Below are 68,005 nucleotides of genomic sequence, written 5' to 3' on the forward strand. Positions count from 1 at the left end.
AGTCGGTTAAGCGTCTGCCTTCAGCTCCGGTCATGATCTCAGGGTCCTGGGATCGAGTCCCGCATCAGGCTCCCTGGCTCCTGGCTCCCGGCTCAGCGCACAGTCTGCTTCTCCCTCTGCCTGCCCCTCCCCCTGCTTGTGCTCTCACGAGCTCTCTCGCGAGCACGCTCTCTCTAGAAAATAAAAATAGAATCTTTAAAAAAAACAAAAATATGGACTAGATATTATATGCTCTGACAAATAAAATCTTAAAAAAAAAAAAAAGAGGGGCGCCTGGGTGGCTCAGTCGTTAAGCGTCTGCCTTCGGCTCAGCTCATGATCTCAGGGTCCTGGGATCGAGCCCCACATCGGGCTCCCTGCTCCGCGGGAAGCCTGCTTCTCCCTCTCCCCCCTGCTTGTGTTCCCTCTCTCGCTGTCTCTCTCTCAAATAAATAAATAAAATCTTTTAAAAAAAAAAAAAAAAGAGAGAATGTTGGTCGCAGACAAGCCCGGAGCGGACTCTCACAGACAGAATGACAGACAGGCCTGCCTGTGCTAGCCACACCTTGAAAGGGCCTGTGGCAATATTTCTTACGACAAGGCACCTCCCTGATGTTGAGACAGGTCAAGCAGAACAAGCCCCCAGGCCTACATGCAGAAGCTGCTTTGATTTTTCGTATTGTTAGCATGGAAATTTTGAAATTGCATTCACTGGTTTATGCATAGAAGGTGGGACACAAAGAGAAGTCACATTAGAAGGAATCTACATAGAGTTGGAAGTTCACTTTTGCTGACATCATAGAGATCATCGACCCAGGCAAGAATCCTCGAAGTGTCTCGCCACAGGTTACTCACTAATTACAAAGGGATAAGGACAGTTTGACAGTGCAGAAGCCTGGTGGCACCCGTGTGGACAAGCCATCACCATCATGGTCAATAAATGGGACAAGCTGACATCACATGCCTCCTCTGTGAGGCAGCGAGGACACAAGGTCCCTGACGGGGGATTCCTACCCCAAACAATCTGATTCGAGCTGTGAAAAAAACATCAGGCAAACCCAAGTGGCGAGAAATTCTACAAACCAGCCTGCATCCTTCAAAAACGTGAAGGTCTAGAAAGACAAAGCACTGCAGGCAGGTTGTTGCAGATTACAGAGACATGAGGAATAACTGCGATGCGGGAGGCTGATTGGATCCCCCCTGAGGAGGAAGAAAACTGCTGTAAAAGACATGATATAGAACAACCGGCAAAATCTAAGTAGAACTTTGTAGCAGATAATACCAGTTTCGATGGTAAATTTCCTGAACCTGATCCTTGTCCTATGGTTATGGAAGAGAATGTGCTGATTATAAAAGCGACCACCTACTGAGCACCTAGCACCTGCGAGGTGCCCCTGTTGCTTTCAGCCCTCCCAGCAAGCCCGCGGGGTAGGACCAGCCCCTCCCCCCCTTTGCAGATGAGAAAAGGCAAAGCTCCGAAAAGTTAGGAAGCAGACAAGGTTGCACAGCTAAAAGGGAGCTGAGCGGAGACAGATGCCAAGTTGAGTGGTAACTATATGGAAAAGCGTATCATTTTATTTGTTAGCACTTGGGAGCCTGGATGAAGGAACGGTAAACATAGGGTAAACACAGGCTCGTGGAGTGGAGTCAGGACTGGGGTCCGCAGCAGGACGTGGGAAGAAGGCTCAAAATCGGCGGTGAAGTGACTGATGAGGAGTGGAAGGCAGATAGAGAAAGGAAAGGGAACGAGGCCATCAGAAGTCAGGAGGTCGGGGAATGGATGTTTTGAAAACGTGACTCTGACTCATGCTGAAAATAACATTTTATATCACACACACACACTCTCCCACACGGATAACTGAAACAGAAGTTCGCTCAAACAACACCTACCCTTACCCTGCAGGAGAGTCTGGTCATTCTGTTCCGTTTCTCCTCAGCAGGTTTCTTTTAGCTTGTTGGCTTTTGTTGTATTTTTGTCTTGAAAGCTGGCAAGCATCAGCTAAATTGATTGTCTGGAACCGTAAGGGGACACGGCGTGTGGTTTGAAAACTTCGCTCTAAGGTGTGGCCCAAGTGGGGCAGCACTGGGGTCGGGGGTCCGCCCGCTGTCCGGTTTGGAGCCGTCCCCCCCGGCCTGCCTTCCTTAGCTAAGCCCCGGCCCCTCCCGGGCTTTGTTCACCTGGTCCCGTGACCTAAGGCCCTAACGGCCCGCCCAGCCCCGTGAGGCCCTAATTGGGTGGCCGAGAACCTGGCAGCCGGGGGCCACAGTCAAGCCCAAAGTGTAAGAAATTCTGAACATACATGGATGCCAACATGCACAGGGGTCAGCTAGCAGGAGAGGAGGAGAAGGAAAATAAATCATCGCTGTTTCAAAAAGGAATATGGTCAAGAGTGTGGATTAGTTCGTAAGGCAGATAGATGGGTCTCGAGGTCTGAGTTAGTTTCGATTGACCTCACCTTTTTCTAATATGAAGAATTCATTCTTTTAAAACTTGGGTTGAGGACCTAAAGAAATTCACTTTCGGGGGGCACCTGGGTGGCTCAGTCGTTAAGCATCTGCCTTCGGCTCAGCTCATGATCCCAGGGTCCTGGGATCGAGCCCCGCAGCGGGCTCCATGCTCGGCAGGAAGCCTGCTTCTCCCTCTCCCACTCCCCCTGCTTGTGTTCCCTCTCTTGCTGTCTCTCTCTCTGTCAAATAAATAAATAAAATCTTTAAAAAAAAAAAAGAAAGAAATTTACTGTCGGGTATCCATCTCTCCTGTTAAGAAACTTCATTACCTATTCCAGAAAAGCAGCCCTGCTTGGATGAGGGTTCCCAACATTAGTTGCCAGAGCGTCTGTCCTTGCGTGTACACATTCGTGCCTCTCTGTTATAACACAGAGCTTTCAAAGAGGAAGTCAGTGGAATCTCAGAGGAATACCTTAGGCATCTATGTATGGTTTTGAGAATTTCTGTTGTCATATATGAACTCACAGTGCTGTCATCATCTTAGCTCAAAGTCAACAATTGTAAAGTGACAAGTTCAGAGTTATACATTATAATCCTTCCTGTAAATAATCCAGTTTATATTTTTTTAACTTGGTTATTTCCTTTTTAATTTTCAGGACTGGCCTCTCCAACTATTTATAAGGGTGTATGTACTTATTTTCCCCAATGGTATTTTTCACTCACCTTGAAGACATTTCAAATTACCGTACCAGCCCAATTGTTTTCCTCTATGACCACCCATGTTACTCACCTCTGTAATCACAGTCAACATATAAATGATTCCCCAACCCTTGATGTTCCTTCCATTCTATGCCCCTTTGTCTCCACTCATTCACAGCTCCCGTAAGTTTTCCGTATCAATCCTCAGAGCGTGGAGTAACCTTCTGATTAATACGAAAAACCTGCAGCTATCCTCTCTCCTCCTACAAACCCAGTTGTTCGGTAAAAGGTCCCTGCCCACAGTGTGGCACGCCACTTGACCACTCCCACCATCACAGGGCAATGCTCCTACCAGGGGTCCTATTGGTCACGATTCCTAGTGGGTCAAATGGCGGCCCCTCCAATAAGCTCCGTCCACATCAAATCCCTGCAACGTGGGAATGTGAACTTATGTGGAAAAGGGGTCTTTTTTTTTTTTTTAAGATTTTATTTTCAAGTCATCTCTACACCCAACGTGGGGCCTGAACTTACAACCCCAAGATCAAAAGCCTCATGCTCTAGGCGCCTGGGTGGCTCAGTTGGTTAAGGAACTGCCTTCGGCTCGGGTCATGATCCTGGAGTCCCAGGATCAAGTCCCCAATCGGGCCCCCTGCTCGGTGGGGAGTCTGCTTCTCCATCTGACCCTCCGCCCTCTCATGCTCTCTCTCTCAAATTAAAAAAAAAAAAAAAAGCCTCATGCTCCACCGACCGAGCCAGCCAGACACCCCATGGAAAAGGAGTCTTTGCAGATACAGTAACCAATCTTAAAATGAGATTATCTAGGATTACCCAGGGGGCCCTAAATCCGATGACAAGTGTCCTTAGAAAAGACAGAAGACAAGACACAGAGCCAGAGAAGGCCATGTGACGATGTAGGCCGACATTGGATTTGCGCAGCCACAAGCCAAGGACTACCCGGAGTCGCCAGAGGCTGGAATAGGCAAGGAAACACTTTCCCCTAGAGCCCTCGGAGGGGATATGGCCTGCCCACACCTTGATGTCGGAACTGTGGGAGAACGAATTTCTGTTGTTTGAAGCCACCGGGTTTGTGATAATTGGCTACAGCAGCCTCAAGAAACCAATACATGATTGAAAACCAGCTTTGAATGTGCAAACCCTAGTATGAGACCCTGCACGTCCCAGCCATTCCACCAAAAACATGTCATCTTAGCCATTTCAAATATACTAACCTTCTGTCCATACCAGTATGAAACTTGGTAGCAGATCAACAGGAAGAGCGCTTATAACGTGGAGGTGGTCCAGCCCATCTTACTGAAATGTAGACTAAGGAATACCAATACAAGTGTGACTCGTTACCTTCCCATACTCGGTTAATGTCACTCTGATAATCTGCTTTTTGGATAACCAGTATGGACAGCTTCTTCTTTGCCCTTCCCTGCAGATGGCTCTGTTTCTGCACAGAAAGTGTCCCCATGTGGTCTCCTGTAGGCCAAGTGGTTTCACTTCTCGTATCTTCCCATTGCCCGAGGGTAGTTTGCAAGCCTGTCAGCCAGGCCTAGCGGCCCTTTACCTAGTTCCAGGGTATCTCTCAGCTCACTGTATCACCTGGCAAAAAAAAAAAGCAGCTCAACGAATAGTTGTTGGGCAAATGAACAGATACATGGCTCTTGCTATATAGCCGTATCTGGCTCTTCACTCACCTGGGCCTGCCTCTCCCATCAGGCCTGGGTCTGATTGATCTCTGTTCCCAGCAACTAGAAAAGGCCTGGGCATGCAGGAGGTGCTCAATAAGTGTTTGTTGAATAAACAATGATTCTTTCCACCCTTCACGCAACCCATTACTTTATTATTATTATTATTATTATTATTTTGCAAGCCATTACTTTAGATTGAAATAACTCGATGGCCCTCGAGATTCTAAATAAATGTTTTTAATCTTCAGAACTATTTTGGTTTCTAGATGGGGGAAAACGCTATCACGAAGTCTCTGTGTAGCCCAAGGGTATCAGCCACTTACAGAGCTCTGTGTGGTAATGAGGAAAGGCCTAATTTCCTGTGGTTTGACAACAATGTGACAGGAATAGCTCCAACTGCTTTGAATAGATCATGAACAGAACTTGGCCCTCTCTGTTGAAAGCCATGGAATCCTTGGGGCGCCTGGGTGGCTCAGTCGTTGGGCGTCTGCCTTCGGCTCCGGTCCTGGTCCCGTGGTCCTGGGATCGAGCCCCGCATCGGGCTCCCTGCTCGGCGGGAAGCCTGCTTCTCCCTCTCCCACTCTCCCTGCTTGTGTTCCCTCTCTCACTGTGTCTCTCTCTGTCAAAAAAAAATAAATAAAATCTTTAAAAAAAAAAAAAAGAAAGCCACGGAATCCTACTAAACAAATGTGACCCAGCGGTGGGTCAGAGAAGCGCTATGCTTATGGATATCCTGATGTGGTCGTGATTTTGCGACGTTCTGGGGGGGGGGGGGCGGATTGCAACATTCAAGTGACTGTTTCTGCCCCAACTATCTTACAGCTGAACTGGAGAAAGAAGGTTAACAAAAGAAGGGTAAGGATTTGGCAAGACTAAGTGTTTCTCTGGAAATTCAGCATCTAAATCATACAATCCTAGAAAAAGAATTTAAAATAATATCCATTCAGTCCATTCATGAATCTTGGGCATCCCTCATAATGGATTACCAAAAGGTAACAGGCAAAGGGCGCCAGGCTGGCTCAGTCCGTGGAGCATGCAATGCTTGATCTCAGGGTCGTGAGTTCAAGCCCCATATTGGGTGTAAAGATTAAAAAAAATGAAATAAAAAGGTAACAAGCAAGAGTTATTATGCCCAATCTCTCTATGCTGATAAAATATTTGATTGTGGTGCAAAGAATCAATTGGTTTCCATCAAATTTCATTCACCATTGAGCTTTTGGAGGGGTTTGAATGGAATCGTTATAGATACATTTGGGGGAAAAAGTCCATGATAAAGCAAAGAATAGACTTTTTTTTTTAAGATTTATTTATTTATTTGGGGGAGAGCAGAGGGAGAGGGAGAGAGAGAATCTCCAGCAGACTCCCTGATGAGCGCAGGGCCCGATGTGGGGCTCACGACCCTGACCAGAGCCAAAGTCAAGTCGGAGGCTTAACCATCTGCGCCACCCAGGCGCCCCAAAGAATAGATTTTAATACATATTTGAAAACTCAAAGCCCTGGGGCGCTCTGCTGCTCAGTTGGTGGAGACTGCAGCCCTTGATCTCAAGGTCATGAGTTCAAGCCCCACGTTGGGCATAGAGTTCACTTAAAAAAACACATTGTTGTTGTTGTTTTTTCTTTTAAAGGACACAAACCTCAAAGCTCTTAGGTTCATCATTCACCCTAAAAATGAAAAGGAAAACTTTCTTTGCATTTTCTACTCAGATTTAGATGAAAAGGACATCTTTAGCCAAGGGAACATACATGAGGGCAGGGACTGCATCTTACTCATGACTGTATCTCTGTGGCAAATAAAATAATAATATTAATAAATACCCGGCATGGGCTGGACATTCAATAAATATTGGTGGGGTGAACTAATGAGCCAGCTCAATAGTATGTAGTTGGCTATAAATGTTGATTCAAAATCAGCACAGCCAACGACAATGGCAAATTAGCCATCCAAGCTCTTTAAATATATTTGTAAAATAATTCTTCGGTTTCACAAGTGGAGATTCCACATTATCTGTGAATTGAATTTCTTTGCATTACATTTAGGCGGGGATTAGCGATAAGTACTGAGGAAAATGTCCCTGTATAATGTCCTTGATTAAAAAATATTTAAAAAAAACGGGCGCCTGGGTGGCTCAGATGGTTAAGCGTCTGCCTTCGGCTCAGGTCATGATCCCAGGGTCCTGGGATCGAGTCCCGCATCGGGCTCTCTGCTCCTTGGGAGCCTGCTTCTCCCTCTGCCTCTCTCTCTCTCATGAATAAATAAATAAAATCTTTAAAAAAAAAAAAAAATATATTAAAAAAAAAAATATATATATATATATATGAGGCCAAGCAAAAGCGTAATGAGGCTTACTATATGGAATCAATGCCAATGTGCCTGGCTGGCCATTCTAGTCTGAGACTATCACAGAAAAAGGAAAAACATCCCGTGGAATTTGGTATGACTGCTTCTAAGTCATGGCTTTCTTTGGCCCATTGGCCACTGACAACCATTTGTTTAATTATCAGTAGCAATGATTACTGTTATCTGTGAAATGATTAAAACACCACTTCAAAGTAAGTTTACAAAAATACATACATATATTTAAAATTGGGCTATTTAATATGACGTTCGCATATTCAAAGGTACCCCAAAACAATCATGTTACCTGAACTCTCCATCCATTAAGAGGAGAAGAGCGTATACTGAAGCCCTAAGATGTGCCCATTCCCAGGCAAGGCCCGGTTGGACACAGAAGGGAAAGCACAGGAGTAGGAATGTAGGGTGCACACATATCATGCCCGCAAAAGTCTCAGAAGCCAAGAGTAGGGACGGTCCTAGCACAACCGTACGACTAGAGAGCTAAGAGGCTAGAGTACAAGTAAGTATCCAGGGAAAAAATAAGCCGGGTAAATATAAGCCTTAGAAACCTTTTCTTCTTAGCTTACTTCATTGCACATCTGTGTCTTAAATTTGTAATATGGCCTCTTCTCAAGACACTCAAATAAAATATAGTTGAACTTCAAATCGGTGTGTTTAATTCTCTTAGATTGCACTGTAAGGCTCTCTTAAAAGAGAGATACGGGGCGCTGGGGAGGGTTTTTTCCTTATTCTCTTGCTCGGACAGTGAAGGCTACTACGATAAGTCAAGTGCGAAGTGCTTGCAAAGTTATAAAATAATATTTTCAATTTACAATCTTAAACTGAGAAAGGCTCAAGTTTTGGGTGTGGGGTTTTTGTGGGTTTTGTTTTTTGCCAAAATGTTGTTTCCAAAATTTCCTGTTCTTTCTAGTAAGCACAAAATTGGCCCCATACGTTTAGAAAGGGTAGAAAATTATTTTAGTTTTGCGTCTTGAGCAGTTAGATGCTTCTTTAGGGAAATCAAGAGATCTTCCTAGTGCATTTGAAGGAGACAATATCTAACTCACAAAGGTGTGGGGAGGATGCGGTGATGGTCAGGGCCGGAAGAGGCCCTGTACAGAAGAGGGGCTCCGTGTCTCAGACTTCGCCTGCCTCCCCGCCACCCCCACCCCCTCAGTGCACATTCTGTCGTTGCAGACAGCCCAGAAGCTGTGTTGTGCTTCTCAAAGAGTAAAGTAGCTTTAAAATTCCATGCATTGGAAGACTGAGCAACGTGGATGCGATAGTTGAGAAATGTGCCAGGTTTGGAAATGAATGAGGCTCTGTCCCCAGAGTCCTCTGGTGAGCCTCTTTTCACTTCCTCTATTTTTGCTTCATTGGGCCTGATCAATTCAAAATTTGCGGAAGTCCCACACAGGATTGTGTGACCCGCGGCTCTTACATAAGCAACCTTGGCCTGTTTCCTCCTGGGGGAGGGGAGAGGGTCAGAGATGCAGTGGCTAGGGTCTCCTTCAGTTTGAGCGGTCCCTCGGTCAAATGGGGAACCTCCAGTCCAGTCCCCTTGGCGTCTGAGAAGAAGACTGTCCACCTCAAGCTCCTAATAGCAGTATAAATTCCCCTCTGGATTCATAAATACCCCCAGGCCCTTCTGGGAAGATCCCATCTTGGGAAGAAAAAAGAATGCACTCATAAAAATCTAAAAAAAAAAATTTTTTTTAAGTGCCCCCCACCTCCCCGTGCAGCACTTAAGTGCACAGGGTGGTATGTGCCGAAGCTTCTGCATTTCCCCGCGTCCCACACACCACGCAGCCCAAACTCAATCATTACCAGATTTTTCATTTTACTTTCTTCTTTTCTCCCCTCCTGCGCCCCCCCCCGCCAGCCCCCGCTGTGCTTTAGCTTTGTCCTCTCAGCACAGGAAGGTCTTCTCCCTTCTCCCTCATCATTTCATGAATCATCCCTTTCCCCTTTTAATGCTCATTTTTATTTTTGAACTGGAGAACGCTGGGACTAATTTCTTAAAACCTGATTTCATCTCTGCATTGTCTGAAAAATGTACACAGCAAGAACACGTGCGGGCTTGGCTTATCTCTGTGCCTCGGGCATTTTCATTTTGCCCACACCCTTCCTTGCAGTGGGGGGAAAGAAAAAGCAGGGTTGGAGGGCCGGCTCCATCTTGAGAAGGCCCCCAGACCTTCGTGCTCCCTGCTCGGTTCTCTAGCGAGCAGGCTGTAGCACTTGGGGACTTGCAGCCGCGGGCACGCAGCCCTTCCCTCGCCATCCGCCTCTAGCTGATGGTCTGGTTGACTGTCTAAACCACAGGTAAATGGTTTCCTGTGCATTTCTCGAAGTAAGTGTTGAGCAAAGGAAACGAAATCAACCGGTTTAATACTGATCAAGAACTTGCCCTCCACCCTCTCCTTCCAAAAGGGCCCTTTCTTCAGTCTTGGGGGGTGGGGGGCAGTGTTTGACCTCCTGGACATTTGCTGAGATACTGGGTGAACGGTCATCCTTAAATGATGCTTCCATTTAAGAAAAGGGATACTATTCTTGAAAAAAAATACTTGCACCCTGACAGAACAGAGGAATCCATTAAGGATGTTTGATGACATCCCTTTTACTTTGAAAAGCTGACGCCTCGTTCCCCCTTCTGTACATAAATGTCCCAGAAGAAGGGCTTGGCTTTTGCCCACCAGTTAAAACACGTACTTCATGAGGAGTTATCAGCCTCAAGAAAGGCAAACCCTTGAGGTGTACCAATTAAATTCTAGGGAATTTAAGCACAAATTTCCTCATCCTAGTGTCCTTTAAATCCAAACATTGTTCTCATTATCCAAATTGAGGACTCAATACTTTTAAAATTATATTCATTAATCATTAAGTGCAGAGATCATTTTATAAAAGCAATTTTGAATATTGGAACCAGCCGTTAGGCAAGGAAGCACGTCTTGAATTTTTACAAAGCAGCTGTTAAAATTTTTCCCTTATGACGAACTGCTTAAATCCTAATTGTGTCAACGCTGGTAATTGGCTTAATAACCAAGTTCGGTTTGATACCCGAAACAAATCCTGCGCTGTGAATTGCCCGCGCCTTCATTTTCTCCATCAGATGCAATTAATTCTGTGTTGGCTTAGGAAACCCTGTGAAAAGGCCAGAACTGCAAATATATTTTTAGCAGTTTTCCTAGGACTCCTACTAGGAATTCCAGCAGCCTAAAAAAATAACCTTCCAATCACCTAGTACACATCAAGTATTGTTTCACATACCCGGATGAAACTCATTTCTACGCACTCTCCGGTTTTCCCAACTACCAGATGTTTGTTATTTATCATTCCCCCAGTGAGGCCACTGTTGGCCCTTCTGCAAAGATTTCATCTGCCAGGAAGCCGCTCCCTCCAGATACCAAACAGTCACACCAGCCAGGTTTTAAAACTTTTTATTGCATATTAAAAAAATTGTGCATTCCAATAATTAAAATCATTTGAACAAAAAAAAAAAATGGCACTCTGATTAAACTGCATTTTACAGCCTGCAGGACACCCTGGACCAGCTTGGTTTTTACTCTCGATTTCACTCGTCCCACCACCCAGCTTCTTCCTTCACCAACATGCAAGTTCTTTTCCTTCCCTGCCAGCCAGACAGGCAGATGGGAGAGGCAGGCGCCTTCGTTGTCAGTAGTTCTCGATTCTTTGATGTGAAAAGGGGCAGCACAGTCATTTAAACTTGATCCAACCACTTTGCATCTTACAAAGTTAAACAGCTAAAAGAAGTAAAATAAGAAGGCAATGCTTGTGGAATGTACAGTGCATATTGGCGGCGCGCGCCTCATTACGATTCGCCTGCTTGCTTCTCCTGTTCAATCGCTGTGACAGGAAAGAAAAAAAATGGAGGGAGCTCATTAGGCAGACTCAGTACACCCTAGTGTAAGATCATCGTACTTTTCGTTTACAGTGTCTTCCCATATCATAAAAATCCGCCAAGTAGCAAGTCGTCCCATCGCGAAAATATGGCCATTAAAAAACATTTTAACATAAAATGATAGAATACTGCGTATTAATATAGTATACCAAACATCCCATTATTGTTAAATTCTTAAAGCCCTGTTTGTTGGAGGCAAAACAATTTTTAATTAACCTTTCCAGACCACATTCATCATAAAAACTGTCAGCTCCTCCCCCGCACTCCCTCGCCCCCCCCGCCCCCTCCCTTCCCAGTCCAGGTCCTTCTCCCAGCCCCTCCCATCCTCCCTCCCGCCCAGCCTTTTCTTAATGGCGGGGGAAGGGGGGGCGCTTACTTTCTTTTGAAGGCAGTGGATTTTTCTCTTGCGTTTCTGTCTTCTTCAATTTCGACTTATCGAATTTCTCAATCTCAGCCATATCGGGTTTGTCAGACATGGTTGCAGAGGAAGCTGCATGTACAAAGCCAAGAGGGAGGGTGAGATCGAGCAAGCGACCCACCCTTCTCTCCCGGCTCAGAAATGCGCTTCTGCCCTCACATCCCTTGCCTGAAACCCCACCTCTGCCTCCTTCCGCTTTCATTCAAGGGTACAGCTCTTCCTCTTTCTACACAGAAAAAGAACCCCTCTTCATTATTTCCAAATGCGGGGGGCCAAACTGGAAAGATCGCCCTCCCATCAGGAGGCGAATCTTTCGAATGATGACGTGGGTTTGTCAGTTGCAATGTTTGAAAATTAAAATCTGGCTAGAAGTAAACAGCGAAGCCATTTCAGGTCGGGGGCGCGGATGGGGGGATCGAGTAAAAATTCTTAAAATGAAGCCGAGGCTGCACAGTGCTTCCATTTTCCATGAGTCTCCTCCAAAGATGGGGGCCCGCGCTGCTTTTCTTCTCTGCTCACAAAGGCGGCAGCTGCAGCCGGCGCCCCCGACCACCGCCCTACTGCTTCCTCGCTCGCGCTCAACAATGCAGCCGGCGGCGCACCGAGCTGCCCCACACCCCATAAACCAGGCTGGATCTGCATTTAGGGGCAATTCGGCAACCCCCGCACACATTCCCCTGCAAGAAGGGTTGGTCTGCCCCCCCCCCATTTCACAGTATAGCCCAGCCACCTTAAATCTGGACAGATACGGCCCAAGAAGCCATCAGAGGCTACAGAAAAAACGCAATTGTTGAAGCTCCGGGCTTGGGTGGGTGTGAGTCGGAACAAAGGATTTTTCTGTTCCTGATTAATCACCGCCTAAGAGGCAGTACAGAATACCCGGGGCGGGAGGAAAAAAAAAAAAAAAATGTTCCCTCGGAACTGCACCGCCAAACACCCGGCTTGGGGGGGGTTTTGTCTTTAAATCACCGAGCTCCCGACCCCGTTTCCCCAGCATCTGGAAGGCTTTGGCATCCCCAAGACCCCAAGGCAGGCCTCCCCGGGAGGACCCTTTGGGCTCGCTGTAGGGATGCCTCCGTAGGGAGACGGGCGCCGAGAGGCGAGCGCGGGCGCCGGGCGGGAAAGGACCGAGGGTAGGAGTCAGGGGCCCCGGGGCTCACCGGAGCGAGGTGCGCGTGCAAGTGAAGTCCGCTCTGCTCAGTGGCCGCCGCCGAATGCCGGGCGGGGCGCGCGCGCGCCGCTATATGCGCGCTCGTATGTAAATGAGGTGACGTCACCCGCGGGCCCGCTTAACTCCTTCGCGCCCCGCCTCGGCCCCGGCGTCGGGAGGCGGGCCTGGCGTTTGGAGGACCCCCCCCGCGTGCACCAGTGCACCCTAACCGCAACGACGGCGGAAAATTAAAAGGAGCCAAAGCCCCCTCCCCCCAGCACTTCCTGCATCGTGCATTGTCCCTCCTTAGGTCTATTTGATCCTAATGGATTTTTGCAACAGCCGCGCCAACCTGCTCTTGGGGACCGAGGCATGATAACTAAGGCTCTGGGTGGTACCTAGGGGGACAGGCATTCCTTTACCGCGAAGCTGGCTTTGTCTGGCGCGGACATCCCCGGGCGAGGGTGCGGTGGCCGCGCTGGAGGGCCTCGCCCGCTGCAGGGGTGCGATTCCTGTGACTCAGCTTTCGGGCCAGCCGAGGGCCTGCGCCCCACCCCGGCCCTCTTTGTCTCCTCACCAGGCTTCTCCTGAAATTGGGTGGGAGGTAAAGCACCCTTCAGGGAGTCTTCTCAAAAGTTTCCTCACTGGAACATGCGTATTTTTTCATCGCTGTAATTTTTTGTGAGCACCCGAATCAAATAACCGGAATATTTGCCGGTTGGAGGTGAATCTATCTGGATTTTATAGCGTACAACGCCTCCCCGTTTTGAAAAATAAGTCAAGTTCAAGCTCTGCCATTGACTTGCTGCCTGACAATAAGGAAGTTCTTTTACTTTCCTGTTCCTTATTTTCCTAAATATAAAAGCGATTGCTAAGGAGGCCCGTGTCCAGTGCCAAAGACTGCAATCCCATCATCTCTAAAATCGAAAGATGAAAATGTAACAATCTCACTCTGTTTTGAAGAGAGCCTTTTCAGCACAAGATGTTTTTGAAGGGCACTTCTAAGTTACGTCCGGAAATATGGGAGATTTCGGTAGAGAAGAGCAGTTTTCAAAATGGCACCTTGCCTGTGAGTACCAGTGACCCCCTTGCCGCTGGAATGAGTCGCGAATACCGTGCCCTGTGCCCGCAAATGGCACGTGAGAGCAAAAAGACCCGCGGGTCGGAAAAGACCTAGTTGAGATTATTTTGAGACGCAAAGCAGTACGCACAATACTTTTTATCCCTTTCCTCATCCTGAGGAAATGTTTCCAGAAACCCCTTGCTAATCGTGTTTATGGCAGAGGCCTTTGTCCCGTGGGGATTAAAGTCAAGTGTTAGATAGACCCTCAAAAGCCATTGCAGGAGCAGCTCGGACTTCCCCATTTCTTTATCCACTTGACTTCCTTCTTGGGGGGGGGAGGCGGGAAGGGGGCAGGGGCAGGTGACTGTCTGGCTCCTCAGTTCATGCTCTGGTGGGTGACGGCCATTCTGCTCTTCAAACAGGATGTCACCTCTCTGGTTACACCTCCCCCCTGACCCTACCCTAGCTGACTGGCCTGAGAGCTCCCTTCACTGGGGAAGCTCGTTAAGGATCACGCAGGATGAATTTTTGGCCCATGGCAGCGGGCAGTTGCATGATACACCGTCTCTAAGTTCCATGATTCCATGTTGCCTCATCCAGCTGCCGTCAGAAATCACTTCTTTCCTCCCGGGTGTCTCTGGATACAAAGGAAGGCCACTACCAACCCAGTGCTGCTTCTCCCCAAGGCCTTTTCCTTAGAAAGGCTTAGGCCTTACAGAGCCATGTCTCCAGAAGAGACAGAGGAGTGGAAATTTGGAAATGCCTGGAGAATGTTTCTCGTCTGGTAGCAAGCTGCCTTCCGTTGTGTTTAGATATTGACAGAAAAAAAGAAGGGGACTCGTTAAAAGGAAGAGAGTCTTCCATACTGGGCTTGCCTTGCCCCTGGTCAGCGACCTAGAGAGAGCCCGAAGGGGGGGGAGGCAGATGAAGGAGAACGCAAACTAAAGGAATATTTTTAAGGGTTGTGTGACCCTGGCCCTGTGAATTAATTTTTCAGGGCCTGAGTTTTCTCATCTGTAAAATGGGGTCATTGCAGTAACCTACCTCATGGGGCTCATGGGGAGCCCTATTAAGGCTTAGGACAGTGCATGACACTTAGTAAGTGCTCTGTATTATTGTTATTTAGGATGGAAAGTTGAGGGGAAAAATTTAATGTTTAGTGTTTGGAATTGCAAATTTTAGAGGTTTTTAGATTCGTCATTTCTCTTAAAAAGTACCAGTAAAAATGAGAGCTTTTGTTAGTTTTATAGCAAATAAAAACTAACAACCCCCGTTGGTTGATGTCTTGTAAGAGCCGGACACGGTCATGGGTGCTTTACGTTTGCTTCTGCCTTTCCCCCCTGCTGCCCCCCCCTCCATGAGGAGAGGTTTACAGATGGGGAAACTGAGCTTAGAGATCCATCCTTGTGATAACTCAGCCGGTAGCCACTGTCTGTTATTTGTGCTAAGGGTTTCATAAAAGTCTTCACACACACACACACACACACACACACACACACACACCCGCTCCGGTCCCCCAAGTCTGCGCCTGAGAATCATCAGGAAGCATGTGAGGGGACAGGCTGCTTTGTTTCCCGCAGCGCCTGGGAGAGGGCACTTGCTCAAACAGTTAGGGCCTTGCATTGAGCTGACTTGCTTGAGCGAGGAAGGTCCCTGAACCCGGCTCGGCCAAACTCTGAGCCTGTGGCTCGAGCCACCTTGCTTTCTTCCCCAGATCATTCAAACCTGTCGGTATTAATGTTTCACATGTCAGGGTTACTTCCCGCCTCACTGAAGCTACCGTTCTAAGTGGGTTAGCGTGTGCTGGGCACGACCAGCATGGAGGTGGGGGTTTTCAATCCCGAGTGGAAAGACAGAGGCTGAGAGCAGCAACAGAACCGCAGGGTGCGCTCCCAAGCTCGGGGCTCTCGGGGAGAAGAACCCACCCGGCACCCATGTGCCAAGAGAGCCTGCCTTGGACGGTGGCCCACCTCCAAAGCCCATGCCCGGTGCAACCAGGAAGAGGTGTCAGGGCACACTCTGTTTTATTTTCCTTTCCAGGGTAGGCCTGGGGCAGATGTGTAGCTATTTCCAAGGCTGGAGAAACAGCCACAGAGGTCTGGGTACATGAAAATTCGTCCTATTATTTTTAACCTATTAAATTCTGTGCAGAGCGCTGAAAGGAACAGAAGAAAGTGACCACAGCAAGGCTCCCAACCCTTTGCTTTCTCGAGCCCAGGACCCTTTGTCTCGGTTTCAGGGCCTCCTACCATCTGCCCTCCCTGCCTGCACCCCACTCTCCCCGGTGACCCTGCAATCTCTATCGGTTCAGGTAAATCCCCTTAGAGGCACAGCCCGAGTCCCCTCCCTAACGACAGGGAAGGGATATTCAGTGGCCTCTCTGTATACCATACCTAATTCCATTCTCACCCTCTGCAGTGGGCATTAATACCCGCATTTTACTACTGAAAACCCTGAAGCTCAGAGAATCTAAGCACGCTTGCTCGCGATCAAACACACAGGCTCTGTCTCCCGAGCCTCTGCCCACCCAACGGGGCCATCTGTCCCCGACCTGCGTGTGTCTCCAGGACTCCCACCTGCGGCAGCTCCACCTTGCGCTCAGTGTGATGGAACAGAAGGTTCCCTCGGCTAGTGTGCTAAAAATGAATGCAGGAGACCGGCGAAGCAGAGAGGAATCAAAGAACGCTCTCGAGAATGTCAAACGTGCCCGCTAACTCTCCTGTTCACTTTGTCGATCTGATGGAATCTTAGAGCCAAGAGGAACTTTCAGGGGGCTCTCATTCAACCCAGTTCCCTGCCGTGGCTTGAATTCGCCTCTACAACATCCCCTCCAAGTGGTTGCTCAGTCTATGCACAGCAAGGGCAAGAAAAAGCAGGCGGAGAAGCTTCAAGCATATACAGGGGCCGTGAGTAGCTTTGTTTGGCTGGGGCTTGTGCAGAATGAAAGTGACAGGAAATAAGGTGGGGAGGCAGGTGGGGGCCAGATTCAATAATAACAGTAATAATAATAATAATAATTAATAAGAACAACAGCAGCAGCAGTCCTGTCTGTAATGCTAACATTTTCTGAGTGCTTACCATATACAGGGGAGCTCTCCATGCATAATCTCCCTAAACCCTTACACAACCCCATGACAGAGGCACTGTTATCTTCCTCATTTTGCCGATGAGGGTGTCCTGGGGAGATTAAATAATTTACCCGAAACCGCACAGCGAAAACCAAAGGCAGGGTTCGAACTCAGACTGGCTGGTTCAGAAGCCACCTCAGTTAAATATTCCGCTTTTCTAGAATCCTAAGATAAGGCCCTTAGATTTTGTTGTATAGGCCAGCTAAGGGTAAAGTTCTATCCCATCACAATAAACCATCCAACGTTTCCATCACTAAAACTTTGAAACACAGATATCATAGTCATGTATCGTATAAATTAAAAAGTTGCCTGCTTCAATTGTCAAATGATTTCATTACACAAATTCAGTCTGCTCTCTGCCTCATCCTACAGAGCCCAGTGCACTCGCAATAAAGGGAATTCGGATCTTGAACATTGGCAGTTTCACACAGCTTTTCACTATTTTAATATTTTTCCCAGCAGTCATTCATATTCCACTGGTTACAAAAAATTAGCAGGTCAAATCACATATTGAAAGGGGAGGCATTCCATACTCCAGATGGCCTTCTGTGTTAAAAGTGATACACTTTTTATTCTGTCGTGAAGCAGAATTATCATTAGCAAGTAGTAAGTGTTCATGTATTTTAATGTGCTTCTTCTGGGGACGTCAGTGCTGGCTCCAAGGGCGTGTGACCTATGCGGTGGCACAAGGCCCCCACACTCACAGAGACCCTGTGCTCAGCTTCGCGCTCTGCTGCCGCCATCTTGAAATTGTTAATAATTTTGAACAAAGGGCCCCACGCTTTCATTTTGTACCAGTTATGAAGCCAGTCCAGCCCCTCTTATTCTCATTCTCTGTGTGCCCCCAATGCCCTCCCAAGCTTTTCCTAGGACCCAGGGACGGGCCCATCTACTCATGTGCCCCTTCCTCTGCCTGCAATGCCCTCTCTGATCCTTCCCGCCTGTGCTACCCGGGTGTGAGGAGGTCTGAGTGTGTGCACGGGGTGGTTCAGGCTCTGCCCCCTCTGCTAAGCTGCCATCTGAGCCCAGTTGCCCTTGGAGCTGGTGATCGCCACGCATTTCTCGGGCCTGTGCCAGGGACGCACACCAGTTCTCCTCCCTTCCTTTCTGCCTGGCGGTTTTGTCCTGTCCAAGGGATGCTTGCGGCTCTCGGCTTCCTCGCACGTCAGAATTCCCCGGCATGTGCCAGGGCCAGGGAAGGAGCAAGGCTTTACCGCCATCTCTGCCCACTTCTCCAATGCTCTCTGATGCCTTCACTCACAGGAGGCTTCCCTGCGGCGGAATTCCACAGAAAGAATTTGCACCCAAGCCAGAAGAGGAGGATGTCATTTTCTCACACGAAGGCCAGACGCGGGGCAAATGAAAGCACCAGGAGAGGATGCTTGAGTTCTAGGCTTCTACTGTGCCGTTTATAGCCAGGACTCAGTTGTCTGAATTGGTCAAGATGACACGGACAATTGAGATTCACAGACCCTACCGTTACTAAATCGCACTTTAGCGAATAGATTCAGTCAAAAGCATGTATTCAAACAAATACTTGTCTTCTTGTCCATAGCAACACCAATCCAATTAGCCAAAAGGTGGAAGGAGCCAAATGCCCATTGACGGATGAATGGATAAATGAAATATGGTGTAGTCATCCGATGGGACAGTATTCCACCATAAAAAGGAATGAAGTCCGTGCACGCTACAACATGGATGAACCTGGAAAGCATGCTGTGTGAAAGAAGCCAGGTCCCAAAGACCATACATGGCAGTATTCCATTTCTGTGAAACATCCAGAATGGACAAATCCATAGAGAGAGAAGGAGATTAGAGGTGGCCAAGGGCTGAGAGGGGGGAGCCAAGGGGAGCAACTGCTGTCTGGGTACAGGGTTTCATTTTAGGGTGATGAAAATGTCTGGGAACTAGACAGAGGAGGGGGCTGCACAACACGGCGATGTATGAAATGTCACTGAATTGTTTGCTCTCAAAGTGTTAATTTCATGTTATGTGAATTTTACCTCGATAAAAAAAAAAGCGGGGGGGGGGGGATGTAAAAAGAGAGCTAGAGAGGAAGAAAGAAAAGTAAATCATAGTCCCATTTCCTCACACCCCTGTGTCTGGTTCAGAGGAAATGGGAGGGGAGTCAGGGGTGGAGTGAGAGTCTGGTTCTTAACTCTTTCTGTGCCGTGCCAATTTGATGAAGCCCAGAGACCCTATCTCAGAATTATGTAAATACCTAAAATTAAAAAAAAAAAAAAATGAATGAAAGCAATTAGATTGCCATACAGTTACCAAAAGAGTTTTATTAAACACTGTGATGGAGTCATCTACGTGCTGCTTTGTGCATTAAATCACACAATCCCATAGTTGGTCTCAGATCCAGCATAAATTCAAAACAGTGGGGAGTGTGTAGATATCTGCAAAATGTTAGCAGATAGAAAAATACCTATGGTGTCTGTTGTTGACAGAGTCACAGGAACTGCTAATGCTAGAGAGTTTCCTTGCCGTTGTGGACTGAACGTTTGTCTGAAGGCAGGCACTGTCCGTAAGCCAAGCAAGAAGCAGGTTCTTGTTAGGAACTAAATGTGCCCGCACCTTGATCTTGGACTTCCCAGCCTCCGGAACGGTGAGAAATGCATGTGTGTTGTTTGAGCTGCTCGTTCCGTGGTATTTTGATACGGCAGCCCATGCTTAGAGACTTGCTTGCCGGCGTCCCTGAAGGAAATGCTAACGCTCAGTTAGAGGTGAATGAAAAGGTGTAATTTTTTCCTTTCTAAATTTATGGACTCCCTGGATTCTCTGGGATGTCTGTGCACCCTGGTCTAGCGAAGGGAGAGGGTCTCTGGAATGAGAAAAAGTCACCAACAGAATTTCTGAGAGGGAATGGAAGAGATAATGGGGTGGCTACCAATGAACCAGATAAACCACCGAATATCTGCTTTGGAAATGTAATTTACCATTGCCGCCTGCATCTTCTCGTCCCGGCCGCAATTCCACGGTCCATACCAGCAGCTTCCTCAAAAGGGCTTAGGCACCAGCTCAGAGCAACCTGTCAGTTGGACAACAGTTGGGGAAAAAAAAAGATCAGCTTATAGGTGTCACCTTACATCTTGGGCTCCAATAATTCCTTATGTAACACGAGTCGCATTTATCTGGTGTTTGTGAACTTTGTCAATGCACTTTTTCATCTTTTGTGTCATTTTATCCTTAAAGCAGTCTCACGCTGATAAAGGGGCTAGGTATTGGCATTAATTTTTTGCAGAGGATGAAACCCAGCACAGAGAGGTTAAGTGACCTGCCCAAGGGCATTCAGCCGGTTACCAGAGCCACGGCCAGAAACCAAAACTCCTTACTTTGAGCCGTGGGCCTATAGTCCTTTCGGCATGATTTTAGGAGCAGGAGGTCAAATACTTCGGGAAGCAGCTTATACGCGTCGGATGAGCAGGAGCCCAGGCCCGTCCTTTCTGAAAGTCCATCATCTAGGAGCAATATCGTAGCTCACTAGAGGACGAGTTATTGGTACTGGAAGTGTGCCCGATGCTAAGTAAGCAGCAGCACTCCTGGTTTTGTTGTGGTCGTGGCAGGGATGGTGATGGTAGTGCGCTTGGTTATAGTTTTGTCATCCAAGAATCCATTGCCCAGATTTGAACCTGCATGCTAGGCTTCCAAAGACCTCAGTTTCCTCATTCCTGGAAATGGCTTTCCTGACATACCACCCCCACCCCCCTTTTTTGACTACCAGTAGTCCTCGGCACAAAGAAAAAGCATACATTTGGACTTAAAGCTTTCCATTTTTCTGTCTACTTACAGACTGGGGCACAACTTTGGTTTGGGCCAGAAGGAGGTATTTTAATGTTTGAATATTGTATTTTGTACTCTACAGAGATGTTTGCACAAATGTCTTACTTTTATAGCTAGGAGGCTGGATCTGGTTTTGCGTCATAAACAAATGTGATTGACCTTGGTCTAAACCTTTCCCATTTCCCAAGTGGTAGGAGTGTCTTTGTTATTCCTGGTGAGCCCCTTGGACTGTGCCTGATTGTTTATGATAATGAGGTGGCTTACGGAAAAGTTGCAAAAATACAATGAAGAATTCCTGTGTACCTTGCCCCCAGATTCATCAGTTGTTAATATTTTGCTCCATGTGCTTTATCATTCTCTCTACGTATCTTCTAAACCCCGAGAGCAAGTTACGAATCTAACAAAAAACAAGACATTCTCCGACACAGCCACACTCCCATTGCTACAATACTGCTATCTACAAATCTTACTCAAATTTTGCCTATTAGCCCAATAACTAGTCCTTATAGCAATTTTTTCTTCTGGTCCAGATTCCAGTCCGGGAGCATGCATCGCATTTAGACGGCACGTCCCTTTAGTGTCTTTTAATTTAGAACTTCCCCAGGCTCTCTGGCTCTTCCACAACACTAACATTTTTGAAGACAACAGGCCACTTGTTCTGTGGATTTCCCCTTTATTTCGGTTTGTCCGATGTTTCCTGATGATTAGATTTGGGCTTTGCCCGTTTGGCAGGAATCCTACACGAGGGAGGCCGTGACCTTCTCGGGGTCTTGAGTCCGGAGGCGCATGATGTTGGCCTGACCCGTTATTGGGGGTGCTCACTTTGATCACTTGATGAAGGTGTTACCTGCCACGTTTCTCCACTGTGAAGCTATTCGTTTTTGAGACCTGCTCTTTCCCGCATCTCTACTGCCTACGTGGTGTGGCCGTGTCACCTGTCTTGAGTGCCGAGCTCAGGGTCTCCGTGCATTCAGGCCGCCACAGGGAAATCCCACAGACTGGGGGCTTACAAAAAACAGACGTTTATTTCTCGCAGTTCTGGAAGCTGGCCGTCCAAGATCAGGGGGCCAGCGTGGTCTGGTGAGAGGCCTCTTCCCAGTCACGGACTTCTTGTCCTGTCCTCGCGTGGCGGGAGGGGGAGGGCGCTGGTCCCATTCAGGAAGGCTCTACCCTCCTGACCTAGTCACCTCCCCAAGGGCCGCCTCCTGCTATCGTCGTCATGGGGGTTGCGATGTCAACATGTGAATTGGGGGGAGACACGAATATTTGGACCATAGCTCTCCGCACTGGTGGGATTAGATGTAGCCTCAGGGGAGGTGAATTTCTCTCCCCGCCCCGCACAAGCCCACCTGAGAGTCTGTGGCACTGAAGGAAACCATGTCAGTGCCGACCCCACTTACAAGTGACTTCGATGTCACTGGAACCACCCCACAGGATTCAGAGTGCACCCCGCTTCCAAAGGAGAAAATTAAAAGAATAAAACATGGCCAGTTATCTTTTCACAAAGTAGGCCCATGAAGGTCTTACCCCAGCCACGGGAAATGGGGACTTGTTCACTCCACGGGCTTGCTGAGCGCTGCAGGATAGACTTCTGTCTCCAAGGACAGGCCAGAAAGTTGCAGGCTGCCCTTTCCAGCCAGTGCTCCTACTGCAGTGTTTATGGTCCCCAAGGGCCTTCAACGAGGCCGGCATTGAGTAGGTGCTGTGCATCATCCAGAGTCCAGGGGACTTCACCTGTCCTGCTGGGGGACGTGGGCTGAGCAGCTGGGGGGGGCGGATCTGTGGCTTGGAATAACCGCACGGGTCATCCAGAGTGCTTGCCAGAGCCAGGCACTGTCCTGTGTCCCTTTTGATTCCCCGAGCGACCGGGCTGGGTAAAGTGAACACCCCATCTTACAGAAAAGAAACTGGGGCTCCAAGACATAACATGCGCCAGGTCACTCGCTGGTCAGACGCACCGTTTGATGTGATCATTTCAGTTTTCTCTTTCAGCATTTTATTTGCATTTTCCTCCCTCAAGCAGGGGCAGCAAGTAAGAAGGGGAGATCTCAGACATCGCAGAAACTGTTCCCGGGCCTCGGACTGGGCCAGTCGAAATCGGGTTTTCTGGTTTTCGTTTTGCTTTGGTGGGAATCACACTAACATTTGTCCTGCTGGCTTTTGGACTGCTTGCTTGGAGCCTTTCCGTCACCCCATGGTCTTGGTCTTAGGGTGCTTATTTTATTTTATTTTTATTTATTTATTTTTTTTAGATTTTATTTACTTACTTGTCAGAGAGAGAGAGCAAGCACGTGCACACAAACGGGGGAGTGGGAGAGGGAGAAGCAGACTCCCTGCTGAGCAGAGAGCCCGATGTGGGGCTCCATCCCAGGTCCCCGGGATCACGACCTAGGCGGAAGGCAGACCCTTAACTATTGAGCCACCCAGGCGCCCCAGGATGCTTATTTTACAGAAGGAAAGGCTGAGGCCCTGCACATCACTATCGGCAAGTGCCTGAACTAGGATGGCATCCAGCTCTCTCAGGTTCCAAAGTCTGGCCCCTAAGCCCCTCCTCACTGAGTCAGGATTAATACGGGAAGATGCCCCCGGGTTGCAGGCTTTCAAATGCAAATCAAACAACCAGGCCCTCTCTGCCCCCTTCCAACTGACAAAAATGAAAATGTTGAGTACTGTCTGAGGTTGGGCAGAAGGCAGGGAAAGAAGAGTGAGAGCCGCGCTCACGTGCTCTGGCTGGAATTGTAAACTGGTAAAGACTTTGCAGGGGTACCAGCCGCTCTCACAGTCAAAACAGCATTTCCAGTTGGATGCGGCGGTTCCACTGTTAGAAGTGTTTTCTAGAGGGGCGCCTGGGTGGCTCAGTCGTTAAGCGTCTGCCTTCGGCTCAGGTCATGATCTCAGGGTCCTGGGATCGAGCCCCGCATCGGGCTCCCTGCTCCGCGGGAAGCCTGCTTCTCCCTCCCCCACTCCCCCTGCTTGTGTTCCCTCTCTCGCTGTGTCTTTCTCTGTCAAATAAATAAATAAAATCTTAAAAAAAAAAAAAGAAATGTTTTCTAGGGCCATATTCGGACAGATAGGCCAAGGTATGTGTCTATATATCTGTACACATGCACATACCTATATATATTTTCCCCATAGCATTGTAGGTAAGAGGAAACGCTAGAATTAACCTAAGTGTATATTAATTAGGAAATTAGTTAAATACATGATAGAATACCCAAATGATGGAAAGTTACACAGCCGCTAGAAAATGACCGAGGGTACCCTGGGTGGTTCAGTCGGTTGAGCGTCTGACTCTTGGTTTCAGCTCAGGTCATGATCTTGGGGTCCTGGGATCGAGCCCCGCGTCGGGTTTCCTGCTCAGTGTGGAGTCTGCTTGGGATTCTCTCTCTCCCTCTCCCTTTGCTCCTGCCCCTGCTCAGTCTCTCTGTCTCTCTAAATAAAGCAAGAAAAAGATTGAGGCAGCTTTATTCATGATGCCATGGAAAGACAGCCAAAGTAAACTTTTTTTAAGTTTTGTTGTTGTTGTTGTTGTTTTTGTTTTTTAAGAAATCTCTACACCCAACATGGGGCTCGAACCTAGGACCTTGAGATCAAAAGTCGCATGCTCCACCAACAGAGCCAGCCAGGCGCCCCTCATGTATACTCCTAAGTAGAAAAAAGAGAACCTTATAAATACCGTATGATCCTTGTCTGTGTAATAAAAAAAGTGAGGTTATAGAGACAAGTTCCAGAAGGGAATTTTAAGAACTATTAACAGAAGCGACCTCTGGGGAAGGGGAATGGAGAATCTTCTACCACTTGCATTTTTACTGGAAGCATGTATTACTTTTATACTTTAAAATATTTAAAACACCATTTATGTTTTACCTTCATCTTTTATATATTTAAAAATATTATTTGTGTCAATAATGGGGAGCCTGTGCACGTGTGTGGAAAGGGGGCCTTTGGGAAATCTCTGTACCTTCCACTCAGTTTTGCTGCAAATGTAAAACTGCTCTAAAAAATAAAGGCTATTTAAAAATAAAAAGTAAAATATATATTTGTGTATTTTCCTGCCCCAGAAATTTCATGAAACCAACACAAAGGCAGTTGAGTATGCCTCTGAAAGAAACAGACCTGACCTTGGACTTGGGGTTTCTTTACTAAGAAAACACCTCTGGAAGGAAGTGAAACACACAGCCAAGATAGAGTAGGGGCACTTCCTGCTTATCTGCAATTGACGGACTTCTGTTCTTAAAGGGGCAGGAGGACAGTTACTAAGACTATCACCCTCATAATCCTAAATCAAAGGGACTGTAGACAGGTCCGCAATAGGCCTCCTTTCTAGAATGCAGCTGAAGCACACACCGAGTTCAATTACAGAAGCTGTGTCTTCCATGTTTCCCTGTAAAATGCCAGCACAGTGTTACATTTTGGTGAACCGAATCATATTTTCAGTGAGGTAGAGAAGCTACTCTTTGAATCATGCAACGATGTGTGTATGTGTCAGAATATTCATGTATTGGATTTCTCTAAGTAGAAGCACCTCTAGCCGGGTTGAACCACCATAAATTTGTACAGATGCTTCATTTTAAATGTTACCAGTATTTTGCATCTGCCAGCTCATTCCTGCCTCCTGGCAGCCCCGAAAGGGTACGACTGGGCAGCTGCATCCCATCTACAAATGCAAATCCGGGGCACATGGTAAGTGACTTGTCCAAGGTCTCTGGGCATGTGGTGAGGCCAGAAGTGGGTCCCAAGCCTAGCAGGTTGGCCTCTGGCCTGGTGCCCCGGCAGGGGAAGAACGGCGGTTTCCTGGAGTTTCATCATCCGTCCATCTGTTTACTTGCAAGTAACTTTCCACTGACTTCTCCTATGCCGACCTAGAGAGTTCGGTGCTAGGGCAGCCCTGAGGTGAAGGTTCTGAGGAGGGAGGGGCCCCGTGGGTAGCGGATGGGGTGAGCCTGAGAAAGCAGGTGAGGCGGGTGGCGCGGGAGGGGCGTCTGCCTCCCTCTCAGCCAGCCCCCCCGCACCCGCCCGTCTACCCCAGCTGGCTGCGAGAACGGAGGGAGGAGCCACCCAGCGGAGGTGGCTGTCGGGAGGAAATGGAGCACATTCACAGCCTGTTCTGCCAACTGCTGTTGTCCCATGTGCATTATGGGATGATCGGATAAGTCGAGCAGAGCAGCCTCGCACCCACCCTGTGATCCCCATTATGGACATTGATTCCGATGCCCTGGGGAACAACCATGAAGGCTTGCCCCCCCCACCTTGCTCCCCTGAGAGTGCTGTGTGCGGGTTTAGCAAAATAGGCTCTTCTCCCCTTTCCCGGGGCTGCCCACCACGCCCCAGTAGGGTTGTTAGATGTAGCCAATCAAAATGCAAAACAGCCAGTTAAATTGGAATTTCAGATGAATAACAAAGACTTTTGAGGATAAGTTATCCCGTGCAATATTTGAGACATAGTTAAAAATTATTTCTCTGAAATTCCCATTTAACTGGGAGTCCTATATTTTATCTGGCAACCCTACCTTGGCGGGGGGGAAACTGAGGCCCTTTCACAGACTGATCAGTACTTTAGCTGTCTGTCCATCCAGATCCACCGAAACACAAGAGACAGACACGGACAGACAGACAGACAGACACACACACACACACACACACACACACACACACACAGGCCTTGGTAAGTCTCGGGCCTCACAGTTCTGGCTTAGGAGCTCCCGCCAGCCCTGCCCCAGCTGGGTCTGCCGCCTGGGGGAGGGGGGAAGGGAGGGAGGAAGAGAAAGAGAGAGAGGCTCGGGGGAGGGGGCTGAGAGCTCAGCCCCGCAGAGTCCGTAGGCCATGAACTCCAAGGGCAGATGGGAGCCACTGACTGATAAATGTGCCCTCAGGGCTTGGAGCCGGTCGGCCAATAGGGCCCAGCATGCAGAGCAGAAGACGAGTAAGCAGAAAGACTTCCCTGAAGCGCCCAAGGCCTGGCGAGGTCAGCGCATTTAGCGGAGGCCCCTCCCCTGCACAGGCCGGCTTCAGCCCTGGGCTCCTGGTGGCCGCACAAAGGCGGGATTCAGACCCAGGAGCAATAGGGAGCCGGCTCCCGGGGACACAGAAAGCTTCAGCGTGCTCAGCCCTTCAGGGTGTCATTCAGCAGAGAATCCACTAAGTGCCAGGCAGTGTGCTGACGCGACAACACGGTGCCTGTACGTGCGGACTCTGTTCACACTCAACTTGATTGAGGTTTCGTTTACAGAAAACAAAATGCATTCATTTTATGGCCGCTTAAGATGGGTACTGACGACCACGCGTGCCTGTGGAACCACCATCCCCAACGAGATACAGAATTTTTCCATCAGCCCAGAGAGTTCCCTGTCTGGCAGCCATTTTAGAGACTTGTGCTTGAATGCCGGCCTTGGGGGGGGGGGTGAAAGCCTTCTTTACTCCCTGAGGCAGAATGCTGTCCTCATACTCCCGTGCCTCAGTGGTGGGCCCAGGTCTTCTCTCGGTATCTCCGGCGCATGACAACGTGGGGCCCGAATGAGTGCCCGTTGAATGCTGGGCCACAACCATACTGGGCAGCAGAATTCCAATCCCGCATCACGGAAAGGAGCGAGACTGTTATTCATCCAGAGAGCTCCTCTTTCAAAACACGTACGGATGTAGATCTGTTTCTCCGCTCCTCTGTGGCCTTGCTCACCTCACCTCAGGTTGCTGAATCCGTCAAAGACTGTTGTCAGCCCATGTGGGAAGAAGAGCCCATGAGCCCTTCTTTCTAGGCCTTCCAGGCTTGACCTTTGTGGCCCACTGGGGATAGACACGCAATAATAATGACAATATAACTTCATGTAGATGTTTCTGATCTTAAATGTCACTCGGGATCATTGTAGATCATCTAGAGAATGTAAGTGACATTTATGGCCTGCTTTCTGCAAGCCACGGACTAGTCAAGGCATTGCTCAGTAACACAGTAGGATTGAGGTAAGAACTAGTATTGTTACCCCCACTTGAGAGAAGGGATCCAGGTTACCCTAACTTGACCAAAGTCCCACTGCTAGTGGGCGGGAGCTGGGATTTGAGCCCAGGCGGCTGGGCCTGAGGTGCCCCACTTCTCAGGGCCCTACCAAGTTTGAGAGAAGAATATGGTAGAGATTTGGAAGAAGATTTTTTTTTTTTTGGTTTTGTTTTTAATCGTATGGTTTCCTCTGAAATGTACAATTATTATAGGACATAATTACCTGCAAATATGAGCTATAGGATACATGATTATATCATAATCAAAGGACTGATAAATGCCTCGGAAAGTCAGAAAGGAAGATTTCAGGGGAAAAAACCCAAATTGAGAAATGACTGAGTTTATAGACAGTAACAGCTGTTCTTTTTAGGAAATTAAACCGATTTTTTTTTCTTCTCAAAGAGTTTCTACTTCCTCAAGAAATGTACCCTGTCTGCTGTGTGCTCCAAGGCAAACCGGGTATGTGATTAACATGCTCAGATGGGCCTGATGTCCGCAAAACAGAAGGATAGGCCGTCAGGCATCAGAAGCTTTTTCTTTTTCCCCTCGGTTCTTGGTATCCAGCTTGTAACCCAGACTTGTCATTTCCATTTACCCCCGAGTTGTCTGCTTCTCCCCGTTTCCCCTGCCCCTTCTCCAGGAGCCCCTCTTCACGGCGCCCCCGAGTGTTGCTGTACCAGTCTCCTCTAGGGGGCGCTCTCTCCCCAGTCCGCCCTGCTCCACCCTGCCCCCTAGGGTAAGTCCCCTGACCTGTGTCCACATGGCCTCCAGCTTCTAAACCGTCCAGCACTCGCCACCACCCGCAGCTTCAAGTGCAAGGGCCTTCAGAGTGCCACAGCTTGGAACCAGGACTATCCGCCAGCACATTTCTCTTTCCTCCAAGTCACCACAGCGGTAGCCACAAGGGTTTATCATTCTTTAGGCATATCCCTGTCCTGGCGTCCACTTCCGGACCATTATTCATGTTGTCGCCTTTGCCAGGAATGCATTAGTCTCACTCACAACCTCACAACCGCCTTAGGAGACGGCCATCATGGCACAGATGCCAAGATAGAAGGCTCTGGAGTCAGACTGCCCAGGGCCGGCTTCTTGGCTGTGCAACCTTTGGGGTCACCTCGTGCGAGCCCCAGGCTTGGTCCAGTGTTGTGCTGCTGCCATCAGGAGGTTTGGTCAGTTTGGAAGAAGGTTGCTGGGCTCCCAAATTACGTAGCCGGCCCCGATTCCGACACTGAGAAGCTGTATGACGGTATAAGAAGGGTAATGGCGAAGGGCTTGAATGGGAAAGGGTGGGCTGCTTGGGAAGTGACCAATAAATGGGACCTGTCATGATCGCCACCTCACCCCCGAGGCAACAGGCGCTCGGTGACTTGCTCGGCAGCACACAGCTGTCACATGACAGAAAGTGACGCAATTCACTTTCACTTCCCATGTCAACGTGAACTTTCCTAGGTAGCCCGGGCTCTTCTTAGCACGTGGTCACATCGGCTCCTAGGCTATCAACTATGTGACAGGACTCAAGGCCCGGCCAGACCTCTTTTATTCCTTTTTTCATAAGCCTTGAAAGCAAGCAGAGCACAGAGCGGCTCTTTTTCACGTTTGATCAATGAGGCCAGAGGAAACAAGTGACTAGCCCGAAGGCCCAAATCCGACACAGGCTTTGCTGAGACAAAGATGGGAGCAGCAGAGTCTGGGGCTCCGGGACCCCATCCCTCGTGCCTGTTTCTCCGCGCTCTGGAGCCAGACCCCTCCTTGCTCTGCAGAAGGGGCTGACACGCCGGGCTGGGGGCAAGGCTTCTTGTGCGGGGGCAGGGGAGACCGGCCGTCTTGCTCCTTCCTGCGCCTCCCGGGGCGCACTGGAGGGAGGGGGGCAGGTAACTCCCGATGCCACCAAGAGCGGCTTTGAACGATCCCGCAGCATCGACAGCTCAGCGCCAGCATTTCTGGTGGTGACGAAGGGCCGGGGCCGTTGCTACGGTCCGAGTCAAGCGTTCATCCATCTAACCCCACATTCAGGCTTGCTGGGTCTGGGGCTTATGCTCTGGTCCCGGGGACGGCGCGGCGCTGGTGCAAAGGCAGGCCAAAGTGAGGGAATGCGATCTTGCCCTCAGGGATGAGGCCAGGACGCAGAGCACAAGCACCGCAGGGTAAGTGCTCAAAGCCAGCTATTATGGCAGCGCAGGGGAGAAAGCCCGGGCCTAGAAAGGGCGAGAAAAAGCAGCCTCCCCACCTTCCCCCGGAGCTGAAATGGGCACTGAGACTTGAAGGGGAGGAGGCCTAACTGAGCTCAGCTCTTTGGCGGCGGGAACAGTTGTCGCACACTTAGCAACTTAAGCCACACAAATGTACGCGCTTACACGTCTGGAGGTCCGAAGTCCCAGGCACGTCTCTCGGGGCCTAAGTCAAGGGACTGGAGACTGTGTCCCTCTCTGCAGGCTCTGGTGGGGGGGGGGCATCTCCTTTCTTGCCTTTTGGCTCGTGGCGCCTTCCTCCATCTGCAAAGCCACCCATGCTGCATCTCTCTGCCCCTCCGCCTGCCGTTCCCTTTCCCTCGGGTCTCCTGTTCCGCCCCCCTCTTCCACGTGCAAGGGCTAAGGACCCTTGTGATGACACCGGCCCCACCTGGCTAACTCAGGACTCTCCCTACTTTAAGGCCCGCTGGCTAGCAGCCTTAATTCTAGCTGCAGCCTACCTACTCACAGGTGCCGGGGATTAGGCTGTGGCCATCTGGGGGGGGCATTATTCTGCCCACCCTACCCATTTTACGGGTCACTCACTCCGCGGCCTTCAGCAATTGGTTTCAGTCTCTCTGAGCCCGGAGGCTTCTCATCCCCACCCCGCCGTTGCGCAGTGTTGCCCTGAGAATTTAATGAGAGAGTCTGTAAAAATGCTTTAAAAACGGGAAAGCCCTGGGTGGGCATAAAGGTTCCTCTGGGGTGAAGACAGGCGGGATGTGATGGGTCGTGAGTCCCCAGTTCCATATTTGCCGGTGTCACCTCGGTAGCTTGCAGTCAGCTGGCGAACACTGCAAATCAGGGTGCACCCTAACCCCCGCCCCCCGCCCTTTAGACAACGTGGAAGTGTTTCAAGGTCAGCAAATACAAGTGCTTTGTTCCAAAGATAAAGTAAATAACAGGCCCGTATTCTTTGGGAGCAGTTAGTGGTGGCAATTCGAGAGAGAGAGAGAGAGAGAGAGAGAGAGAGAGAGAAAGGAAAAAAACACCTGACTTGGCTTTATGTCCAGTTTCAATCTGCTTCCTATCCCTCTGACCCTGTGCTAACTTTCTCTGAACTAAGCCTTGGGTTTTATCTTAACTGTGCTCAAGGCATAAGGAATGTACGCTAGTTGGCGGGTGTGAGAATTTCATTAACCCGGGAGGCCAGGTCACGCATCTAACAATGGCATGCCGTCTTGGCGGCACACTGGCGTCACCTGGGGATTTTTCCAAACTCCAGGCGCCCAGGTGGTATCCAGACCAGTTCATCAGAACCTGGGGAGGGGCCCTGGCATGTGCACGGGCACAGGAAACTCCCAGGTGGTTTCCAGGTGCAGCCGAGGGCCGCCCCGGCGGTTTATTTTCCTCGCTCCCACTTTGCATTGCTGTTTCTTGGGTTTTCTGTTGTTTTTAAAGACGTTTGGCAAAAGCTTCGTATCCACTTACAACCAAAGGCTCTGGTTGGGCAGGAGGTGAAAGGGCTCAGGGCTTTTTATTTATTTATTTTCTAAATGTTTCAGGGATTAAGAAGCCCCATACCGAGAAAACCAGTTCTCCCAGCTTCGTGTGACATCACCCGGAGCCAATAAAAAACTTCCACTTGAGTTTACCAGTGAATGGCTAAATTGATTAAGCCTGGACATTGCTGGACAAACCGTGTAGGATGAGGGCCCCCCAAAACTGTTTTGGTTTTTTTTTTTTTTAAATGAGGGAGAGCCCATTCTCTGGTTTGCAGTCGACCCGGCCTTTCCTGAGCTCTCTTAGTTCCAACACGTTTGCTCCAAGTCGGCCGGAGTGCTGCTGCGAGGAATATGTGAGCCCACGACGAGGTGAGAAGCCGGGTTTCAGAGTCAACAATGAACCTTCCACGCCCTTGAACGCTCTCTGAAGCGAAACCCAAAGCTTTAGGCAGGCTGTTGCTGCCACCTGTCGGCGGCAGCGAGTCATTGGTGTGGGACCCCCCCCCCCGACCCTCCGCCCCGGAAAGAGTCGCAAGCCCCCTGGCGGCGGGCGGGTGAATCCCAGCCCGACCGTCCCCTGCGGTGGCGGCGACGTCCCCGGGCCCGGCCAGAGGCAGAAAGGGCTAGGCCCTCAGATGTAGCAGGTGGGGGTAACGAGAACGGGGAGATGCGCTCACCTAGTGCCGTACGTGATCTTTGCGCCGTGTTCATGTCACTCTTAAACGAGCGTCTGAAAAGGTTAATGTGCATGTCACCTATACAAGAATGGTATTACTAGTGATAATTGGTGATAGTGATATTTATTGGATCACCTTCCAGAATTTTATTCCACGCTTTTTTAAACAACAGCTAGCCAAGATTTACTGTGCTTGGTACTCTGGGTGATACTGTACCTGTGAGTAAAAATTGTGGTCCCTGCCTTCAAGGAATTTTTCATCTTGTCCGGGAGAGAGATGAGATCACTGTGTCCAAGACAGAACAAAGAAGTGCACTGATACGGGAGCAAAGTGCTTTCCACTGTGGAGGTGGAAATCATTGATTTTGAGTGTGCTACTTGGGTGATGTTAGACCGGTGGTTCTCAGAGTGCCGTCCCCAACCAGCAGCAGCACCTGGGAACTTCTTAGAAATGCAAATTCTCAGGCTTGCCCCAGACTGTTTTATTTAATTTAATTTTTTTTTAAAGATTTTTATTTATTTATTTGAGAGAGAGCGCGCGAGTGAGAGAGACAGCAAGAGCAGGTGGGGGGAGGGGCAGAGGGAGAGGGAGAAACAGGCTCCCCTCTGAGCAGGGAGCCCAATGGAGGGCTCGATCCCAGGACCCCGAGATCATGACCTAAGCCAAAGGCAGCTGCTTAACTGATAGAGCCACCCAGGCGCCCCCCCTAGACTATTTTAATAAGCCCTCCCGCTGATGCACTCGTCAAAGTTTAAGAACCACTGCTTCAGGGGCACCTGGGTGGCTCAGTCGTCAAGCGTCTGCCTTCAGCTCAGGTCATGATCCCGGGATCCTGGGATCGAGCCCCGCATCGGGCTCCCTGCTCGGCGGGAAGCCTGCTTCTCCCTCTCCCACTCCCCCTGCTTGTGTTCCCTCTCTCACTGTGTCTCTCTCTGTCAAATAAATAAACAAAATCTTAAAAAAAAAAAAACAAAAAAACCCCACTACTTCAAAGAGAAGATGATATAAGATAAAAAGAGGCCTCAAAAGACACATAGTACTTTTCCAATTAAGGGGTGGCGGGAGGGCATTTATGCTACTGATCTCTTACATCGGCATAATGCATTACACCCTATTATCTGATTTGACCTTTACAACAGCAGACATGAGACAGAGAGGGAAGTGCAAGAAGTTTAGGTTTGGAAGCAAATAAGAATTGGATACAAATCCTCACTCTGACACAAAGCTGTGCTGGCTGGGGCACATCCCTTACCCTTTTGGAACCCACTTTGTCACCTGTAAATGGGAACGGTGATATTCACAGTGCGGGGGGGGGGTTCGGTAAAGATTAGATAGGATACATATAATACAGAGAGTTGTTGCTCACCAAATGGCTATTATTTCTATTATTTTTAAAAATATTTATTGATTTTAAAGAGACAGGGAGAACACGAATGGAAGGGGCAGAGGGAGAGAAAATGTCAGGCGTACTCCCTGCTGAACGTGGAGCCCGACGCGGGGCTCCATCCCAGTGTTACAGGACCGCAGGGTTCTCGTCTCATGGAGTCGAAGAATGAATCTCTCAGACACAAAAGGGTGAAGTGAAGTGACAGTTTATTAAGTGAAGGTGAGAGCAGAAAGGAAAGAAAAGAGCTCTCTAGAGTGAGAGGGGGCCCGAATGGGTTGCCACGGGGGGCTGTCACTGGCGGTCTTTTATTGAGAACCGACCAGAGAGGGCGCCTGGGTGGCTCAGTTGGTTAAGCGACTGCCTTCGGCTCAGGTCATGATCCTGGAGTCCCTGGATCGAGTCCCGCATCGGGCTCCCTGCTCGGCGGGGAGCCTGCTTCTCCCTCTGACCCTCCCCCCTCTCACGTGCTCTCTCTCTCTCTCATTCTCTCTGTCTCAAATAAATAAATAAAATCTTTAAAAAAAAAAAAAAAAAAGAACCGACCAGAGAGTCTGTGGCCTTGAGATGGTTGTGCCATCTTGGTCTGAGCAGGGACTATTGATAACACCCTTAGGGACTTAATTCTTTGAGGTTTGGCCATTTTCTATGATTACACTGTAGTCACCGAAGAAAAATACTCCCTCACACCTGGGGCCAGGTGGCCTGTTTCCTTATCTCTTGTCCACTCTGGCTTAGCACTTCTGCCTGCCAGGAATAGTTTCAGAGCCCAGCCAGGGGCCCCCTACCTCTCCCTGCCTAGACCTTAATCCTTTCCTTATTCACCAGGACCCTGAGATCATGACCTGAGTCGAAACCAAGAGTCAGACACTTAACCGACTGTGCCACCCAGGAGCCCCCTATTTATTATGTTTATAATCCCCTATTGGCCATGAGAAAACCCAAGCTTAATTGTGGACATGAGGCTGCCACTTGGGTTCCTGGAGAGTCTCAGTCCTGGGCTGGTTTCCTTACCCCACAGTTTTCACTACAGATGGATTCTCTACAGATGCCTTCTTGCTGTTCATAGATTTATTCGCATTTCTGGGGTTACCCAATGTGGAACTGTGGGGAGCTCCACTGTTCGGTGTGCAAATGGCAGCCACTGAGGCAGAGCTGGAACAGACGGAATTAAATCAAGAAGTATCGAGGGGGCTGAGTCGCCCACAAACACCGGTGAACATCTTGCTTTCTCCTCCAAACAAGCCACTTTTGGGAAACAGATATGCATAAACCCTCTCTTGTTTTTCCCAAGTTTAAGGACAAAAGCGATCCACTTTCTATAACCTATAGCTATTGGATAGAGACTTGGACTCTTTTAAGAATTTAGTAAATTGGGGCACCTGGGTGGCTCAGTCGGTTAATCGTCTGCCTTCAGCTCAGGTCATGATCCCAGGGTCCTGGGATCGAGCCCTGCATCGGGCTCCTTGCTCAGCGGGGAGCCTGCTTCTCCTTCTCCCTCTGCTGCTGCCCCTGCTCATGCTCTCTCTCTCTCTCTCTCTCTCTCAAATAAATAAATAAATCTTTAAAAGAAATTGCATTCACTTAGTATTTTAATATCTACTCATCAGTCGATAATGACCATCTTTATATAGTTCTCCACATACATCCGTATGTGTACATTAAACATACATGTACACATTTCATGGTGGTTTGCAATGCAAGCAGAATCGCTAGAGTATCCAAACTTGGCTGGATCTGGTTTGCTGATTTAACGGTGGAAATTCTTTCCAGATCAGAGACTAACCGCTGTAGTCATTCCCACTGGATTTAACATCTTTGAAGCCACAATATTCCTTAAGTCACTAGAGAGCTCGTTCAGCCACAGCAAAGGTTAGCCCAGTCAATGGAAGTACCATGTCCATTTTCAGTTCATGTCAAGTACTAAAATTACCCTTTATATGGCTACTAATGTTTTCAAAATGAACATGAATCACCTCATCCTAAAGAAGAATCTATCATTTTACAGTTTCATTATTTATTGCTTCTGACTTATAATCTGCTGTATTGTCACTTCTCTCTTTAGAAGCAATAATGTGGAGACCTGGTAGGCCTAGTTCAAGGAGCCAATTGCTGGGCTATAAAAACCTCAAGGCATGTGGCCTAAATTATTATTTCTTTCTGCTTTTATTTATTTGAGAGAGAGCACGAGAGAGTGGAAGAAGCAGACTCGCTGCTGAGCAGGGAGCCCGATATGGGACTCGATCCCAGGACCCTGGGATGATGACCTGAGCCGAAGGCATATGCTTAACCAACTGAGCCACCCAGGTGCCCTTCTTTCTGCTTTTTTTTTTAAGATTTTTTTTTTAAAAAAGATTTTATTTATTTATTTGACAGAGAGAGAGCACAAGTAGACAGAGAGACAGGCAGAGGGAGAGGGAGAAGCAGGCTCCCCGCCGAGCAGGGAGCCCGATGTGGGACTCGATCCCAGGACTCTGGGATCATGACCTGAGCTGAAGGCAGCTGATTAACCGACTGAGCCACCCAGGCGCCCCAAGATTTTTTATTTTTTATTAGAAAGAGAGAGTATGAGCAGGGGGAGCAGCAGGTAGAGGGAGAGGGAGAAGCAGGCTCCCTGCTCAGCAGGGAGCCCGATGTGGGGCTCGATCCCAGGACCCTGGAATCATGACCTGAGCCAAAGGCAGATGCTTAACTGACTGAGCCAGCCAGGTGCCCCTCTTTCTGCTTTTAAAACAAAACAATCCATGTCAGAATAATGACTGCTAACATACACCTGGAAACATCTCAAGGGGCTCACCAGGTTGGCTGACTCTCTATCAGGCTTTCAAATCAGCATTTCCAAAGAGAAAGAGAAACATTAATTCCAGCAGATGCCTTGCAAGAAAAAAAGGAAGCCATGGTCAAACAAGTTTGCGACACAGCGTAATATCGCTCCCTCTTGGAGATCACAATGCCTATTAGAAATACTATAATAACCAAGCAGTTCCCAAACTTATTTGACCTCGGAAACATTTTTGGTGGAGTGCTTACTAACATGGTATGGGATTAACTTGGGGAAACCACTTTCTATGAGCCTGATTTCAGACTCACTGTTATGATGTATTTGTATATTCTTATCTGACATTCAGATAAGAATGCAAGTGACTGTGGCGCCTGGGTGGCTCAGTCGTTAAGCGTCTGCCTTCGGCTCAGGTCATGATCCCAGGGTCCTGGGATCGAGCCCCGCATAGGGCTCCCTGCTCCGCGGGAAGCCTGCTTCTCCCTCTCCCACTCCCCCTGCTTGTGTTCCCTCTCTCTCTGTGTCTCTCTCTGTCAAATAAATAAATAAGATCTTAAAAAAAAAAAAAAAAAAGAATGCAAGTGACTCTTGCCCAGGCTCAGAGCCTCCTGGAATCAGCATCATGGCCTCCAAGATTGTTGGTGCTATATGGTACCCAAGAGTCGACCAGCATGCTTGCTACTGGGACTGGGAAAGGGGAAAATGAAGGGGAAAGAAGCCCAGCCCCCTGCATAGATGTCACAGTGTGACATTTGACAGTGTGACCTCCTACTCATAGTGCATCTGTCCTAGTGTGCAGCTCGAGAAGTCTCTCTGAACTTTCATTCATTCACTCATTCACTTGAAAAGTATTTACTGAGAGCCCTTATTGTGTATCAGGCATGGTAATCGACATTAGGGACAGAGTGATGGGCAAAAGGCAACTTCCCTCATCTCTGAAGCCTACAGTCCTAATGGAACACCCATGTGTTAATACCACTCCATCCATTTCGCTATTATCTACCCAACCAAACTTGTGATAAATGCTAAGACGATAGTATCGGGGGCACCCAAGTGAAATTTGGAAGTTAGGGGAAAGTCTCTCTATGTGACATTTAACCTCTTCCTGTAGGATGAGCAGGAAGTAGCTAAGTGAAGTCTGCAGGAAGAGGTGACTCAGGGCAGTGGCATGTGTGTGGGTGCTGAGGCAGGAGAATTTGGTTGTTCTCAGCATTAACCAAAGGCTACTGATGGGGGTGCTCAGAGCAGAGGCTGGAGGGGCAGGAAATGGGAGGTCACAGAGGGCCTTGTGCATCTTGCTCAGGAGTTAAGGTTTTTGGACTTAATTCAGAAGTCACACCTTTTACAAGAATCACTCTGGCCGCTGGAACTGAATTGGAGGGGCCAGAGTGGATACCAGGAAGCCAATGGGAAATGCTGGCCAGGACAAGGGGTGTCAATGATAGAGTTGGAGATGGAGGATGGGTGGGAAAGAAATTTAGGAGGTTGAATCAAGAGTGCTTGGTGAATGGTTGGGTGTGGAGTCAGATGAAAGAGTCAACAAGGAGCCTCAGGTTTCTGGCTCGGGCAACTGCATTTGGGGCTTTTCTTGCAAACCCAGACATTACTCTTGATCATCTCTGCTCTTCTGGTGTTATCATTACTGAGATAACTAAGGAGTTATCCCTAAAATAGTCCAGATACAATGTCAAAGGAGAGGAAGACTGGGAAGATAAGACAGAGGGGTCTTTTCTTTCTACTCTTAGAAATGCATTTCTCACTAGAAAAGAAAAAAAGAGTCAAACAGCTTCCCAGTGGCAAAATTCTGCTATCATAAGTGGCATTTTGGTTTCTGTTTTTCTGTTAATATCTTATGAATTTGAAATCTAGTCTCTTCTCTTTGTATACTGGAGGGACATTTATAAAGACCATTTTCCATTTTGGGTCATTAGCACAGGAAGTCCTGAGATGTCCCCTTCAGGTTTAAAACAGTTATCCCCTGCCTTGTATCCTCCAAGACTACATGATTTCTGAGTAAGACATGGGGCTTTATCAATTCCCCCATTCCCTAAAGGTACTCAAGGGCAGAGGGGAAGAGAACACAACTGTGTAAACTTCTTTTGTACTCCTTGGAAATAATGGCTACTATTATGGCTTTAAGTTCAAGGATAATGACAGTGGAAACCTGGCCATATCACCATAATAGTTTTATTAATAGCTGAGAGGGAAATTGCCTTTATTCTTTCAACAATCATAAATGACTTTCCCATTCACAAGGGCATTTTCAACTTCCACGAAATTCTGAGTAACTTCCAAAGAAGAAAAGCTGTGGTCATTTGAACAGTGTCCCCTGGCCCCCCTCAAATTTTATGTCTAAGTCCTAATCCCTAGTATCTCAGAATGTGACCTCTTTTGAAAAATAGGGCTATTGCAGATGTTCTTGTTAAGATGAAGCCTCACTGGAGTAGGGTGGACCTTTGATCCAAAATGACTGGTGTCCATGTAAGAAAAGAAGAGAGACATGGAAGGAAGACAGCCATGTGACATTGGAGGCAGAGATTGGAGCGATGTATCTACAAACCAAAGAACACCGAGGTGTAGCAAGCCAACTGTTAAGCTGGCCAACAATAATCCCTGCCTCCTGGTAGTCACAATCTATGACCAAGAAGGCAGGCCAAACGTGGCCAATTTGGTCATGGACTAGTTTCCCTGGACTGAGGTGATGACTCCCACAGAGCTGGCAGGACCTGCGATTTACTTCTAACAAACAGAATATGGCCCAAATGATGGGATATCACTTCCCTGATTAGATTATCAAAGATGGTGACTTCCACCTTGCTAGCAACCTCTCTCTCGCTGGCTTTGATGAAGCAAGCTGGCACGTGGGAGAGATCCCTGTGGCCGGAAACGGAGAGCAGCCTTTGACCGACAGTGCGGGATTCCTGCAAACAACCACATGAGTTTGAGCTTGCCAGTGGATCCTAAGCCTGGGAGATGCCTGGGGCCCTAACCGACGACACCCAGCCTGCAGCCTTTGAGAGACGCTCTCGCTCAGCGGAAGACTCAGCCAAGCCTCACCTGCACTCCTGACCAGAGACGGTAAGATCACAGAGTGTGTTACTGTAAGCCACTAAGTTTGGGGTAATTTGTTACACAGCAATAAATACCTAAGACAGAAGGGTAATTGCTTTGCATTTTTATTATGTTGGTGAACCGTGGCTTAACACCAGTTAGTACTGTTTAATGGAATCAACATACAAATTGTTATACCGGGAATTGTTTTCAGTTAAGACCACGTTTTTCAGACTTTGCCAAAACAAGCCTTCCGCCTTGGGGTTGTCCGGCCATCGAAGGATGGAGCTTCTGCAGATCCTCTGCCGCAGCCTCAAATACTGAGAATGCTGTAACACTGGCTCCAGCAGAATAAATATAATCACATCCATATTCTCATCCATGAGCCGCTGCAAGGCCAAGTAGAATGCTGTTTTAAAGTTCCAGTTTTGGGCATATTCTTTGGTTAAGACGAATATGGTTTTCTTGCTTTGGTTTATGCTCTGCATGAGGTTATCGATGATGGCTAATCCGGGGTCCCAGTCCCTCTCCTCTAAACAGAGGAGCACATTTTTCCCTTCACTCTCCTCTAGGTGGAAGCGCAGCTCATTTATCACCCAGTCGGTAACAGAGGCATCTTTGGTGTCATAAGAAACGTAGGCATCATAGAAAGTTTGGGACGTGGAAAGAGACCTGTAGCCTTTTACCTTAGCTAAACACACATGATAGATAAACCAAACATCCCAGTAAAACCAATGGTGACCCAAGGCAGCCAACATCACAGTGATGGTGATCAAGGATGTGAAGAAACACAGCACTGCCGCGATGGTATCTGAAATACAAGTTGTTAGCTCCAGACTCATGATGCTCTTCCCTTTTTGATCCCCAGGACTAGAGCAGATGATGTCTGTCAACCTAGGGATTGTGACATTCAGATTTTCATCTATCCATCTTCGAAAATCTCCAATGTCACAGGTACAGTCAAAAGGGTTTCTGCCTAGTTCCAAAATGGTTAAACTGGTGTTGGTCTTAGTTTGAAGCGTGGATTTGTTGATCATCTTCAGCAGGTTGGAACTCAAATCGAGGTGGATCAGACTGCTGGCTTCGGAAAGAAAGCTGGAGGGCAGGTGAGAAATCCTGTTTCCATGCAGTAGCAGCGTCCGCAGGGAAGGCGTGAATTTGGAGAGGCTGTTAGTTACAGAGGATAGCCTGTTTCCACTCAAGTCCAGCACCTGGAGATGTGGAAACTGTTGGAGTAATGTCCAGTTAAAGAAATTTAATGCGTTATTATTTATGTATAGTTGGGTGAGACTCTGGGGCAAGTTCAGGAAAGCTTCATTCGGGATGCGCCTAAGGTTATTCAAGGATAAATCGAGCCGTGTCAGATTCCTGAGACTTGTAAAAATTTTCCAGTACTTGTCACCTTCAGCATTCCACAAAATGTCAAGGCGGTTTCCACTGAAAACTAATTCTTCCAGGGACATGCTTTTCAGGTCTTGCTCCGTTAAAGTATAAATGCTGTTGTGGCTCAAGTTTAAAACTTTCAGTTGGGTTAAATTTTGAATAAATCCCAGGCGGTGTGTCACCCCTGCTATTCGGAAGTAGTGTGCATTGTAGCTGAGATCTAGAACTTCTAACTCGGGCAGATCATGGAGAGCGCTGTCATCGTCAAAGTCGAGTCTATTGTTTGTCAGATCCAAATATTTGATATGCGGCACGGCTGAAAATTCAGTCCCATGTAGCACTTGACCGTTGCCATTTGAAGACAGATTTAAGCAGGCAATGTCATGAAAAGCTTCAAATTGCTCTCGCCCAATGAAGAAAATACTGTTCAGGCTTAAATCTAAGGCTTTGCCATAAACTGAACATTGTGGCCTTATTAAAGGATTGGTGTTATGATAAAAATTTGAATGTGGGTCAAACTCAACATCTGCTGAGCGTGGCTTAAGGACATGACTTGGAGAAGAGGAACCACTTAGGTCATTTTGCTGGATATCATTTACCAAGGGTGATATTCTGTTTTCTGACAAGTAAATGATCGTCAGGTTGGAGAAATTTTGGAAAAGTGTAAAATTAATTTGCTTAATAAAGTTGACGCCCAAGTTGATAGTCTTTAGATTTGAAAGACTCATCAAGGGCTGGAAGTCTTCTGCTCTAAGTTCCTGGAACACATAACCCCTTAAGTGCAATGCCTGGAGCAACTTAAGATTAGAGAAGTTTTGGGAAATATTAATATATTTTGGATATTTCGCCTTTACGTAGTTAAAAGATAAGTCAAGTATTTCCAAGGAGGGCAGTTTCGTTAAAAATTCCCCAGAGGCCATTTCATCAACTAAATAATTGAATTCCAGATGCAGCACCTTCAGATTATGCATATTCTCAAACCACGTTGCCGGAATCTTCCGGAGGGAAGTGCTAGAGAGGTTCAGGTAGCGAAGTTCCGTCAGGGTTTGAAAAGCAAGAGGATGGATCTGAATTGAAGAGCCTCCTTCACAAGGTGTACAGGGAAATGGGGCGTTGAAACACCTCGGACAGTTCCCGCTTAAATCTAGCACTCTTAAATTTCTCAATCCCTTGAAATCTTCCTGACTGATGATTTTAATCTTGGCGTTGCTAAGATAAAGTTCTCTTAGGGAGTCTGGCAGTTTCGGTGGCACATGGACAAGCTTATTAAAAGACAGTGACAGCACCTTCAAATTCGTAAGACTTGCAAACGTTCCATCTTCTATGTCGAAAGTTTTATTATCACAATTATTGCCAAAATAGCAGTTCCAGCTCAAGTAGAGCCTTTCCAGATTCGTAAGCCCAGAAGTGTTCTTTTTAGTTACCCAAATTATGTTGTTTTGAATTAGACTAAGTTCCTTCAAAGACCCTGGCAAGCCAGCAGGTATTTGGTATAACTGGTTGTCTTCAAGCAGTAACTGGTTTAGGTTTTGTAGGTTGAGGAACGCCCCATCTGTGATATTCATGCCATTTTTGTTTGTATCAGGATTTTCATTCAGGTGTTGTGGATTGGCATTGTGGTTTAGATTTATTTTAGTAAGATTCTGCAGCCCTTGAAATGATTCATTTGTTATGTGTGTGATGTAATTATCAGACAGGTCTAGTGCTGTCACGTACTTGCCCACTGTTTGGGGAACTTCTTGCAGTCGACGGCTGTTGCACTCTGCAATAACAGAGCCATTTTGTCTTCTCTCATCACAAGGATAGCTTCTAGAATAATTTGCTTTGGTGAAGAATTCATAGGAATCAGAGATGAGCAGGAAAAGGCAGGTCAGAAGCAAAAACAGGAAGGTCATGTTTTCCTAAGGAAAATCAAAAGTGGAGGCACGAAGTTAGATTTGCAGTGTTGACTAGGCATTTCACCATGAAATTAACGGTGCTTCACCACACTGTGCATGTGTTTTGAAGTGTGAATTCTCTTACCAATTAAACAAACTGTGTTAAATTAGGTTCGGAACAATTTCATTAAAAAAAAATTTTTTTTCTTTTTCAAATTTGTATTTACATTCTAGTTAGTTAACATACAGTGCAATATTGGTTTCAGGGGTAGAATTTAGTGATTCATCACTTACATACAACACCCAGCGCCAGGTTCAGAACAATTTTAATTTCTCACCGCATTCAGCTTCAAGGTGCTCAAAGAAGTTGAAGTGAAACTGAGATGATGATGGTGAGAAAGCCCGGGAAGCTTTTGCAGAGGCATTCATCGAGATGCCCCATCACCATAACGGGTCTGATGCTGGCCTATGGCTATGGTTCATGCTAGATCTGTAGCTCAGCAAGCTATAGATTCATAGCTTCGACCTATTAGCAGGACTCTTGATGAAAGTTGGCCCGTCCCAAGGAGAGTTCAGATCCAGCTTCCGTTATGGTATCATCTGAGATCTGCAAGCCAGAGTCACCTCTACCTTATCTATATTGCCATCTCTCTACACAACCGTATCTCTCATTGGCCTTCCCCACAGTTTTTCTCTACCTCTCCGGTGGTACGTATCCGGATCTCTTCTCTCCTGGAGTGACGGGGACACCTTCTGTTGATAATGATAACAAAGTATCAAGTAGTGTGCTAACCATAAACATTTCCTCACCCATGTTAATGCCCGGAGCAACAAAATGAGATAGGTTCTATGTTATCCACATTTTTCGAGGGGAGAAACAAACTCAAGACACTTCAGTGGCTTTCAGAAGGATGATACGTTGTAGAGCTGGATTCCAGTCATTCTGATTCCAACAGTAGCCATGATGCTACACCACCTCACTTTGAAGTCTTTGTGTCAGAACAGTACCTCGATTGTAGACGGCACTCAAAAAAAATATTGTGGAATGGCTACCAGTACTCCTCTGTCCCTTATCATATGAACATTGGCGCTAATAGCTATTCTTTGGCTAATATTGTAAACTTCTGTAGGGAAGACGTGATGTTTTATATTTTCACACAACCTCTGTAACACTCAGTAGAGTGCCTCACTTTGTGCAGCTCTCTCTTAACCGAGGGCTGAATATATTACCTTTGGTAGTTATACGATGCAATAAACAGATTAATGTGATTGGTGTGATAAGCGTTGTGGTCAAAAGAACTCTCAAAATCTTATTTCACTGGGTCTGGAGACCAACCTTCACGAAATTGTATTTTTCACTAGAGCCCAACTCCTGTCCTGCTTGTGAGTTTGGCCAGGTAAGCGCTTCCTTTTTAAGTTCTTCTAAAGCTGAGGGTTAATGAACTAACAGTCACTGTCATACCCTTAGTATGTGGATAGTGAGTCTTCTGAGGATCAGTGATCACTGCCAGTTCATAGCAGGCGAGGAAGAGCCAGCTGCTGCAGAGATGAAAAATCGGGCGAAACAGAACTCCCAGGCATTCTCAGTTACTTGCAGTTATTTTCAAATACAGCGCTACCCAGGTGCCGCTGCTTGATGTTTTACTTTTACTAAAAGAAAGCCGGGCTTTACCTGGTTTGGGAGGCAGGATCCCCAGAGGGCCCCTCTAAACCTCGCTGCCTCCTACTACTGCCGTCACTGTGCTATGTCATGCGGCCAAAGGGAGATTATCTGGATGGGCCTAATTTAATCGTATGTGCCTTTAAAAGCAGAGCGTTTTCTCTGGCTAGCAGCAGAGAGGAGAATCAGGAAGGTTGCAAGCAGGAGAATAATTGCACTCACTCTTGCTGACTTAAAGGTGGAGGAGGCCACTGACAAGGAACGCAGGCAGCCTTTGGAAGCCGAGAACACTGCTCTGCTGACACCTGGCAAGGAAACGCCCCCTCCCCCATGCTACAACCACAGAACTCAAATTGACTGACGACATGAATGAACTTGGAAATGGATCCTCACTCACAGCCTGGCCAATACATCCGATTTTAGCCTTATGAGATCTAGAGCAGAGAACCCAGGCAAGCCCACCCGGACTCTGACCTACAGAAATTTGAGCTGATAAACGGTATTGTTTGAAGCTTCTAGTAATATTAATTTGACGTGTTAAATTTGAGTTTGTGATCTTGCAGTGGAGAGGTCCAGTAGGCGGTTACATATATGCCCCTTTGGCTCAGAGGAGAGCGCTCACGGAGGGATGAACTTGGGAGTCGTGGCAAGTACAGCCCCAGGTATGACTCAGATCATCCAGGGTAACGTATGCCGTAAAGGACACTCAACACTTCAGTTCTATCAAAAATGATTTTCTCATCTTTTTTTTTCTGACAATTTCATGATTTCATTTTCTTACACTAAAATATCTTATCCCACTGGGATTGTTTTGGCATAAAATACGAGGGGCAGACCCACATTTTTTTTTTCTAAATGGAGACCTGCTGGCCCCAACATCATTTACGTATTTATTTATGTATTTATTTTTACTGAAATAGAGTTGACACAAAATGTTACATTAGTTTCAGGCGTACAACACAGTGGTTCGACAAGTCCATACCTTATGCTGTGCTCCCCACAAGTGTAGCTCCCGTCTGCCATTATACCGCGCTATTACGGTACCTCTGACTACATTCCCTACGCTGTACCTTTCATCCCCATGACTTATTCATTCCATAACTGGAAACTGTACCTCCCACTCCCCTTTGCCCATTTTGCTCATTCCCCTACCACCTTCTCCTCTGGCAACTTCTAGTGTGTTCTCTGTATTTATGGGTCTGTTTCTTTTATTTGTTCATTTGTTTTGTTTTTTAGATTCCACGTATAAATGAAATCCTATAGTATTTGTCTTTGACTTATTTCATTTAGCATAATACCCTCTAGGTCCATCGACGTTGTCGCAAATGGCAAGATCCCATTCTTGTATAGCTGTGTGTGTACACTCCATCTTCTTTATCTGTTCATCTATCAGTGGACACTTAGGTTCTTTTCTCTACATCCCATCAACATGGTTTTTGTGTGTGTGTGTTTTATTTTAGCCATTGTGGTGGGTGTGAGGTGAGCTCTCATGGTGGTTGTGATTAGCATTTCCCTGATGATGAGTGATGTGGAGCATCTTTTCATGTGTCTGTTGGCCATCTGGATGTCTTCTTTGGAAAAATGTCTATTCAGGTCCTCTGTCCATTTTTAATCAGACTATTTTTTTGGTGTTAAGTTCTTTATGTATTTTGGATATCAACCCTTTATCAGACATACCATTGCAAATATCTTCTTCCATTCAGTAGGTTGCTTTTGTTTTGTTGATGTGCAACATCATTTGTTGAGTAATTTTTTGCTCACCCAACTTGATATACTCCTTTTATCATATACTAACTTTCCTGTGTATTTAGATCTGTTTCTAGACTCTCTGCTTCATTAATCTGTTCATCATTCACGTGCTGGCAGCACGTTTTAATAATTACAGTTTGGGGGGATGTTAGTATCTGATAGGGCAAGTCCTGCTCATTGCTCTCCTTTTGTGAATGGATTACTTCTATTTTACCCTCTAACAGGTCCTTGCTGATATACATTAAGACTACTGATTTCCATATATTAATTTTATACCAAATCACTATACTAAATTCTCTGGTTATTTAGAATAGTTGTTTCTCCTTGTGATTTTCTTGGGTAAGCAATTAAACCATCTGCAAATAGCGATTATCTTCCTAATATCCTTTATGCAGTCTAATTTATTTTTATTGTCTAACTGCATTGCCTAGTTAATCCAGAACAATGAAAAAATAGAGCAGAAGCCAAAAAAAAAAAAAAAAAAAAAGCAGAGACTGACCAATGCAGCCACATCCAAATTAAAATTTTGCCTCACAACAAAACATGGCAAACAATGCCAAAAGTGAAACAATAAATTAGGAGAAACTATTTGCAGTCCTTATCACAGATAAGGGAGTAAGAGATTTGACACATAAAGACATTTTATGCATAAGTGAGAAGACAAATAACCCAACAGAAAAATGGACAAAGACATAGTAAAAGACAGCTCACAGGAAAAGGAAACACAAATAGCTTTTTAAACGTAGGAAAAGATACTCAACCTCACTCAAAAACTTATACCGAGATACCTTTTTTTTTTTTTTTTTTTTACCAATTCTACTGTGTAGGTGAGGACATGAAGAAACAGGTGCTCTCATATTTTGCTGGCAGGAATCTAAATTAATGCCACCTTTAAGACAGTAAGAAATTCATAATATTCATCAAAATTGATAGGGGCGCCTGGGTGGCTCAGTCGGTTAGGCCTCTGCCTTCAGCTCAGGCCATGATCCAGGATCCTGGGATCGAGCCCCGCATCGGGCTCCCTGCTCAGCGGGGAGCCTGCTTCTCCCTCTCCCTCTGCCCTTCCCCCTGTTTGTGCTCTCTCTCTCTCTCTCTCAAATAAATAAAATCTTAAAAAAAAAATTGGAGACATAGACTCAGCAATTCCTAGAAGTAGATCCTAAAGATAGACCCTCACATACGCAAATGACTACGCACAAGGATGTTCAACGTAAGGCTGTTGGCAATAGCAAAAGATCAGAAATCATCCAAATGCCTTTGAGTAGTGGTCATACAAGGGAATACCGTGGCGCAGTTCAAAAGCTCTATAGTTATGTATTCATTCATGCAAAAATATTTATTAAGCATATACTTTACTTCAGGAATTATTTTCAAGCTGGGACTATAGCAATGAACAAAATAGATTAAAATGCCTGCCCATTAGGAGCTTACTCTACAGGATAGTATGTTAGATGGTGGAAATTACTATGGAGAAAAGTAAAGACAGGGAAGAGGATGGTTATGTAGACTGTCCCTCAGTTGGGATTTGTTTCCTTCACGATGAAGCTGGGGTAACGGGTCTTGGGGAGGAAGAGCACAGAAGTAAAGTGCCTTTGTAGCCCCGTCACACCAGGAGGACAGAGTAGCAGGTGACTCTCCGTCGATGTGGCCCGGGAGCACCCGGCCGAGGCAGTGCTTGTCAGGTACCTGCTCCGAGTTTTTAATTATCCATTAATAAAACATTCAAAATTCACGTTTAAAAAGGCCCCCGAGGAACTGATGGCTGGGAAAGCCAGATCGGAGACTCTTCCCGTCTCCGGGAAGTCATGATGAACAGCTCTGTTGGTAGGAGAGGCATTTTTCAGTGGTTACTTGGGCAGGTCCAGAGGACAGAGCTGTCCTGTGTGGCCTCCACGTCTCATTTCAGAGGCGAGGGTCTCTCCTACGACAAGGAACAAGTGAGCGGAAAAGCCTCTAGGGGGCACTAGAGACCAGGAGGAGAACTTGTTGACATTCACTGGTTTGGTTTGGTTTTTTCCCCAGGGTGAAAATGGCCTCCCAGAGAGTCTGAAGCAACTTAAAGTAAATGGCACACCATGGAAGGGATTAGAATATTCTGCGGATTTGTGGGTGAGGAGCTTGAGCTTCCGAAGTCCACCCTTCCAAGAATCCTGAGGTACCAACGTGAGTTGCTTCGGTTCCACATAACCTCAATTTGAAGGGAAACACATGGTGGGGCGGAATGAGCAGCGGCGAGCAGGCAGCTAGCTAAGACTTGAGGAGAAAGCCCTGACCCGCCAAGCCTCTCTCCATCTGCCTCAGGGCCTCACGGCGGCAAATGGACCCCAAGGGCCCCGTCATCTCCCGAAGTGCGGGGCGGAGGCCGCGCAGAGCAGGCCCTAGCTCACTGGTCCGACGGGAGCGGAGGGGAGAGGGGGGACCCCCCACACACAGCCCAGCAGGAGCTGCGCCTCCCCGGCCAGGCCCCCCCTCTTGGGCACCCCCATGCCTCTCGCTGCCAAGAGTGGCTCCAAAAGCACTTCCGAGGGACCCAGATCCCCGACGGAGGGAGAAGGGTGCCAGGGAGAATTATGCTCACCAAGGTGTCACCAAAAACCATCGGGCCTGGCTGAAGAGAAATGGCCACTCGGCACCCCGGCCCCCCAAATAGGGAAATGGCCACTCTGCAAATCAAATAGACGGGGAAAGGGGCAATTACGCGAGTAAGACAGAAAGTGCAACTCTGCGAATAAAACCGAACCTGAGACAGAGAGGAGAGAGGACACTTACTTCTGCCATCCGCCCCCCACCCCCGGCAGGTCTGGGCTCCCGCCAAAGTGCTCGTCAAGGACGACATGCCCGCTGAGGAGAGAGACCACCCGCCGCAGACCAGGAGTGGGCACCAAGCGGAGGAAGATGGAGAGCGGGCGGACGGGCAGGGGGCGGCAGAGAAGGGCGCAGGGGGCTAAGGCCCAGCAGAGCCAAGTCAGTCACACGGCAGAGACACCCCACTCCGGCACCGCGGCAGGGGACTGGAGCATCTCCCTGGGAAAATGGTCAAGCACGGTAGCAGGGCTGTGGGGGTCACATTGAAGGGGGCACCCCAACACCTGGTCATCAAGACGAATGCTAGTGTAACAACTTCAGATCTCTGACAGGCTAAATATTCAACATGTTAAATAAAGACAGAATCCAAGCCTGCGCTCCTGAGGCACCGCCCCACCAGCCTCACCCTGATCGCGGCTCTGGTTCCAATAAAACTTTATTCACCACAAACAGGCAACTGGCCTGCAGGCTGGAGTTGGCCAGTTTGATTTTTTTTTAATAGAACATTAAAATATTGTTTATCTTGTGGGGCACCTGGGTGGTTCAGTCGTTAAGCGTCTGCCTTCAGCTCAGGTCATGGTCCCAGGGTCCTGGGATTGAGCCCCACATCGGGCTCCCTGCTCGGCGGGAAGCCCGCTTCTCCCTCTCCCACTCCCCCTGCTCGTGTTCCCTCTCTCACTGTATCTGTCTGTCAAATAAATAAAAGCTTTAAAAAAATAAAATAAAATATTGTTTATCGTGATTATGGAGCAAATTTTGGGCATCCTCCCTTCCTTAAATTTTGCCCCCAAATGAGTGCCTTAACTCTCCTCACCCTGGCCTCAGCCCTGCACTGCGGAAAGGATCTGCGATCACGTTGGCACGCTCTGACCAAAAACAACTCACAGCCATTCATCTTGGGCAGAGACTCATCTGTTGGAAAGTTCTGGCCTTGAAACTGAAGCTTCTCATCAGTTATTTGGCGTTCTACCCTTGAATATGAAATAACAGTCAGTACCCGTCACCTGAGCAATTCACCTGGCATGAAGAAAGCATCACAAGTAAAAAGAAAAAAAAAAAAAATCAGACACAGCGATTGATAGAATGAGGCGTCTGACACACCCAGGACAGTGGTTTATGTTTCTTTTCTTAATGCAGGTCCCATCTTGCACAGATTCTCAGTCCCCTCTCTGCAAGTCTGAAATCCTAAAAAATCTGAGCACCAGAAGACTTTGTTTTTTTATAACTTATTTGGCAGCAAAACCTGACCTGAAAGGACCTAAGGCTGCTACAATGGGTATTTAGCTACTTAGCGTGAGCATTCTTGTTTCACGGAAGAAACAGCCGTGTTGCATGACCTGGACCCACTGAAAGTGATTTGTAATGTATCATGCATGCACCATATCATCTTGCTAAAATATGAATTCTGAACTCTGACGCCATGCTGGCCCACAGGTTTCAGGTAAGGGATTGTGGATCAATACTTAAATCTCCTGGGGGGCCCGGGTGGCGCAGTCAGTTAAGCGTCCAACACTTGGTTTCGGCTCAGGTCAATGATCTCAGGGTTGTGAGGTCGAGCCCTGTGTCGGGCTCTGTGCTCAGCACGGAGTCTGCTTGTCCCTCTCCCTCTGCTCCTCCCTGTGCTCGCATGAGTGCCCATGCTCGTGCTCTCACTCTATCTATGTATCTATCTAAAATAAATAAATTTTTTAAAATACTTAAATCTCCTTCACTGGGGACCTATTAGCAATTCCTGAATTTTCCTCGGCACATCTGGTAAATCAGAAAATAGAATGTGGTTGTCAAAAGGGCCAAGTTACGACTTTCAAGGGCCCAAGAGCACTTTGGCCTTTGTGGGCCTCTTCTTCCATTAAAAAAAAAAAAAGAAAAAAAAAATATATATACATATATATATATATATATATATATATATATATATATATATATATATATAATTCTCTTTTACTACCTCATTGGCATATAGACAAACACAATCTGGGCTGGATTATATTATTTTCCTGATTTTAAAGAAAACAAAACCTTTCCCGAAAGTGTCACGGGCCCTAGGCCCTGTGCCTTCTAAGAAAAGAAGAGCTCTCTAAAGAGGAGCCAGCCCCGGTTGTCCATGGTGTCACCCTGGGGCTCAGATCACAGGAGCAAGGTGAGGAGATAGCTGCAGGCAGAAAGAGAAGTATTAGAACAGGAGTGACCGAGGTGGAGGGCAAGGAGAGTGTTGTGGGTTCAGTTGTAACCCCCCAAAAAGACGTGCTGAACCTCTAACCTCTGTACCTGTGAGTATGACCTGCTTTGGAAGTAGGGTCTTTAGCAATGGAATCGAGTCAAAGTGAGGTCATGCCGTGTGAGGGTGCCCCCTAGTCCAGCGCCTGATGTCCTCAGGAGAAGAGGGAAGTTTGTAAGGAACACCGAGGGCTGCCGGCCACCGCCAAGAGCCAGGAGAAGGGCCTGGAACGTTTCCCTCTGAGCCGCCAAGAAGCAACCGACCCTGCCGATAACCCCCGGCTTTTGGACTTCTGGCCTCCAGAATGGTGAGAGGACACGGTTCTGTTGTTTTGAGCCACCGAGTTTGTGGTGCCTGAGAGAGTGAGGACGGGCAGCGGGGACTGAGAGCGGCCAGTGGGCCCCACTGCCCAGACAAGGCCCAGCAGCCCTTGTCCAGACGTGCCAGGGAGCTCCCTGCCTAGAAAGCTCCCTGAGGATGACTGGGTCTGCATGGCCTGGATCTCTCACTGGGTGTTGCCTGGGAACACCCAGAAAAACTCAGGACCCGTTTCGTCAAAGAAAGCATATGAATCTCACACACACACACACACACACACACACACAGAAATCTGCTTAACTTCCCCTCCCTGCCAAAGACCCCTGTTGCCAGCTACAGAGGAAACGATTTCACAACTGTTTTCCCATTTTCCATGCATAATCCGTTCTTTGGTTGGGTCCGTGGCGCACGGTAGACGAGCTCTCACCTTCGGGCTCTGAAGGACCCAAACAGCCCAACGAGAACAACCCACCCTAGTCCTCCCTCAAATCTTCCTTCTCTGCTTGGACGCCAATGGACACCAAAAACAGTTTTCAAAGACCAGGGCAGTTTGAAGAACGGTTCAGAAAAGTCTGCCTTGGCTAAGGACACCGTGAGGGGCCACCCCCAGAACCCTGCCCGCGGGGTGAGGGACCATGCTGGGCACAAAGGGAGTACCCCCACTGGGCGATGCTAACCTCAATCCCACACGTTTTCCTACACAATTTCACAATCTTGGGCAAAAACCGTCTGCGGGGGGCTTGGGGGTGGGGGATGGGGGCAGAGCCTGCCTTCCTGAAATAAAACAGCTTTTTATCTTTCCACATCCCCTTCCTAAGCTGCAAACGGCCTTTCTGCAATGATGCCTCCTTCCTTCTCCCTCTTCAAAGGCTTCCTTTGCCTCAGACCATCTCCCGAGCTGCACCCCCTTTCTCAGGATGGGTCCCCCTGATAACCCCTAACGCTAAAGGGTCAAGAGAACCTATTGATTATAAAACATGATCAATCCTCCCAATTGAATTACTTAGCTGTTTGGCTATGATGTGGCGTTCAACCAGATCTGAATTTTTGCCAGACTGGATATATTTCTAATTTTCATGGGTTCTGATTCATTTGCAGTTGACTGGTGACCACGGAGACATTACGAAAGTAAATTAATAAAGAAGCGGTTGACAGGATTTGTCACCTTAGAGGAAGCTTAAAATTAATCAATAGATATGTTATCCATCCCAAATCTGATGGATTCACTAACGGCTTTGGAAGAGAAAAGAAACCACTACCACATTAAATGCTCATGTCAATGAAGACATGGATCCTGATTTCCTATACATAGAAATATGACAAATCATGCTATTTGAATTCCCAGAAATACAGTAGGGAGCACTTGGTGAGTGCTTTACCAGGAAGCAAACACTGGGACGAGTGCAAGTCACACATTTCTGTATGTAATCCTCATAAAAATCAGTGCAGTGGGTGCTACTCTAAGCCCCCATTTTATAGATGGGGAACCTGAGGCTCAGAGAGGCTAATTTACCCAGGGTCACTCAAATGGTAGGTGACAGAGCTGCAACTGAGCCTAGAGATCCCCGAGGAGTTAGCAAATTGGTAGTTCTAGAAGCAAGCACCTGGTTGGCAATGGTCTGGTTTCGACGATCTGCAGAGACCTCATAACCACGCCTGGAATGTTCAGGATTCAAATGCCAGGAGTGGATTATCTACCTTGCCTTTCTGCACTGATCCGTCTACCACCAGGCACTTCCAGACGTCTGTAATTCCACAGAACAACTGGAAACCCACTGACTGTAGACATACACACCCACCAGGAGTGATCTGTAACCTTCCGGAAAGTCAGCACGGCCCGTACTTGCTAATGCTGACCCAGAACCAACGGGTTATTGCATTCAGATTTACTCTGTGTTCATAGCCCCGGAAGAGTCATAAATTGGAGATAAAGAATTTAAAAAACAACAAATCCCTCAGCTCTGTTTAATAACTCGGCTGAAGTCAAGACATTCCATTGGAATGATGATCCCCTCAATGGACTCTGGAGGTGACCCTAAGATGCCCTTACAAATAATCTCCAACTGACTTGCAAAGACTAACCATGAGTAACGTCATCCTCCCCCACGCACATGCCCTGATGTTCCTTAAGTCTGGATTTTCCACGTCACCCCCACCCCCCCCCACCCCCACCGTGCAGTGTTGAGGATGGCTACGCGGCAGGATGAGAAGCAGCCCCTGGAGAAGAATGAGCGTCAGCCCCTGCCCTCGCCCTGAACCACAGCCTGGGCTTTTCAGATAAGCACACTCGGAGCCTTTATTTCACTTTCTGAGATCCAACCAAGGGGCTAATGAGGGAGCTTCGGGTCTTCCTGGGACCTTCTCACCCCCTACAAAAGGACTGTGCTCTTTAAGCCAAGGACCGAAAGAGCTGTTGGGGTGCTGTTCTAAGGCCGTGGCTCCTGGGCTCACCTTGAGAGAGCTCTGAGGTTGAGAAGCTACGAACAGCCAGGCCCAGCCCCGACATTCTGATTTCATCGGTCTGGGGGTTCCCCTGTGATTCTAATGCGTAGTCAAGGCTAACAACCCCTGCTCTTAGGCCAGGGGCCCACGAGGTCCTTGACCTCTACCTATATCACCAGTGGGAGGGAGGGAGGCAGGGCACCCTTCCAGGCTTAGTTTGATTTTGTTATTCCTCTATTTTCACTTTCTTATAATACAATTATATTGGCTGTGGCCGCCATAGCAGCTTCACGTGCCAAGTAGAAATCGGATAACTTCAACCCCAATTCCACACGTGTCAGTGGCCCTGTTGGGCCATTGCAGTCTGTTTATAAAGCATCATAAAACTCCAGTACAGACTGAATTTCCTTTCAAGATCTCAAACGGGCATCACATGGATTTCAAAACTAACTTCATTCAGCCATCGAAAAGAATGAAATCTTGCCATTTGCAATCATGTGGATGGAGTTAGAGAGTATAATGTTAAGCGAAGTAAGTCAGAGAAAGACAAATACCGTATGATCTCACTCATTTGTGAAATTTAGGAAACAAAACACATGAGCAAAGGGGGTGAGGAAAGAGAGCGAGGCAAACCAAGGAACAGACTCTTAACTCTAGAGAACACACTGATGGTAATGGGGGGGGCAGGTGATGGGGATGACGGAATACATTTGTGATGAGCACTGGGTGTTGTACGGAAGTGTTGAATCACTGTATTGTACACCTGAAATTAATATTACAGTCTGTTAACTAGCTGGAAATAAAATTAAAACTTTAAAGAAAAGAAAAAAGAAAGAAAATTCACCTCAAAAACTTAAATATACACTAAATGGCTGTAAAAATAAATAACTCCAAGAACTTTACTAAGCACTGGATGAGCATGGAAACAAGATAAGGTACATTTTGGATGAGATTCTCTTGAAACCAGACTTCTCTTTTTTTCTTTTTTTAAAGATTTTATTTATTTGACAGAGAGAGAGAGAGAGACAGCGAAAGAGGGAACACAAGCAGGGGGAGTGGGAGAGGGAGAAGCAGGCTTCCCGCCGAGCAGGGAGCCCGATGTGGGGCTCGATCCCAGGACCCTGGGATCATGACCTGAGCCGAAGGCAGACGCGTAACGACTGAGCCACCCAGGTGCCCCAAAACCAGACTTTTCAACTGCTCTCAAATCTCACCAAATTTTTTAGAAAACATATCACTTCTTAAAACTGTAAAGTTTGTTTTCCAATCTGACGGTTCTCAACAGTAACAAAAACTGATCACCTGCTATGTCTAAACACTATAGAATACAATTGTAGAAATGGTAACATGTTCACTTAAGAAATCCCCGAACAAGAAAAGTAGCAAATAATTTTGAACACTAAGCGCCTAGGAGTATATTAATTTCAGGCTTTGCCTAGGCCCTAGCAAGTGACTGGAACATGTGAGATGAGAGTTTGTCCTTTTTTTTGTAGAGTTAGCAAAGGAAAAACACTTCCGCCACTCACTTCACTTCCAGCCCTTTGGTTCTAGAAGAGAATATTGTTTCTGGCAGGACCAGAGAGTAATAGTCAGCTCCTAACTTGGAATTTGCTCGTTCTCCTGTTCAGATTAGTAAGACCACAGCATTTGATTTTTAACATCTACTACCTGTCACCGAGAGTTGCTTCAATACTTAACCTTTTTATACTTACTGGCCCCATTGATCCCTTTCTGTGTTCACACCATTTACCACCAAACCATATTTCGGAGTCAGTCAGAAATCATGTATTTTGTAGGAAAGCTGTGTTAAGAGACTAGAAGTGGCTTACCGGGCTCTCTCGTCGTCCTAATTTCTCATTCGTCACCTGCAACACCGGGGAGGGCCGCCGTCTGTCAGTAGGCACCTCGGAGAAGGAAACTGGCCAGCTTCCTGAACTTGGCAGCTTTACCACCAGCAGAAACTAGCACACGGTTTGCAGAAGTTTATGTGGGAAGAAGGGAACTTGTGATTTCTTAAGTGTTGCCAAATCATTTCTTGACTGTGCTTTAAAATTTCAAAACTGAAATTCAGGGGGAGAAAGTTATTTATAAAATGATTTAAATGAATGATACAAATACAACACATATGGGGTTTTGTGTGTGTGTGTGTGTGAATTTGTGTATATTTGGGTGTATGTGTGTGTGTAGTGGGGGTGGGGGGAGATGGCTGCAGGATCCTCATCAAAATGTTAACATGGGTTTGCTCTGGAGAGCAGGATCAAGGGAAAAGGAGGGAGAGAAACAGGGACATTTTTTCTTAGGCTTAGAAAACTTTGGTGTGTTTTTGTAAACTTTACCACACATTTGAAGTCAGTGTAGGATTGCCCAAACTCATCTTTTGTTATATAATGCAGCGAAATAACATTTGCATTGCTTCATCTGCGTTCCACACGTTTCCAAGACAGCACAGAGCAAGGTGGGTGTGGGTCCCCCACCAGGCGTGGCGCAGAGAAGGAGTCTCACCCCCAGTGTCCCCGCAGTTCAGCCAGCACCTGGCCCATGGTAGAAGCTCAATAAACATCCAGTGAATGAGTGAGTGAGTGAGTGACTGGATGAGCATGGGCGTTCATGAGGCAGGAAACGTTAATTTCTTGATTCGGTCAGATAAGTGAACAGGATTTGGGGCTCTCAGAGCCCCTCCAAAGGTCTAACTATGCACAGGGGCCAGCAAACTGCAGCATGTTGGCCAAATCCAGCCCCGGGGTGGGGGGGATGGGGGTGAAGAATAATTTTTACAAATAAACATTTGCAATCAATCTGATGATAAGGAACACTAACCTTAAACTTCAATTACACAGAATGTGATCATCCCCCAAAAGAATTCCATTCTTGTCATTATTAGGCCTATGTTACAAAAAAGTGCACTCGATTATTATATTTTGAATTTTATCAATTAAATAATCGTGCAATGTGTTTTTCTCTTATTATGTAAGTACCTACATCATGTCTTTAATGTGCCTCTTGGCCCACAGAGTCTAAAATATTTACTTTCCTGAAAGCATTGGCTGACCCCTGACCAAGAGAGTCATTTGGAATGGGATAGTATGTGCTTCATCTTGCCTGACACTGGGGATAGGGTGGGGCGGGGGTGACATTTTCGTGTGCGCATGTGCGCGCGCGCGCACACACACACACACACACACACACACACACACACTTGTATCATTATTATTCCCCCCTCCCAGGGTTCCCATGACACCAGAGAACACAGACTGTGGCTTCATGGGCTCCCCCGAAGCCTTCATGATAGTGAGCTCAGAGATCTCATCTACCTGCCACCAGTCTCTTGGTTTCCCTTGAACCATTTGCTCCAAAATAAAGTTTTAAAAAGTAAGTAAAGGGGCGCCTGGGTGGCTCAGTTGGTTAAGCATCTGCCTTTGGCTCAGGTCATGATCCCAGGGTCCTGAGATCACTTTGTTTCAGGCTCCCTGCTCAGTGGGGAGTCGGCTTCTCCCTCTGCCCCCTCCCCCCCAATTGTGCTCTATCATTCACTCTCTCTCTCAAATAAATCAATAAAAGCTTAAAAAAAAAAAAAGAAGAAGTAAAAATGACTGCCAGTAGTGGGCTGAACTTCAGGCTGGATTGCTGGCCAGCCTTTCTAGAAAAGCCAGACACACATGCCCTGGCTCCCCGGCCACAAAGTGTCAGCCGATCACAGACCAGTCAACTGGGCTCCCGTCAAGCACGGCGCACGGTTGGGTGATACTCACGCCCAGTCTGCTCAGTGCCCGCGCCTGGCAAGCTCGGGAACATGGGCCAGTTACTCAAATCAAGTGAACCGTCGCAGGTGTTTCCACCCAACCAGTAACCATGAAAGAGAACAATGACATTGACACCAGGGCAGGACAGTCACTGCAAACCGGAAGCTTAGTCCCATGTGGAAAGTGGCCAGAGGAGCGGGCCCTCTGCCTGAGCCCCAAACCTGGCCCTCAGTGGCCAGGCCCACTTTCCCTGCCCTGCCCTGCGTGGGTCCAAAGTCTCGGCCCCCCCTTCCTTGTTCTTCCCCTTGCCCCCCATGCTGACACAGGTCTTTATTTCAAAATGGAGAAGATCTGTCGTTAAGTGCTCCAGTCAGGCAACAGCACGTCCCGGATGAAACTCTCTGAGCCTCAGTTTTCCCATCTCTCAAATGGGGATAAAAACACCAGTATCTTCTTCCTATGGTGGCTTTGAGGATTAAGCCAGGCTCGTGGAACCCTTAGGACAGTACCTGGCACAGAGTAAACACTCCACAAGTACAACCAGTGTCATCACTACTCCTTCATCCTGGGCTTCTCGCTCCCCTGGGCTGTTGCCCACAGCGGGCCAAGGGAGCCACGGTCGGGGTGCTGGCCGCACCCCTCTCCCTCTGGCGTCAATGGGCACCTGAGCAGTCCCAGGGCAGTGGATGGCTTCTGCACATCCAGGCCACAGCAAAGTGCCACACAGAGAAATCCCGTGGAGCCCTGGAGAAGGCTCAAGACCTAGGGCAGCACCAGGTACCTGCCATCAGTTGTGTGTCCGAAAAAAATCAACATGGAACATAGAAAAGGCTACAGTGGGAGGAGTCATGGAAAAGAACCCTTTAAAAGCAATGGATTTGGATGAAGACATGCACAAGAGGATTCCTCTACACAAAGGCCGATCTGATGTGAGTCCATCCTGGCTTGAAATTGAGGTGCAGAGCTCCTGAGGGCACGGCTGCCATGGGCCAACGTCTGGGAGCCCCACTGCAGCTTCTCAGGGCGCCTCCAGGCCCGCGGCCCCTCCCTGGTCAGCGCATACACAGGTGACGTGGGCCGCACGTAGCAGCTACTGTCCATCTCATGGCCCTGCCGCACCTGTTCCCACAATTCTATAGCTTTTCCCCTACTCCCCCTCCCTTCCTCACTCCCGAGTCCCTTAACCCACCCTCCAGAGCACTCTGTTAGCACTCAGACTTACACCTGCTCCATTATGCTCATTCCCAACCAGTTCTTCTCCATTTGTACTATTATTTCTCATTTCAAACAAAAGCTTAAAGTGCTAGTCTATACAATACCTCAATACCCATCAGAAAATGGCAGCACTCTGGATGAAAAAGTTAGCTAGAGGCACTCTTCCTATGGCCTATATAGCCCCAGATCAGGGCACAGAGCTAGGTATGAAGAGGGAGGGCTGGATTACAGCCTCACTTGGTCATATGGCCAACTACTCTTGAGCAGTGGACAACCTGCGCAACTGTACATGGTGGCTCAGCTAAACCGAATTGAAGCCTATTTCAGCATCATAAATAGAACTGTCTCCTTTCAACAGCACGTCTGACCGCACAAGCAGGGCCAAGGCAAGGTCTTGCAATCCTCCACAAATTCCCTTCTTGAGGCAGTCCCAGGTTGCAGACCAATTATCTGAAAATCTGGGTCTTTCCATCCATTGCAACGCATTCCTGTGTTTCCTGAAGCCAGTGTCTCAAATAATGGGCCAAAACACCACAAAAAGCCATCGCCCTTGAGAGCTGGAAGGGCCACCTTATTTCAGGGCTGTGGGAACTGAAAGCAAAGGTCAGGAGAGCAGTAGCGGTAGAAAGGAGTATGGGAACCCACCACCCCACTTCTGCCCTGTGTGCTTTCAACTTCTCCCTTCACGAATGCCCTAAGTGAAAAGCCAGACAGGATCAAGCCTCCCATCCACGTTTTGAGAAGAGGATGAGGGTGAGTTTTCTGGCTCCCACCAACTCTGTGTTCTTACTCCCTACCTCTTCTGCTAACAGCTCATCTTCATCATGAAACTTCTCCCTCCGGTGACTCACTGCTTGTGTGCTGACGTCCCTTCTGGCTGTTCCCGGTCCGCCAAAGCCAATTCAGGTGTTGACAGCGGTTCCCAGGCCAAAAGGGATTAGGGAGACAGAAAGGGCTCATAAGACATTTCCCAGTGAGAGTCCTCCCCCCACCCCCCGACCTCCCTCCGGTGGGAAGGGGGCTCTGAGGCGGTCGCTGCTTCAGGGAAGGGTCGGCGCCACAGGACCCGAGAAAAGAGCAGTTGCAAAAGTTGCAGTTGAGTTCTAGATGTTTGAAATATACGAAACCACACATAAAACGGTATTTCCTTTCCCTGGACAAGGTTTAATTTATCCAGCCTGAAGAGGAGGGGATGGTCAGGGAGGAGCCTGACAGAGAGAGAGAGACATGCCAGCTGGGTCTCAGACAAGGGCCTGGTCTGTGCTAAGTTCAAGAGGAAACTCAGAAGCCGCAGATAAGTTTTGGGAATGAGGAGCAGGGGAAGCAGTGTCTGGAATTTTCCTCACTACCTGAGAGCGGTGGGGAGCACGGAGGCAAAGGAAGCCTGACACGGCTGTGCCCTGGTTTGCTCTAAACCCCACAGCATGGTGGAGGGAAAGGCTTCCGAGAGGGGAGTGAAAGCTGGCTGACACAGTGGGAGGCTTTCAAGGTCAGGTGGTGGGGACAGAGCGAAGGAGGGGCCACAGTTGAAGGAGTTGGGTGATGAAGCGAGACCATCCTGTGTGATTGTTCCATTGAGCCTGCAGTCACATGGAGAGGTGTTTATAGCTTGTAAAGCTTTAAGCCTTAGCCATCCTTATCCATGACTAAAGAGGGGGGTGGCGAGGGGGTGAGGGGTTTTTTTAGAAAGTTAAGATATAAAGGGGCTCGGTCAAAAATAGAGCTTATGGCCGGGGGTGGGGGGAGCAGGACAGAAAGAACCACGCGGCAATGGGTTGGTTGAAGACGTCAGTGGGAACCCATATTTAGCTTAATAGATACCAATGGACAGAGGGAAAAAGAATTTTGTTGCTCACAGGTATCCCTGGTATGATGTGTCAAGAATGGCACTTTACCTCTGGCTCTTCCTCCTCAAAACCCATAACCCCGGTCTCATCATGAGAAAAACATCGGAAAAACCCAAATTGTGGGGTACTCTACAAAATCCCTGACCAGTAATCTTCAAGACTGTCAAGGTCATCAAAAACAAGGAAAATCTGAGTGACTGTCACAGCTCATAGGAGCCTAAGGAGATGTGCTGACTACATGGAATAAGGTGTTCTGAGCGTTAGGGGAAAACTCATGAAACCCAAAGAAAGTATGGGGTTTAACTAATAATAATGTATCAACAAATGTAGCATAGTAATAGAAGATGCTAACAACAGGGGAAACTGGGTGCCGGCTCTAAGGAACTCTCTGTATTCTCTTTGCAACTGTTTTGTAAATCTACAACCAGTCTAAAATAAGAGATTTGTTTAAACACTAAAAAGAAAAATGACTATATAAAGTGAGCTAGGTTAAGATTCTCTGTATATGCATATGGGTGTAAAGATATATAAAATCAAAGGTGAATGTTCCCACTTAAAACAATACAAGAAGACAAACAGCTTTTTCCAAAGAAAAGCACAGGCAGAAGGTGTGGACATTCGTGATGTGTTGTTTCCCCTCCAAAGATACTTGATGTGACTTTGTAATTTAGAAAAAAAAAAAAAAATTAGGACAAGCCCAAATGTTGATCAATAGGAGCCTCAGTAAGTAAAACGTTACATCCGCACAACGAGTACTGCGGGGGGGGGGGGGGGGGGGGTGGGAAGCAGAGGGCAGATCCACAGATCCAAAACAGAGGGCTGGGTGGATAAACAAGACCGTTCCAACTCCCCAAGGGCAAGCCCCCTTCCGACCCAGTCCTCCGTCTCCCCTCCCAAGTGCCACGCACAGTGCCCCCATGTCACCCCTCCACCCAAACTTGGCTCCCTTCTGGTACTCCTCCAAGACTCAGTTTGGACTCCATCAACTCCGAGTGGCCTCGTCTAAACTGCACCCCCCACCCCAGCCGGCGGGGCCTCATGCTCTGCACTCCCAAAGGGCCAAGCCATCCTCTGTTGCCCTTTGTCCAAAGTCTTAGCATACGTTCACTGATCAGTGAGTGTCCCTGAGGGCAGGGACTTCATCACTGTATCCTCATGTGCCCAGCCCAGGGGCTGTAGCATAGTGGCAAGCTCAGTCGATGTTTCTGGAATAAAGGGAGGGAGAGTCGGAGAACAAAGGAAGGGCTCCCCAGCCGTAGCTGAGCCTCAGTAGATTGGCCCTTCCGAACTTGCTCACCTCTCCCAGGAACCCCTGATGGAGGGGCTGTGGTTGTGCTCAGTTTTTATAGGAGGGAACTAAAGCACAAAGAGGTTAAAAAAGTCAGGTTACTCCGGCTCCAGAACTGTGCCCTTGACCACCACCGGATATTCCACCAACAGAAAGGATCCCGGGGACCTATAAAAAGTCACCTAATGTGGCAAACAGAAGCTGACCCGCGACATTCGACAAAGTCGTTTTGAGAGCAGGAGACTCAAAAGCCAGGTTAGAAGGGGTTTCACAGTAGCGGGCGAGGCGATCAGACCCGGTCACCGGGCCCACGTAGCAGCGAGCCCCGCACACCGCGGAAGCTTCCCGAAGGAGGGCACGGGCTACCAGCATCTCGGCCGGAGCGCCCATCAGCAGCAGGGCCCCAGAGGGCGGCGATGTGAGCTTCTCTGCAATCTAGAGCCCAGCTCTTCCCAACTCTCCCTCTCCGTATTCTCAGACCTCAGCCCTGCTTCTGAGTTCACGCGACCGCCCTCGCCCGGTCCTGACTCTGCAGCCTTCTTCACCTGCCCCCCTGCGCCCCACTTTGGAGAGTCACGGGAGCTTGCCTTCGGTGAGCTGCTGCGCTCTCGGCCCCCCACTCTGCCGGCCCGCGGAGCAGGTAGGCGTCCTCCACACCCCTCCTGCCTTCCCACGCACCCCTCCAAGGCTCTCCCCATCTACGGCCCACATTCAGCTTTGGTGGGGCTTACGGTTTCCACTTTCAGAGGAGGAAGCTGGCTTGCAAAGGTTCAGTAATTTGCCCACATGAACCGACAGCTCTGCGGCACTTGTCACATCCTGCCCTGCACTCGATGTTCCTGGGTCCATTTTCCACTCTGCCAGACTGTAAACCTTTTGAGTCCGAGAGCTGTTTTATTCAGCCAGCACGGCCCCGGTGCCCGTATCAGTTGATAAATGTTGGGGAAAAATGGAAGGGAGACACAGAGGATTAGATCGGTAAAATTAAGGGAAGTTATATATATATACACACATATATATATACACATTTATATATATACACACATTTATATATATATATATATATATATATATATATATAAATCTTTCCTGATTATAATATTACCACAGAGTTCTAAACATTCAGATTCAGGAATGTATAACACAGAAGCTGAAAGCCCTCCAAATTCCACCCGTCAAAGAAAACCAGTAGTAACAATTTGGTGCATGATCTTGAAGATACTCCCTCTGTGTATATGACCTGGCATTACAAGCAATTCCTTTTGCTTTTTTTTTTTAAAGATTTTATTTATTTGACAGAGAGAGACACAGCGAGATAGGGAACACAAGCAGGGGGAGAGGGAGAGGGAGAAGCAGGTTCCCCGCCGAGCAGGAAGCCCGATGCGGGGCTCGATCCCAGGACCCTGGGATCATGACCTGAGCCGAAGGCAGACGCTTAACGACTGAGCCACCCAGGTGCCCCGCGTTACAAGCAATTCTTTTGCAAAACTGGGATCAGACGACGAGTACTACTCTGTACCATTTTTTCCACCTAGCCTTGTTTTGAATTTGTAGTTCTGTCTTATTATCATTTTTAATGGCTCTGCCGTGCACAGTGTACGGATGTAACATTTTACTTAACGAATCTCCCATTGATTGACATTTGGATTTTGCCTAATTTTTTTTTTTTTTAATTACAAACAATGCCACAACAAACATCTTTGTAAGGAAAGTAACAGAACCATGTTCCGGGAAGACAAAACGCCTGCAGAACGGAAAAGCGTGTTTGTACAACACACGGGCTATACCTGATGGAACAGGTTTTCCAAGTCGGCAAAAGTCATCGAGCCCAGAGCAGGCTGGGCGGGGTTTTCACTTTCCAAGGGGAAGGAACCCCTATGGGAGGCCCACCTCTCCTTGAGGAATAGGATAGGCATCTTGGTGGACGGGCTCTTTGGGGGGAGAATCTCATTTTTGTGTGATGGTGCGGAAGACCGTGACACCAAACATTCTGGTGTGGAGGGGAGGGCACTGGACAAAGTGCATGTCGGGGAGCCTCTGGTGCCTTTGGGATGTAGGCGGTCAGGTTGGATACTTGGGGTTGAGAGCATCTGCTGGGGGGAGGGGGTCAATACCAGAGCCTGAAAACATGCGGGAAGATTTGGGGAACAGTCAATTAATTCAAATAGGAGGGCACTCTGAAAACTGGAGAACAGTCTGTTAGGTTGGAGGCCCAGGGCTCCAGTGGAGAGGAAGACTCCATAAAGTCTTCCCCTGATTCCTCACCATCTCAAGTACCTCTTCCCCTCCCCCCACCCCCAACAAGTTTTCTTTTCTCTTCCCTTCGAATTCGCTTTTTCCAGTCTCCAACTCTCTTACAGTGGTGTTCTTAGAGTTGGAGAAAACCATTTTTGCTTCTTCCTTTCTGCATCTGCACCCCAGGGGACTGCAGAAAGGCCTTCAAGGTCAGAAATTACTTCTGGAAGATCCAGCCAAGGGCAAAGGTGTTAATAATCACCCTGCCACCAGGTGGCGCTCCCAGCCCAATATTTCGGATTTCCTGACTAGCAGGCCCAGTAATTTGTGTGTGATAATGTATACAGGAGTATGAAAATTTAAATCACTGTAAAAGTTAATACAAATCTGCACGTGTATAAAGGCTTTATTCCTAGTTTGGGGGCAGTTTCAGTGAAGGCAGCGCAAGTTTCTAAATAAAAAGAATTGATATTCACGATTTGGCCTATGGGTCTCAAAAGGATTTAAGATTTAAGAAATGCAAACACTGCAAAACAAGAAACTTTTGCTCCCCCGTTTGGGAATAGGTAGAGAATTCTAACTAAGCGATGAGCTAGAGAAGGCTTAATTTTATAAATTTTAAGTGATAGGAAATCAAGCTCAGACTTCCCAATGCATATTCTAAGTCCACTTACTGAGTTTGATTTTGAGAAAACAAAACCAGATTTAGGCAGGAAATGTAGCCAGGTGGAAAACGCTCACGTAGTTGAACGCGTGGCTAGTGTATGTGGTGTGAATGTCTACCCCCTGCAATGTGCAGAAAGAAACACTGATTTTCTAGGGCTCAGTTTCTCTTCCATCTCTGAGCTTCACCCTACCCGACTCTCCCGAAGCCTAAGTCAGCCTTGGGGAGGCCTGGGGGAGCCGTGCCTCCCAGGGCTTGCACGCAGTTCCCGGGTGTGATGTAGTAGTTTCAGAGAGGTGTGCGCGCGCGCGCGTGTGCATGCACCATCCATTTCATAATCATTATGCACATGAAGTTGGCACGTTCCCTCTTTTCTCAGAATGAACAACGGGCCTCCCTGGCCCGCCTCTTCCCTTCCCTCTTCAAAACGGGTGGAGAAGCAGCTTTCTCCCCTTGCCCTTCCTGGAGACCCAGATGTCCTCGCGTCGCCTTACCTCCCCAACGCCCCCTATGATCCCCTAAGACCAGTAGGCCTCTAGAAGACAAAATCCAAATAACTTACCCCGCACATGTCCCCCAAGGCAACGTGCACAGAGCCGAAGGTCAGCTTGGATGGCAACAAAGGAAGAGGGGCAAAGGGAACGAAAAGGTGACATTCTCAGTTACTGTCTACCACTGTCACCTCAGCACCTCAAGTGGTACATATAAACTGTGCCCAGGGGACAGCTCTGTAAAGCCGGGTCTTTAGATCACTTGGTAGGGGATCATCCGGCTCTTATTTAAAATGCAGCCATCAGGACTCAAACGTATGGACCCAGGAGCTCCAGGGCCGGGCCACCAAAGCCAATGAAGTTTGGGGACCACTCAGGAGAGCACGGGTTTTCAAAGTGTGGTTCCCAACCCAGCAGCATCGGCATCCCGGGGGCCCGGCTTGTTAGAGATGCAAATTCTCGGGCTCAACTCCAGACCTACTGAATCAGAAACTGACGTGGGATCCACCAGCAGTGAGTTTTAATCAGCCCCTCGGGTGACTCTGCTGCGTGCTCAAGTCTGAGAAGAGGTTGTCATAGAGCAGTTATCCTGAAGCCGCCGTTCTCAACTTTGCCTGCAAACTGGACTCACCTGTGAGCTTTCACATCCAAAAGCCCTGGCTATCCCCCAGACCAGTTCAACCAAAGTCTGCGTACGTGGGGCCCAGGCATGGGGATTTTTAAAGCTCCCTAGGTAATTTCAAGGAGCAACCAAGGTTAAGAACCTACTAGGACAGGTGGGCGAGCCGATATCCAAATCTCTGTGACTGTCTCACAATAAATATGTCCTCCCTGCTGAGATACCCTGGTATTATCCCCAGGCTGAGAATCTCTGCGGTTACAACCCTCGTGATTCATGGGACAGAGTCATCTCCCACCTGTGTGTTTGCGTGGACTAAAGGCTTAAACGTAGGAACCGAAACCGTAAAACTCCTTAAAGGAAACATAGGGGGAAGGCTCTTTGACATTGGTCTTGGCAATGATTTTTTTTTTTAGCCAAAATCACAGGCAACAAAAACAGAAATCAACAAGTAGGAGCACATCAAACGAAAAAGCTTCTGCCCAGCAAAGGAAACCATCAACAAAATGAAAAAGGCAGCCTACAGAATGGGAGAAAACATTTGCAAACCACAAATCTGGTTAGGGGTCAATATTTAAAATACAAAGGAACTCGTACAGCTCAATAGCAAAAACAAAAACAAAACCAAACCAAAACAAAACAAAAAACAAGCAAAAAACCCACAACACAACAAAACAAAAAACCCAATTTCAAAAAATGGGCAAAGGAACTGAATAGACATGTTTCCAAAGAAGATACACAACCAGCCAACATATATATGGAAAGGTGCTCAACATCACTAATCACCAGAGAAATGCAAATCAAAATCACAATGAAGGACGGAGACATGTCTTTTTTGCCCTTCACCCCTTCCTGTGCTTCTCACGGCAGACAGAGTGACTTGTCATGTTGGCCACAGTGGGGAAATGGTCTCTGCTCCTGTTTGCTCCTGTCTCCCGGCTCTTCTTCTCTTGGGACCGTCTGCCCATAAGCAGAGTGTACCCTGTCTTTGCTTCCACTGCCCTAAATTAGCTCTGTATGGCAGGAAGTCCTCACTCTGGATTGAAGGTTTGCATTTCTGTTTCTCGACCTATGCCTGGGTGGGTCACCTCAGCTGAGTCGCGGTATTGGAGAGTCACAAGATGACAAGTCCAAGCTCTGGGCATCAAATTGGGCCAATGCTGGATCTGAGCCCCACCTGGCGCCAGTGTGTCTTGCTCAGCTGCCGAGAGATGTAAGTGACCTGGTCCCTCAGACACCAGCAATTCTGAAACCTGCAGACTTTCTGAGTGGAATTCGAAACGGCCAAGTGAGCTTCAGCAAGGCTGGGCGTGGTTCAACTTGGGCGACCAGCCCCTCTTATGGAGAGATTAAACCCTGCACATCACCGTCTCAGAAGAAAGCACTTTATATTTTTGGATATAAACCTTGATATGGTCTCTCTCAAGGAGGCTTTTTGAATGAAGTTTCATGAAAACAGGCTATATCAGGAAAAATGTAAACTCCCATGTGACAGTGAAGACCAATTATACCCAGAGTTAGGGCAAGTATCAGAATTCAATTTTGATTCTTACAGATAAAGGACCATCGGGCGCTTGGGTGGCTCAGTCGTTAAGCGTCTGCCTTCGGCTCAGGTCATGATCTCAGGGTCCTGGGATCGAGCCCCGCATTGGGCTCCCTGCTCCGCGGGGAGTCTGCTTCTCCCTCTCTCTCTGCCGCCTCCGCCCCTCCCTCTGCTCCTGCTCTTTCAAATAAATAAATAAAATCTTTAAAATAGAAAAAAAAGAACCATCACAGGGTTTCATGCAAACCAACATTTGGCACTCCTTCATATGTTTGGATTTTCTTATTTTTCTTCTTGTAAGATCATAGGAAAAAGCAGAACTGGGGAAATATAGGAACTTGGATCAACAAAAAGGGACTTTCCTCAAATAAATTTTAAGCAGGAAGTGGTCAGCATTCTCATGGTTAGATAGAAGATTAGGGAAAATGAAAAATTATATTTAAAAAAAGCCTACAGAAATGAGCTCTGGGTATCTGAGACATTTCTGGAAAGTTTGATAGATTTACAGCCAAAGAAAACAAGAGTAGACCAAACAGTGATTGAGAATAGGTAATGAAGGGAAGACCTAACAAATTGAGTGTCATTCCTTACATGAAAAAATTTTAAAACAGTATATGAATATAGTACATGAAATGTTGAGCATAAACTTTATGCACAGCAGAAATGGTTAGTAGAAGAAAATTCTCAGATACTGTGTGCTTAAAAAAAGATTAAAACTATTCACCATTCAAGAATATAAA

At 47.7% G+C, this 68,005-nt stretch overlaps 2 protein-coding genes across 4 annotated transcripts; both read right to left on the reverse strand.

Moving 5' to 3' along the window:
• Window positions 1–10,576: 10,576 nt before the first annotated feature.
• TMSB4X (thymosin beta 4 X-linked) lies at window positions 10,577–12,761 on the reverse strand. Its single transcript, XM_078064948.1, has 3 exons — window positions 12,653–12,761; window positions 11,451–11,564; window positions 10,577–11,019 (listed from the first exon to the last, which is right to left on the reverse strand). The coding sequence occupies exons 2-3, from the start codon at window positions 11,548–11,550 to the stop codon at window positions 10,985–10,987; spliced, it is 135 nt and encodes a 44-aa protein (XP_077921074.1). The 5' UTR covers window positions 11,551–11,564; window positions 12,653–12,761; the 3' UTR covers window positions 10,577–10,984.
• A 7,012-nt stretch (window positions 12,762–19,773) lies between these two features.
• Window positions 19,774–55,625, reverse strand: TLR8 (toll like receptor 8). Of its 3 annotated transcripts, none has more exons than XR_013444643.1 (2): window positions 55,453–55,625; window positions 19,774–19,867 (listed from the first exon to the last, which is right to left on the reverse strand). XR_013444643.1 is itself a non-coding variant. In XM_036099496.2 (2 exons), exon 2 carries the CDS (start codon window positions 42,447–42,449, stop codon window positions 39,330–39,332), a length of 3,120 nt encoding a protein of 1,039 aa, XP_035955389.1. In that variant the 5' UTR covers window positions 42,450–42,455; window positions 55,453–55,597; the 3' UTR covers window positions 39,279–39,329. The 3 variants fall into 3 exon arrangements, 2 of the variants coding, with proteins under 2 accessions (XP_035955389.1, XP_077920570.1); XM_036099496.2 differs by lacking the exon at window positions 19,774–19,867 and adding an exon at window positions 39,279–42,455 and having other exon boundaries at window positions 55,453–55,597; XM_078064444.1 differs by lacking the exons at window positions 19,774–19,867; window positions 55,453–55,625 and adding exons at window positions 39,279–42,455; window positions 55,336–55,418.
• Window positions 55,626–68,005: the final 12,380 nt, after the last annotated feature.

The sequence above is a fragment of the Halichoerus grypus genome, chromosome X, assembly GCF_964656455.1.
Source record: "Halichoerus grypus chromosome X, mHalGry1.hap1.1, whole genome shotgun sequence".
NCBI classification, from domain to species: domain Eukaryota; kingdom Metazoa; phylum Chordata; class Mammalia; order Carnivora; family Phocidae; genus Halichoerus; species Halichoerus grypus.

Coding starts and splice junctions, on each gene's coding strand:
- TMSB4X (XM_078064948.1), bottom strand. CDS start 11,550: ATGTCTGACAAACCCGATATGGCTGAGATTGAGAAATTCGATAAGTCG. Junction 11,020..11,450: donor TCCACTGCCTTCAAAAGAAA/GTAAGCGCCCCC, acceptor TTCCTGTCACAG/CGATTGAACAGGAGAAGCAA.